Source organism: Dufourea novaeangliae, unplaced genomic scaffold (assembly GCF_001272555.1).
Source record: "Dufourea novaeangliae isolate 0120121106 unplaced genomic scaffold, ASM127255v1 scaffold162, whole genome shotgun sequence".
Lineage (NCBI taxonomy): Eukaryota > Metazoa > Arthropoda > Insecta > Hymenoptera > Halictidae > Dufourea > Dufourea novaeangliae.
In genome coordinates, this window is record NW_015374046.1 from 197,039 (window position 1) to 269,127 (window position 72,089).

At 32.3% G+C, this 72,089-nt stretch overlaps 2 protein-coding genes across 2 annotated transcripts; both read right to left on the reverse strand.

Annotated features, from left to right (window-relative positions):
• Positions 1 to 9,837: 9,837 nt before the first annotated feature.
• Positions 9,838 to 24,247, reverse strand: LOC107189692 (cytoplasmic dynein 1 intermediate chain-like). The gene is made up of 14 exons (XM_015578275.1): positions 24,118 to 24,247; positions 23,606 to 23,726; positions 23,410 to 23,506; positions 23,241 to 23,346; positions 23,031 to 23,161; positions 19,449 to 19,508; positions 17,875 to 17,895; positions 15,291 to 15,338; positions 13,694 to 13,870; positions 13,377 to 13,533; positions 12,879 to 13,251; positions 11,702 to 11,933; positions 11,032 to 11,459; positions 9,838 to 10,351 (listed from the first exon to the last, which is right to left on the reverse strand). The coding sequence occupies exons 2-14, from the start codon at positions 23,705 to 23,707 to the stop codon at positions 10,190 to 10,192; spliced, it is 2,094 nt and encodes a 697-aa protein (XP_015433761.1). The 5' UTR covers positions 23,708 to 23,726; positions 24,118 to 24,247; the 3' UTR covers positions 9,838 to 10,189.
• A 2,226-nt stretch (positions 24,248 to 26,473) lies between these two features.
• On the reverse strand, positions 26,474 to 59,826 carry LOC107189730 (scavenger receptor class B member 1). Its single transcript, XM_015578335.1, has 9 exons — positions 59,546 to 59,826; positions 34,356 to 34,447; positions 32,359 to 32,519; positions 30,871 to 31,009; positions 30,558 to 30,761; positions 29,632 to 29,776; positions 29,127 to 29,381; positions 28,343 to 28,461; positions 26,474 to 26,934 (listed from the first exon to the last, which is right to left on the reverse strand). The coding sequence occupies exons 1-9, from the start codon at positions 59,724 to 59,726 to the stop codon at positions 26,503 to 26,505; spliced, it is 1,728 nt and encodes a 575-aa protein (XP_015433821.1). The 5' UTR covers positions 59,727 to 59,826; the 3' UTR covers positions 26,474 to 26,502.
• Between the last annotated feature and the right edge of the window lie 12,263 nt (positions 59,827 to 72,089).

Consider the following 72,089-nt stretch of genomic DNA (forward strand, 5'->3'; position numbering starts at 1 on the left):
CGCGTAGCCAACGTTACCGCGGGAATTCGGCCGGCAGACTGTATAAATTACGACTGGAATTGCTACTTAAATGTTACTTTAGCATTTCTCTACTCACAAGGGAAGGCACGGAAGTGTCCCCCTCCGATTTTTATGAAACTTCGTATGTCTGTTAAACAATCAAAAATAAGGGATACGTATTTGTTTTTATCAGTTGAGACGCGACTTTAAGGGATGAAACCACCCCTCAAAGTTTCGATCCGAAATGTTTTTGTTACAAACAAATTATATTTTGGACAATTTGTTAGTACCATATTATTCTACATACAAATCCTCAAACCTCGTCCATTAGAAGTTTTCATGTATCTCCTCTGGTTTTTGAGATAGTAATTTCGGGTCGAAACTTCGAGTGGTGGTTTCACCCCTTAAAGTCGTGGCTCAACCGATACAAAAAAATATGTATCCCTTATTTTTGACTGCTTAACAGACATACGAAGTTTTATCGAAATCGGAGGGGGACACTTCCGTGCCCACCCTTGTCAGATACAGGAGTACTGTGCACAAATAATCAACCCCAACTATTACATGAAATATTGAAAAATACTTTCCAATAAAAAATTATTGTGTATATACAATATTTCCAATATTTGCATACTTAACGATATCAAGTTTATTATTTCTTACCAAATTTTACTATTTCTATCAAATTTATATCCCTTACAAAATAAAGATCATAAGATATTTGTATACTCGTACTGTGAACTTACAAATAATACTCGTTTTGTACAATAATAGCATAGCTAGAAATTGAATGGAGAAAGTTCGAACTGAAGAAACAAATGCACAAAATCGATTATCGGACAAACTCGCAGGCACTACCGATTCAAACTGACGCTATCCGATGATTGCACGATGTCATATTTTGTGTTATAAATAACTTATAATGGGATAATCGTCGCAATCAGTCGAGCGGTAAAGTAAACATATTCCGAGCATTGGAACAGCAAGTTAAGAAATAAAGGAGGAGATACGGAGCTCAAACGTTGTTCAGTAGCGTACAATGTTAATTCAAATCCAAGCCCAAATGACGCACGCCTTGAAGACGGCTTAAAGACGCCTTAAACCTAAAATAGCCGTAAAATGGGCATCTTTAAGGCGTCATGTGCTATCTGGAAGATGCTTTTGATTTTTTTTATTAGTGACAACAACCTACGAAAAAGTTAAAGTTCATTCAAATATTTCAAATATTAAACAGAGTTTACAGTTACCTTGATAGTAAATTAACTATAGTCAGTCGACAGTCGTTTCCGATTTAGGTCCTGGAAACCTACAGCTGCAAGTCGTAAACGGCCCTAACAATGAGTGTCGCGGCATTAATCGGTGCTACCAACGGTAGGGTTTAATTTATGGCCGCAGTGTCTGCGAGTCAGCACGTCCCTGTAAGGCCCGGCGCGGATGGGTCCCATATTTATCGTGCGCACGTGGCGAACAGCAGACCAAATATTCAAGTCTTTTATATATTATTCCATTATGTTAACGAAGTCGAAATTGAAATGGCCGATGTCGAAAAAAGCCTGAAATGAATGTATGAAGAAAGTAAAATAATCAAAGTTAACGGTATCGTCCGATTTTATAGCCGTCGTTCCTGGTCTACGATGGAATAATATCAATTGCAGAAAATAGTATTAATAGAAATGTTATTATTTCCCTATTCTGTTGATCGTCATTCATTGTTAAATTATCGTTTATATTACCACTGTCCTTATACAACTGTATACTACTCTGTAGAAAATGGATACGTGAGTACGTTACTGTTTTACTGGAGTCCAGAATTGTCGACACAGTGACCCTTGGCATTCACACAGTAAAAGCAAAAAGTATGCGTATCAACGTTATAATAAAATATGTTTGGTTGCATAAGGAAACATTTCTGTTCGTATTGTAATACTTCATGTAACATTTAACGTTTGATTAAATTTCTTTAACTGCTCCAAGCAACAATTACTCTATTAGAAATTAACTGATTATTATACAGGCATTTTATTATTAGCTGCTGCAGTTTAATTCTAAAATGCAGTTAAATGTTCAACGACCATATATTACTAATTTTAATGAAATTATTTTAATTTAGTTTAAATTTTCGCGAACGCTAATAACTAGACTGCGGATTTTATGCATTTATAGCCCATAGTGCTCTGTGAAATACAATAAAAAACAAAAGTTTCATCAGATCCAATGAATTTTCTATTTTATTCTGAACCCAATAAGATACTTAAGAGGAACAATAAATTTCTACAGTTGCGCTTGTCTTTATAAATTAATTTAAAAAATGTTATTTTGCATAAAAATCCGCAGTCTACTAATAACTTTTAAACTGTATTGTACTGTATCCGATAATACAAAACATGTTTAATAACACATGTAAAAGTAATGAGAATATAAATCTATTCAGGATAACAAAAAAGACACTTTATTTCAATTTTAAAGTATAATACATATTGATGTAATGTAAAGTATAATACATTTCATAACGTGAAATATGTATATGTCGTATATTATATGTGGGCACGTTAAACTAATACCTCGTACACAAAATATTATTGAATGTCTCTAAATTTAAATCAAACAAGAATTCTAAAAAACCTTAATTATTAAGATAGGGGTACCTGCGCACTTGTCCCCCCTCCTTCTCCCAGAAGGAAAAAGTGGCCTTTGCCATACCCTAAAGGGGAAACAATTGAATTACCCCCCCCCCTCCCTGTCTCCCCAGAGGAGAAAAATAATACCCGTTATGAAATTTAACTTAAGATAAATTATACCCCCCTCCCTGCCCCGACTGGTAACTGGTAACCTGGCTACACTTATGATTATTAATTCTCTTTTTGGATTAAAAAATCGGAAATTATTATAAAAAATATCGATGATCTATTAGTCTATTTAATATTTCATGGATATATTGCATCACATCTTTATTTAAGTATTCTGTTTCCTCCTCTTTTAACACGCTATTTATTACCGCTCCTATCATACTAATACCACTTTCATGCTAATTATGTGTAGTATCCAGCAATATGTAAAGTGATCAGTCGCGAGCCGAACGAAACGGAGATACATTCGCACTTATACACCAAGCTCTTTTCTACACTGATTTTCGGAAAATAAAAATAATAATTATTAAAACGTTCAATTGATTTTCATAAAGTCTGTGGTAATTCTTGTCACTTTACCTACGTGTACGTATACTAAAATCACATAATTTTAATCAATATACAATAAATAACCTGAAGCTATTAGTAATTAAATTGGAAAAATTAGAGGTCACAGATCATTAAGAAATTAATGTGCATATCTACAGGCACCAAGTAACGAAGGTACAATAAGTAATAAATTAATTTATATTTATAATAAGTAATAAATACACTTTATTACAGTTAATAATAAAATTTACCCATATTCTTGGATAATTCTCTTTCTCGAAAACTCGTATTAAGGGAAATCTCTTTTTTTAATAATAGCATTGTATATGTTCAAGATTATATAAGAATAGCCTCCGACAGTATAACAGAACGACTAAAAATATTGACAAACCCAAAAACCGTTTCAACTCGTAACTCGACGCTTGTACCTTTCAGGTTTATTGGCATAACAATGGGTATTTCACAGCAACTGACAATTCCATAACGTTGTGACTTATGAACTAATTTACATCTTAATCCGGGCGTCCATTGTTCAAAGCTATTGTTGCTCAGAAGCTCACCGTGTTTAGGGTGGCAAACTTTGAAACGCCGTAAAAATACTACGTATTTACTTTTGTTGAATTCCGATGAAAATTCATAATGAAGAGAAACGACACAAATACGGAATTATAATATCATGTTTTTATGACGAAGGAATGAAAACTATTAACGATTTGTTTCATCACTCCATTACAAGGCAAATAGCATATTCTTTCATAATATAATCTGTCATTAGTCAAACCGTTAAACAATATTACGCATTGGATTATATCATATGAAATTGTAAATATTCGCTTATGGGTAGTAAATTCAGATTATTCGAGTTATTATAATTTACATTGTTTGCTGTGCTAGTTATCTGTTACAACAGTATTTTGAACATCTATTTTTTTTATTAAAGAATACTTTCAATCATCGTTCATATGAAATTAATTATTATTAAGTTAAAATGTTTTTAAAAATACTTTTATTTAAATTTAATTATAAAGGAAGGTTTAAATTTTATATCTCATAAGTTTTTTGTCGATTGTTGCATAAATAAATAATAAAAATCAATTTCTGTGATAGCAGAACTCTTACATGATTAGAAATAGGGACATTGACCTTATATGGTAAATATTTCCTTTAATTATAGCTTTTTTGTTACCGAAGTATTTAACCTCGTGTATATTGATTCCTGATATACCTAAACATTCTTGTAGAGAACTATATATACGCGTCGTGCAATTAACACCTGGCAGTTTTATTTACTTTAACAATAACTAAAACGAAACTATTTTTAACATGAAACGTGAAATGAAACTATATATGTCACCATTAATTAATTTCGTCATATTTAATCTTCACAATCTCCGAATATGGAACGTCCAATTGTACACCAATCTATAAGCGGGAATGGTAAGCGGGGTTGCCATCGAGCGAACGAATATTCCAATTTTCAGATGACACAGCTTGTCTTTTTTGTCTTATTCGTTCTTTCTCATCCGTCACTTGACTCTATTAAGCTGCCTTCAGACAGTACAATTCTCTTCTGTCTTATATTTTCATTTCCAGCGAGTTCGTTACGCGGATATCGGAATAGACTCAAATGCAATCGTTCTCCCTTATCTTACAAATATATCTTTTAATTAAATCGCAATTCGCTGCATGAATTTGCGATCTTTAATTGTAATTTATTAAATTAATAAGTACCCGTACGCCACATTAAATAGCGCCACATCATATCATATTGGTAAGATATTTAAATATTCTGCTTGTATCGTTTGAAACTTATTCTTGAATTCTGTGTGTTTATTCCTTACTAGTATCGAATACTTGTGAGATATAAGAACATGCTATAGAATTGTTAGGCAAGAAAATAAGATGTAGATGACTGTTCCGATAACATTTCTATTTTAACCTGAAATCTGTTAAACAATTTTTGAATCATTACGATCTACGAGATTAAGAGTGTCGAACAGTTCTTTTTGTTTCATTTGTTATTTCTTATTTTTATGTTGTTGGTAATTTCAATAAACACGACGTAGACTACAATTACTACTTTGTTCTGAATGTGGACGAATCGGTTTAATTCCTATTAAGCCGACGTGAGTAGTAAATTTACAGTATCCGTATTGATGAGTATGAACGCGGCTTTATGTGCAACAGAAACGAAACGTGATTTCAAAAGGGTATTGAAGTGATGGATAGTGTGAGGGGTGGTGATGGTAGAAAAGGGTACCAGGGGGTGAAGAGGCCATGGAAAATTGTCAATCAGTACGAGCCATCTAGACTTGATTACACCTTCAGTACTGAACATGCAGTTTGTTCCGATGTTTTGGAAACGGCTACCTAAATTTTGATGGTCAATAAAGTTCACTCATCATTGTATTTGTTATAAATATTTGTATCTTTATTGTTTACTATGTTGAAAAATTGTAGCATTCATTATATTCCCAGATAGCACACAACATCTTCAAGATGTCTGTTTTATAGCTGTTTTAGGTCTGAATGTCCTTGGACCTATTAAAGATGTTTTAAAACTGTCTGAAATAGGACATCCTAATGACGTATGAAGTTCACGTCCTGGAGACATCTATATATATTGTATAAGAATAATATATATTTTTTCTGTTAAGAATTCAGAACATGATATATTTACTGTAAGCAGTGATTTTTATCCACAGTATCGATACTTTTCTACTTCTTATACATTACATTGTAATTTATTGCAATTATTTTAAAACATGATTAAATTTCCTCTAATATGTAATTTCGTAATAAAATCTTTGTTTAAGGTTGACTCATATTGAAATTGAAGTAGGTATCACTGACATCTTTATTAGAAAAAAATACTAACTTTCAGCCAATATTGAACCCAATTATTTTATAATTTTGTAGAAAATAATAGTATATGTATATGTAGAAACGGAGCGTGTTAACAAACAATGGTTTATTTAATTAACTGATTAACACAGATGGTTTAACACTTTAGTTGAAAATACAATTTCCGCTTGCAATTCCACACACCATTCTACACAAATTCCAACACACAATGAATCTTATTACCTAAGTCGGCACATGTTTTTATCCTACATCATGATACATCCAGAATATTCCCGGATGTGGATATTCATTTCTTTTAACTAGACATTTCTAGAAACATCATAGAAAAAATCAATAATTATATACAGGGTGTAACAAAAATGTTGGAGAACCTCAAAATGGAGACTCGTGAGATGATTTGAATCAAGTTTGTTAATTCTAAAATATTGCAATTGTACTAAATAAATAAAATTATTTTCCCGTCATTTTGATTGCAATAATTACATTCTTCTGTGAATATTTGATAATTGTCATGTACGTTTTTAAGTCATGAAGGTATAACTGTTATATAAACAATTTCTCCAGATTTTCATTCGAAAATAGATAATATGAAATGTGAGCGTCGTATTAAATTTTACGGGTAACAGTAACTGCCATTCGAATAGGTATTGAAAATGAAATTTAAAAGAACAATTTTATTCTTTAGCGTTCGAAATATAGAATATACACATATAGTTAGTCTTTATTGATATAAAATAATCAAGACGCGTTTCAATTTTCGAAATTAAAAAAATTTTAACCATTTTTTGAGGCAGTTTTTCTATTTTTGTTCGAAAAATGTTTATTTCACGAAAATAGTAGTAGAATATAAAAGACGCTGCTTGTCTAGATCTACACCTTTTATCTGACATGTGTTTTAATAGAATCAATAACTTAGAAGACAATCGAATAAAATCGACTTTGTGTGCGTTTAAATAATTATTTTAACGTTCAAGGGCCCAGGGGCTCCTGTCCCTCTTATTCAATCAAGCTTAAACTTTACACAGATTGTTGCAACGAATAACACTGTAAGTTATTATAACAACTGTACAGTACTATTCAAATTTATAAACTTGTTAAACAATACTCTTTTATCCTTTTTATTTGTATCATATTCTTTCTTACTTGGGAAGATAATAGTTTCATATGAAGGAAGCATCTGATAAATAAAGGAAATAGTTTCATTCCACTTCTTCGTCAACTTGAGCCTCACTTATTTATTTAATTTTTAAAAAACAAGTAAAGAAGTAGAATTGCAGTAATAGTGCTCCCTAATATCACGGACAGACTGACAACCAGACATTTTATCGGAAATCTAATTGTTCATGAAAATAATGAAGTCGGAGTAGGTAACTGGATATAAAAGAAGGCAAAATGCGCTATCTCATTCGCCACTCTGCGCGATATAACAGCCGGTATACACTTGATTCAACAAAGCAAATCAGACTTCGACACGCGAAGTCTGTACGAAACATCACGCGAGGTCGCCCTCCCTCAGTCAATCTTTTTCCTGGCTTCTTAGCCATGCCCACGCTTCCTCATGAAATTAGTGTCAAGCTAATTCCATAGCTGAATTTAGAAAAGTTTTCTTTGATCGTGTGTCTCAATGCTACTCACCCAACCCTCTACAATCACCCTTTCCCCCTTTCTTCCCGCTGTAACGCTATTTCCATGAAATGGCAATTGCTTCGTAACGAAAGTTCTTACCACATAATTTTGTTGGCTACCTAACTTTTGTAAGAGAAAATTTGCATGCAATTGTTAAATGCCACGATAATGTTTTCAGGTCATGTAAAATGTCTAGAAGTACTGGACTGTTTATTACTAATATATTTATTTATTACTAATCGTACAGATTTATTTCACCCAATTGCATGTATGTATACTAGTTCTTAAAATTCATCAAAATTATGCTTATCACAAAATTTTATACTTTGCAGATTGATATGTTTTATGTATTCGATATCTTGTAAATAATAGTTTTTATGAATAGGAAAAGGTAATACCAAATCAACGAGCCAAAAGAAAGATTATATTCCCGGGTATCGGTGAGACAACGCTATTGCAACGATGAAACTTTTTTATTTTTGATTCGTTGTTCATGAAACTTTTACTAGTATACTGGTGAGATTTTTCTGATTAAGATGACACCAAATACGACATAATTTGAATCTATTTACTCATGTAGATAGTGTTAACACTTCATATAAAAAAAAGTACAAAACACGCCTTGTTAAATACGTTTAATTTAACAATATAATTTTTTTAAACGTGACTACATATTTTTGTTATTGTATTTCAAAACAAACTCAACGACATATTTGAAAGTTCTGTTTGAATAATGATTTAATTGAAATGATTTGATGTGCGATTTGTCCTTTATAGTATAACTATGGTATGATCATATGGTTAATGAAGTAGGCACGTACAGTCAATTGAAATGTTGTAAAAACTACAGGTGTTGGACGGTAGATTGCTAGGACCGTACAGTACCCTCACGAGTGCACTCAACTTCCGCTAGAGAAAAAAGTGGCGTAGGGAAAAGGCCACCTACCACTTGATAAATTTATTTCAAGTACTGAAATAAATGTTAAGCTAAATATTAATTTGTCACAAATTTCAGTAATTCCCGATACCAAGTGGTAGGAGGCTCATTTAGTCGCATTTACTTTCTCTTACAACACATCTGACGTACTTTTTGTACCCTTTAAATTTGAAATATTTTTTTTTCTTCGTTGGATGTAAAATTATTTAAGAAGATAAGAAATGGAAATTTTATCTGTTTTTGATATACGTATACCTCTAAAGCTCCAACAACCACTACCCGAAAAATACGTTTGCCGTCCCTGGACGCTTGACTTTCCACCGAAACACTTAAAACTTAAAAGTGTGAAGGACCCACACGCTTGTTGTTTTTACGAAGTCACTATAGCTCGGAGAGGCACAACACTTGCACTATTGTCTGCGACTGCCCATTGGCATGCGCGTTGTACATAAAGATAGTATTGCTGAAAAACGAAATTTGATATTACAAATTTGTTAAATGAAATCAATAATTAGAGCTTGAAAAGAAAATTTTATTTGTAGTATCGAAGAAAATAAACTTACGTTGTTACATACAGAATTATTGCTTACAGCAGCTTAAATTAAAAAATGCATGTTACAGAAACATTCAACCAATTTATTAATCTTTGAATTTACTCAAACATTCTCTGATACAGAATGGATTATAGACAGTTTTGCCACTAAAAGAAGATGGTGTAAAATATGCTTGTCTTGAGCAGGGGTTTACATAGAGACGTGGTAGCTATATTTAACAATATCACATTTTAAATAAAGCCCACTGCTTATAATAACGCAAAAATAATCTCATATTTACAAATTTAAGCGATAACGTTTGTTCAATACAGTTTGCTGTTCTCATTATATTATGAAGTATAAGGTAAACGAAACCAGATATAAGAGTTAAAATTTTCTGAAAGCATATAAATAAAAATAAATTCTTTTACGAAGTATGCGATTAAATTACTAAATTAAATTACACTTTGAACCTTATAAATATTCTACCGGTATTGTCTTTAACACGTTAGTTACGATTGATGGCATAAAGATGCAGTGCCATCACAAAAAAAAAAATCTTAATGTAATGCAATGAAACATCTTAAAGAATGAAATAGGTTACATTTTATTTATCATGTATCTGTTAAATTTTGTAAATACCATTGTGCATATTTCTGATTATCTCAATTGTTTCAATTTGTCATTTTAAGTAGCGTCTGTGTGTATATGTAATTTGTAGGTATTCTTTATATACAAAGATATGTTGCACATATTCTTAACTGTGTGCTGCATTAAATTTGTTTAGTAATAAACTGTTTCTACGGGTCATGTTGATTTTATAGCCGTTTGAGTACACAATAGCTGCATAAATATGAAGTACTAATAAATGTGTTCACCTGTTTAACACTTTATACAGAGTAGTCCATAATTTTCTAAATTACAATTAGTGCAGTATAATTTCTTCTTACTTCTTTTACAATTTGTTATAATTATGCTTTATATTTACGGGATTATAAGGTTTAAGGTATTTAACTTGAACATAGTAATATTATCTAGACAAAGTAGTTATTTTATCTAAGAGGACCCAACGATTGGAGAGGATGTTTAGAACTTAAAGACGTTGGTTCCCTAATGTTAAGTTTATATAACTCTTCGTCTGCATTGTTGTTCTTCAATTCTTGTTGCGTGTACAAAAACTTATTCCACTCATCAATTCTTGGATGTGCTAAATGCTACAGTTAAACAGATGTATGTTTAGGTTATATTTATTCATTTCTAAATAATTCGATGATTAATTATGCGCTCATAATGTAACGATAAAGAGTGAGTCTAAACAGAGATACCAAAACATGTACAGAGTGTTCGACAATATCTGTCAGAAACTTTAAAAGATAATCCTAGATACCAGACCGAGACAAAAATCATGGAATAACGAAAGTGCGTTACAGATTACATTTCCGAATGGTGAATTATAAAGGGAGATTCATTTAAATCGAATCCCGAAAATATCTTCGAAACCGTTGATAATAATGTAAAATGCTTCAGATAAAAAGTTGAATGGTCTAGAGGAGGAAACAATTTGTCGAAAGTAGTTGTTTTGTCGGCGAAAAAATAGATTTTTTAAACACATTCGTATTTATTAGAACCCCTTTCTTAGTTGTGAAATATAATGCATAGGTCGAACAACTATACGATACCTTTTTAAACTCACCCTCTATAGTAAAAAATGTAATACATATACAAATAAAGAATCAAGCAATTCAGTAGAAGTTCATGAGATCAGAGGAGCTGAGCTTAATATAGTCCTACTGAGTTACTCGTTATGGTCTATAAAATTGAATGTCTTTTATTAAACAGAAATAAAATACTGTGGTAAATATAATTGTTGTCGCATAGTTCGACATAAACTTACCTCAGCAACATCATATACCCAAATTTTTCCAGTATCATCACCTACAGTTACATGTAAACCGCTTGGAGTCCAAGAAACTCTGTTAACAGCTGGACATCCGTCGATCATGACACTGGCTGTAGGCACTTCTGTATCTTGATTAAGATTCCATAAATCTAATCTGCCTGAATCGTCTACAGCAGCGAACAGTGCCGGATGTGTGGGAGACCAAGCGACGTCATAAACATAGTCACCATTATGCTCGAAAGAGTACAGGGGTTTGTTCTCTTTAAGACTCCATAGGTTAATAGTCCAGTCGATGGACGATGTTAAGAACAAATGGGAAAAATCTATTCCACCTTGTACTGCATGGGCACTAATTCCAGTAACTGGTCCTAGATGACCTTCATATGTTTCTAAGACTCCAGCCTTCGTACCATGACGACAAGCTAAATAAAAGAATAACATTATATGAAATGATTTTCAAGAACATAATCTATATGCTATAATTCATCAAAGTATACTGGTTTTGATCTTTCCTTAAATTGAAATTAAACTCAATGTTTCATCCTGCTGCCGTTCTTTTATTAGATCAAATACTATTTCTTATGTGGAAGATTCTTAGAATATCTGGATCAGATAAATGCTTTTGAGTTGAAAGCTTGCTTAAATGATTGTGAAAATTATTTACCGGAGTAAACATTTCCATCTTCACTTCCTACAACAAAGTTGTTAACATCGCCATGTGGGAACGCTAAGCAAGTCGCAGCGATTGGTTTTGATTGTTTAGTGTGCAATTCTAGTCTCTCCTGTGGTTGCGACAACATATCTAAACTCCACGAGCACACTTTTCCATCAGTTGAAATGCTTATCAAATTGTGTGCATTTTGGGCTCCAACAACGTTTAAACAGTATACAGGATGCTATAAATACACTCGTCAATATGTTCTTATAATTAAAATACAATCCCAAAATGATTAAGGGGACTAGGCAGTCAGATTTGCTAAAAATGTAACTGGTTTTGAGAATGAATTATAATGAAATGAATACAAATTGTAACTATTATTTATTAATACTATAAACTGAACAAAATTATTTTTGATAATACAGTATTTTGTCGGTCGCTTTCTGACTGATCATTCGCTGATGTCAGGGCGTCATCCCCGTCACGGGGAGGGGGGGCAAAAATATTAACACATCGACTGCCTCAGCGAAAAAGGCTGTACGTCACCAGACACACTTTATTTTGTTTTTAAAGACATAAATTGTTGATAATGTGTGCGTTTTGTTAATAGAAGTTGTTGGTCGTGTTTCAAATTATACTGCAATATTAAATATTACGTAAAAATTTTGTAACTCTGGGAAGGAAGGGGGGGGGATCCAATTGTTTTCTTGTAGGGTGGGGCAAAAGCGACTTTTGTCCGTCCAGGAGGGGGGAAAGTGCCATCCTGCCCTCTCCCTCCCTGGTTACGCCCATCTAAATTTCCTGTCACAATTTTTTATGTTCTTGCGTAAAACAGCACTTGATGTATTATAGAAAGGGAAAACTAAGAGTTTCAGGAAAGTATGAAAGTAAAATTATGTATGTTTATCTATCTAACAAAATAGGGGTATTCCGATTGCTCAATAACCGTAAATATTTTGGTTGTCCACACAAGGGTTAAATAGTAGTTCTTATTAACCTACCCTGTATGTTGTATATATTATAAAAAAAAAAATTGTTTACAGTTCATAGTATTAGTAAATATTACCCAAAGGTACTAATCAGAATTTGTATTAATTTCTTTGTAATTAATTCCTAAAAAGAAGTGACATGTTTACCAAATCTGATTGCCTGATCCCCTTAAAGAAATATCGGATGAACCAACCGTGTGAGCACTTGCTGACAGTGGGGTCCGTTGAATAGGAGTTCTCTTCTGCACTCTGTTGTCCCAAAGAACAATTTGCCCAGAATAAGTACCTCCTAAGATTAGATTTGGGTGAAATCTCGCAAACGTGACCGACAAAACTGGAGACTGACAATGGAAAATAAATTCTGGCGTTGTTTTCTTAAACTTTGTATTCCAAACTAAACAAACCCCATCAGGGTCATTTGGAGTATCGTCATTATTGTTGTAAGAGGCCGCGAGCAGTTCTGGAAACTGTGGTGACCAATCCATAGAAGTTACGCAACGATTACGAGACCATCGATCGCAAAAGAACGATCGGTTTAACCATAAACGTTGATGACTTTTCTCATCCCTAAAAATCGTGTTGCCGATAGAAATATTAATTGAAGCTCATTCCACTAATTATAATGTTTTATAAAGAGGACTCTCTTTACAAAGCACAATTAACATTTGATATTATTATTTGTGGTGACTCACATTCCATCTTCGCCATCCAAATTACCAGTGTAATCCGTATAAATGTCGACTGATTCGCCCAATGCCCTTTCTACAATTCGACTTGTGCGATCAAGAAATCGTTGAAAGTCTTCAGACAGTATAATCATCTGCTTCTCTTCTTCGCTGAGTTCTCGTACTGGAAATTATTAGTACGAAGTGAGCCTCTTGAAAGATTACTGTACGAACGATTTGTAGATATTTTCTCTAACTTTATCAGAATAAGCCCTATATCAAAATCTAGAGTGCTTTCTAAAAATGATCACAGTTTATTATCCATATTTCTTGATAGGCTTTACCTTCTTTAGGGTTCTCTTTTTCCTTTTCTTGCTCCACTTGCGTAACGGCGGGTTGCACTTCTTTAACTTGCGGCAAACCATGCGGAAGAATCCCAGGAGGGAGCTTGCTTTGGAAACCGTCCATGTGCGGCAAACTGTTCTCTTCATCTTCAGCTTGGCCATCATCAAATGTCAAAACTGTGGTGAATAAGCTGGTTCCGCCACGAATACCCTAACTTCGATACATTTATCTACCACTGGCAATTGCCCTACTTAAAAGTTCGATTCCCTACGTTCTTTTATAAAAGCTTGTGTCACCTCGTAATATCACTGCATTCGCTACCTCGTACAAAGTATACGACAATACGTAATGATTCTACGAACCTTATTGCATAAACACACGCACAGAAAAGAAAGAATGAAAAAAAAAAAAAGAAAATAGTTACGCTGTCAATTCGTGTAAACAGTTCCATAAGGCACGCAATTCTTCATCGGCAATCAACTTCGAAATTTATACAACAAAACCTGCACAATAGCGTGTAACGAGACATTGTTTCATACCGATGCTAATACGAATAAAACAAAAAAGTTTTGACAAATATACAAATTGCACAAGCGCCAGGAATAAACATAAGGGATGCAACTCTCTTTAAAAAGCTTTTATAAAACTGTATCCAAACGATAGGAAGATAATTTATTGGAAAATAAATAATCACAAAGAATATTGGAAGAGCAATCGTCATACCGAATCGCATGCGTTAATATTAGTAACATAAGGTGGACTGCTTGTTGGTGGATTACACAAATAAAACATGAGATTTGTTTAAAATGTTTGTGATCATCATGAAAATTATCTGAAATGATATCTCTCCACCCTTCTATTCGGTATAAAATATAAGTGAAATGAAAGAATGAACCGAAGAAATTAAAGGACTAATCAATTATTAGTATGAAAGAAATATATTACTTTAGGACGTAATAGTCATAAAAAAAAAACTTTTCTAACACTAGTACCCATTAGCGAATTAAGAAACACGATGATCAGACCAATCAAAATTGCATCGAATAAGAAAGAAAAGTAAAAATATAAATGTTTAAACGGAGTGGAGGTATATTAACGCAACTTCCCAAGTCTCATGCAGCATCGAGTGAATGTATAACTTACGTAAGAAAAAAAATATTGTAGAAACAGTGCAATACAGTATAATCTGAATCTCTAATTTTCAATCGAAGAAATATTCTTTAAGTATTTAATGAAACGAGAATGGTGGCAGTAATTTATCGTATTGCTTCAATCATGCGTTACAGTGAAAAGAAAGGAATAATACGTGATAAAACTAAATATATATTATCTATACATGCATAAGAAACGGAGCTACATTTTTTACAGTTACATAACAATCCATAGAAACTACCCAATCATTTATGAAGCAATATTCAGTGTAAATTAATAGTACGAGTTCCCTCCTTTTAGTGCATACGGTGATGACAATTTAAAGAAAACTAAGTGGAATATAGATTACTTTCAAATGCAATTTTGTGAAAAATGAATCAAATTCACATATACGTGATATACATAAGTAGGTAGAGTAAATCATCTCTAGAGAGGATTACCTACCTGTAAATTCGTCCTCCCATTCTAAACCAGGATTTAGATTGTACTCGTCTTGAAGGAGGGAAAAGAAAATGTCAATCAATCTTGTGTTTCTCATTAGGTTAGTTGTGTTTCATTCTAATTTCATGTCTTTCGTGGGAAATTATTGATGTATGTAATGTATAATCAACCGAACATTAATAATTAATGATATATTTAAAAATAAGGTACAATCATATGCGTACCTTACATATATACGCCCACAAAATATTCCCAATTAGACCGTTTTTAATCGAGAACAATTGCAATAATGTATAAAATAGTGCTGTTAATATTTTTCATTTACCATGCAACATACATCAACAATTAAGTAGAAAGATTGAAATAGCAATTATATTCAGTAAGTAATTATAAATACATCTATTAACATGCACGTAGTATACCCTATTAGCTCTATTATGTTTCTCAACAAGATGCACTAAAGGGATTTACCTACGAAGAGTATCCAAACAAATTCTTATAAGTCCCCTGTAGTTATTCCGAAGTTATTACATCTTTCTTTGTTTAATGTAACACTATTAAAAGACGCTAATCACTTGTAATTGCATTCGTATCGTAACTCCAATCCCTTTAGGCTTTATAATAGATTTCAGTTAAAAAAACATTATATATTTATTATAAATAATGAGCCCATCATTATTATTTTAGTTATGACGGCATTAACACAAATTTACTTTGAACCTGGAAAGCTAACATTATTTTTCAAAATAAATTCACGACAAACTCAATATTCGAAAATTTTGAAAATAAGTATTCTTAGTAACGAAAAAAAAAGAAGTTTCGTAGTAACGAAAAATAAAAGTTTCGTGGAATTTAAATATTTAAATATAATTGAACTGACATCTCCGACTAAGAATTCATGCGAATACATATATTACTCAAACCCGTTAGTTTATTCCAAAGATATGAATAAAAAAATTTTCCCTCAAATTCAAAACATGTATTAATGAACAGTATAAAATAAATTATGCATTTAATTCGGAACAGATACGTCGAGATAAAGACATTTGTCCACCTTTTGCTAATTGACTTTTTTACTATACATATACGTTGTTTTCATAAAAATAGTGCTGTTAAGAAACAACATCTGCCTTTAAAGTACATAATCATACTAATTGGAGTCCTCATAAGTGACAGCGGACTGTTCTTTTGCAACGCTGAACGCTTAAGCCACAGAACCTTTCACCACATATTTTCTTTATTTTAACAGAAAATTTACAAACAATATTCACCCGCCCAAGCACCATAGCACCCTTTCACATGTTAGTATTCCATAAGGTTTCAAAATTTACCGAAACAACCATGACGTCGTGCCGAGAACTCCGGAAGGTGCGTTAAGTTGTGACAAGATTTGCCAATGGATATTCATTCATTAAATATTTGACAGTCCTTGATTCAAATAATATTGGCAGGTTTGAAAAACGATTTGAATATTACATGTACAAAAACTTTCATTAAAAGACATGATTTCTTACGTTCTGTATGTATCAATATATTTATCTTTATTCAGAGAATATTCTAACGTTCTATAAAATGATGCATGATAATTAATAACAATACTAAATATTGTATTGTAATATTAATTTTAAACACATAAATTGATAGACTTCTATAGAATACTAGATAATTCTTTTTGACATTTTGAATCATCAGTTTAATGCTCCAAAGGTAGTTGGTAAATGCTGTAAATACAATTATTATTTAATGAGCATAACATGTGTATATTAAATAAAACATTTCATATTCTAGACACTTTTTAAAATAAAAGCATTTTCATTAATATGTATTCTGAAAAAGAAATATATAACTACTTTATGTAAATCCATTTTGTAATAATTTTCCTGTTGGAGACGGTGTTGTGACATTTTATTCATATTTAATGCATGATACGAATTACTTAAAGTAACGTATTTGGTTTTAGTTTAGAATAAAAATTTATAGAGTACACAATTACTGTTAAAAATAATGATATTTAGAGTGCGTGCCCTTAGAAATGTGTAAATGTCAAAACATTTCCGTTTGAGAGTCGGGATGTCAGATAAGCATTTAAAAAGTAACGATACAGTACATAAAGGTAAATACACCCAATGAAAGTAGATCAACAAAAAAGTAAAGAGCCAAAAGGTATAAAGCAATTCATAAGATAGCAAAGATATATAAGGTCCTGGGTGGAGAGTCATATTGCACTTCTACATTACTACATAATTGAATCTCGTGTAAATTTCAAAACTGACACTTTTTCTCTCTATATTATCAATACTATATATTTGCAGTTAAGACAAGAAGAGAGAGTGCATTCTTTAACTGCTTTTTGTTGAAAACAAGCAAATGGTAAAAACCTCTTACCTTTAAAACTGATTCTAATGTAAAAAAGTTGCTTCAAAACTTAACTCAACAATTATGTATTTACACTGACTTGGTATTTTGTACATATTTGTCATTTAGGTAGTGTTTTTAACTGTTAATAATCCTGAAGAATAAACGGAATGAAGCTAAACCTATATGCGAACCTAAAACTTGTTGAAAACCAAGAGAAATCATAACTTACCGTAATAGTCGAATGCATGAGCTGAGAAGGGGAGGGAAAAAAATTGCACTTCATTACAATCTGGTAAGAATGCACTACAGTAATTGCACCTCTCTACACTCAGACCATACATCTTTACAAATAAAAACATTTAACAATTTTTTTTTAAATTCTGGGAAAATACGCAATACATAGTATTAAGACTATAAAGATACATATCAACGTGTATTAAAGTATTTACCTACAACAATTTCTTTTTTAGAGTTTGCACAACTCCCAGAAATAAAAACATTTTCACATTAAGAAAATAAATCAATTATTCTTTGCGAAAATGTTTTGCAATGAATATCAATAAGGCTTTGGTATTCGTAATTGTGTTAAATGAAAAAAAAGTTTCATCTGCTGAATGTAGATAGGTGGGTATAGATTTTTAAATTTGTATATCGTGCGGTGCGGTGATTCCTACACGTACGAGGAAACATACATATTCAATGCTTCTTATTTTATTGAAACATGTTCTGATTAATGGAATTTGAGTCCTTAACACAATTCAACACTTTGATATACCACATATGATCTACCACTGAGTTTGATTGATACATTATTTGCTGCTTCATGTGGAGTAATAAAACACTTAAAATACTTAAAGTGACTACCAATGGATGTTTACTGCTTAGATATTAACAATATTCAATATCTCACTTACATCCCTTGTCACACTTATGCCCACCCCCCTAAGTGTCTCAGAAATAAATGTTAATATAAATATCAGAAAAAATATTAATTTTGGTTAAAACATTGAGTGCACTATGGCAAAAGAATTGTTATGACAAGGACATTTGTCATTATGGAATTCCTTTTGAAATACTGAACAAAATATATTGCAACATTAAACTTCTAATATGTTCTGTAACTACTACTATTAAGATAACAAGAATAACTTCACATATTCATATTTATAAACTAACAAAGCATCAATAGCAACTGATTTGTTCGTCCAATAAATTTAATCCTAGCACGCATGAGTCAAGGTACACTGACTTTGTGACAATAATTTCCAAATTTTCCCAACAAACAGGACGCCTAAAGTTAGTTTATCGCGTAACTTTCATAAACTGTTAGTACATAATTATATTATTTAAAGCGTGTTAAAAGCTTCTTTTGCAAACAAATACACATTGCACATGGAAATATTTTTATGTTCTTAGAATCTGAATGATAGCTTCGTTTAAATTGATCTCTATGTTTAAAAAGCTTTGAAGTGATGGTTACTTTCTATATTTATGCGTCACATAAAAATATCCATTAAACTTCTTAATGTCTATATACAGACCTATTTCCATGTACACCATTTACCATATACTTAGGGCTGTAGAACCAAGAGAATTTGTTTGTTTTTTTCAAGACAAATTGCTCTTTCCTTATGATAAACACTGATATGTAAAAACTGATTATAAACATTAGTCCAAGTTAGCAATCTCAGATTTGATTCTACAACCTCTGATTTTGAATATGGATAGCAATGTATCTACCTCTATCGTATACTGTTGTACAACAATTATAGGAAGGGTAATAAAAAAGATGACAGAACATACATAGGTAGTTTGGTGCAGACCCACCTTTCCTGGGACGCCACCAGTCAATCTCAAAGTAGCCTGCGGAGTAAGAGTGAGTTGATGTTGATGTTGAACAGGAGGAGTAGATGGTGTATGCAGAAGAAGATGCGGACAGTCCTTGTGTCCAACACCGGTTGATTTGATCAATTGTATCGCAAGACAATGGAATACGCGTATATTTAATAATACCGCAAAATCAGTTAGGTATCAAGACGTGCATATAACATGGAATATCCCCATGTTTATATTAGAAACTTCTAAGTAAAAAATTATAAATATAGATTATATTACTGCTAGTAGACTGCTTGGCAACGTATTTGGTCGTTCGGAAAGTTCATAACGTTTTGAAGATAGCGTTTTCGTTACCATTTTACTGGACAAAGGAAAAATCGTGCTAAACATGTACTATTTTCCAGGTGTAAATTGAATGTATTTGCTGTATAAGTTATTCATTGCTTATTATGTTTCCTGTGAGAAATACCAACGAAACATTTGAATAAACACAAAGTCGATTCATCGCCATTAGATTTTATCAAACTTATGAAGAAATTACACTACCTCGACTGGAAAATTTTATACCTTTTCCCCGATTAATTAGACTTTACTCCATCAGATGATTATTCCTTTAGATCACTAGAATATTTTAAAACAAAATCCATGTGCATAGAAGCAAGTTGAGAAGTTTTTCTTAGTTAAAACACAATCGAAATTATGTACATATAACTGCTAAAATTAATTGAAGAATGGGAGAAAATTGTAAAATGTAGTAAATAAGAACATGATATAAATCGAAAAATAGAGATTGTAATTCTGTTTGAAACAAAAACGCTACGAACTTTCCAAACAACTCAATACTTTACTCAAATTTTATGTTCTCAGAAGAAGCTCATAGTAAAGTAGGTGGTATGAGAAGAGACGTATAGTGGAAAACACGCTGAATGTAACATGGTATATAGTTTATATAATAGTTACAGTAAAAAATACGCATATATTTAATAAGCTGTAACATTAAATTAACTGTAAGATGAAAAATTGAAAATTATAATAACTAACTGAAATTGCGGTTTGATGGAATGAAAGTATGAAATATAAAAAAACATAGTTGTTGCCACCACCAGGAATAACAATATTTGTATCCATAACCTGATTTGTTGATTAAATGTTATTCATATCTACTGGTATACTTCCTACATACATAATTTAAAGTTCACAAATAATTGTCAGTATGTTTTGCACTTCCCTACAAGAATACTTCTCCAAGAAAATAAATTATAATGATATTGCATACATGCACATTTGCAGTTAAACTAACATTTCTAAAACTTCTTTTCTTGCGAAGTATAATATCAGATCATAGGTAATCTTATATTTATAGTAGTGAATAAAAAATTATTTCATAATGACTCTGTTCGTTTAAAAAAGTGTTGAAAATTGTTTGATAATTCAACAAAAGTTAATACACACAATGGAGAAATAAAATGACAATATTGTTACAAATAAATAACATGCCATTTGTATATAAATACATTCAAGAATATGTAAGTTTCCTCATTAGCTACAATTACTTATAAAACACAATATCAGTAGCAAGTCCTTTCTTATTATTATCACAATGAGATTAAAATTAAAGTAAAACAAACTCAACTAATCTGTCTGATTGAATATTACAATCAATATACCTTATTAATTAAAATGTTATACCATAATGTTAATGCTGGGTACATATGTTAAAAGTATATTAATAATACAATGTCATTAATGGAATATATTTTTCATTTATGTATTGTATTTCCATATACACCACCCACTTTACCATTGTCAATGAATGCATTAACAAATCATTATTAAAAGGAAATACTGACAAAGTTTAGTTAGACCTAAAAGGGACAATACTTTTTAAATATTGTAAGTATGTACACTATGAAATGGCAATTTTCAAGAATCAACTTATTTAAACCTTGATTTTACCTTCAAATTAATTTTTATTACAAGTAAACAAGAATAAAAAACCAATGTAAAAACAATTATAAAGACTTCTATTCAACAATTAATAAGAACACATTGAATTTGATCATTCTTCAGTAATGCGTAACATCAAAAACTATAAAAAAATGTTCTTTGATATTACAAAGTATTAATTTACAGGCTAATAGTCATTTTTATTGCTCTTAAAATGGGTATCATAAATTCGTTAATTAAAAATAAATGTGTCCTTATGTAACAAATGTTAATGAAATACTAAAAGTTGTTTTATAATTGCTACTTTAATATATTATTGGGAATTTTTCATAGCTAGAAAGGTAATCAAATTTGATTGGAATATGTTAAATCTAAAATAATATAAGGCCTAACTCAAACCTAACATCAGACTACACAGATTTTAGATATCTGTATAACCATTATTTTGTAACTAACTGCGTATATCATGTACTAAATTGCAACACACACCATATTCCATATGAATCTATAAATAAATGTTTCCAAAAATTGGAATATACAAAACTAAGGTAGATCAAAGAAATTAGTGTAATATTAGAAAATTGTTTATACAAAGAAATGAGACATAATGAAAAAACTTTAAGAATAGCATAAAATATATAACTTCTGATGAAATTATACAGTGAAATATTGAGATATCTAAACTCTAAATGAAATATATTACACATCTTATACCACTTACTTTCAATCAACATTATTCAAAAGTAATTTAAAATTAAATCTTCTATCGAAGAATAACCTGAATAAATTTCAATAACTTTATATATTTCATTAGCAATATGTTTAATTTGTAATGTACATTTGTAGATTACAATAGGATATCTAATATCTGTATGCATTAGCTGTTACTAAAATTGTAGGAATTTTTCAAAAACCAACTCTATATGTTAAAATAATGTTTCTGTGAAATAATGTATTTTTATTTCACTTTTATTTTTAATTTATATAGATACTTCACTGATTAGATAGATAATTTGAGTATCCGATGTAAAGGGAGAGTTTGTCTTTCATATTAATTTTAAAGGTAAAAGCTTGTATATGAGAAAGTTAAGCTCAGTGGTATACAATACTACAAAGTGATTGCTATCTTTATTCTTTTAAATTTTGTATTTTCTTTTAAACAAAAATTTGATCCCCTTTTTACTCCTTTAAAGTCCGTATTTCCAAAAATCCTTTTTTATTCCTCGTCTATGTCATAAAAAAAGTATACCGTCCAAATTTCGTGTGTCTAGGTAAAGTGACTTAGGCTGGGCATTAATGCGTGATCATATACTATATGTATACATATATGTATGTATATATGATGTATATAAATTATTTTCATTATTTTAACATGCAGAATTCATCCTCAAAAAATATCCTATATTTTTAGCAATTGTTGCTTTTATGTATATGTAATGAATGTTTCTTACTTCTTTAATATAAATATTAAATGTTTGCACGTTTTGATCAATATCAGTGCTGTGGTGTACATTATAAAAGATGCTCTCTAATAATTAAACATAACTTTAAATTTACAAGAAGCTATAATAAATAGGTTATAAAATAAATACAAAGACTCACCGTCATGAGATGTGTGCGTTGTTTGAATTGTTTGTGTTTGTTTATTATAGACCACCGGTTCTTTTGGTGGAATATTAGTATGCGCCACAGACACTATTGTAAGTTCTCGATTTTTTCTTCTTCCAGCACTACTATAAAAGAATGATGTAAAGGTAAGAACACAGATATAAATATACTAAAAGCAAAAGATTTAAATATTGTCATAACTACCTTTGAGCAGAATTTATACTAGATGGTTGCAAACTAGCATCAGGAGTAGCATTAGCACTTTGTTCTGGAGTTAATGAATTCATGCTAGATAAACTGGATAATACATCTGCAAATAAAATAAATGATAAAAGAAAGAACGTTAAGTAAATCCTAAAATAAAACTGATTACCTGACACTGGAGCTACACCCAAAGATGATAGCATAGCATCCAACTCCTTACGATGATCTTTATCTGCACCTGCAGCACGGACCGTAGCTTCCTCAACCTTTATGGAAAATATATACAAATATATTTATATATATATATACATATTTACATGTTACACGAGAGATATAGACAGTGCATTTAAATAAACATGTCTTACATCTTTCTGTTCCTTTTCTCTTCTGCGTCTTTCCTTTTCTTCTCTAATAGCTTGGAGCTTTGCCTTCTTTCTTTCTAATTCAGCTTTTCGGTCAGACATCATTGTGCTACTTTGTAAATACCTAAACAATATTTATAAATAATTTGATTATAAAAAATGTAGCAATCGTTTAAAAAATTAATATAAAAATTAGAAAAGTCTTATGAATTTAATGAAACTTATTAACTGAACTTCAATCGAGTTTGGTGCGATTATTGATTTCTCTCCTGTGACGTTAGTTTCTACAGAATCTCTGTAAACTATATCCACTAACGCGTATGCAAAGAGTGAGTTTTTACTACTGTTAAATAATAGTTTTGTTATGTTAAATAGACACAAACCGCACTAGAAATAAAATTTATTCTCTTAACGGTATCAGGGAATGAACTTGTCGAAGAATTTCCAGCTGTCAGTCATGAGTACTAACATAACAAACTATTTCAAAGTAGTTTAATTTTGTTAGAAAAACTTACGACGTATTCACTTTCCGTAGTAAAATGTATTTCACAGATTTTAACGCTAAAAACCGTTATAGTTGCCGATTTCTACATCATCCACTCGACCCGCCCGACATGCAAACTGATGCAAACGTTTCGTACAGTTTTGTACTATGCAGGGACTGGGTCATAGACATATATAATAGACTGCGCGTATTATGGTAGGTATAAAGTCGACATAAGAGAGAGAGAGAACAATAACTGGAGTAGCTTTTCTCTCTTTCTAATGGGGCTGTTGATGGGGGATTCTCCTACGGTTGTAGTGGAGGCATTGGCTACGTTTAGCGGACTCACTAGATTTTACCAGATTTTACGCTGAATATGCGCTGAACGGTACCGCATACTTGTTAATAATTTCTCAACATGTTTAGTGAGCGATCGTTATGTTTTGTAGCGGAAATAAACTACGCTACTTTTGCTGAACGCATTATGATTCAATATGATGGAACCCAGTGAACTGACAAACGTAAACAACATAACGCATAAACAAGGTACAATACAGCCACAACGGCATTTTACATACAAAACAAGATTCAATATTTTCCACATTTGTTTATTAGTATCTATGATTCACAAATTTCTGTTCTACATTTAATCTTTTTTTTTTAATGTAATATCCAATAATTCATATGAGTCATATATTTTATTTATTGTATTCACTTTGAATTGAAGCAGTTATCATCATTGAATTAAAAAATGTATACTACGAAACTTACACGTGACATCTGAAAATGTTCTTTAAATAAATTATTAGTGTATAACGAAATTATACTCTCAGCATAGTTTTCATTTTCTGATCTAATTCTGAGCTTTGTTGTTGTTAAATTATTTATATAGGTTGCCCTAAATCGTCCAATAATATTTTAATTTCATCTACATTATCCCACCCAGTGTCCAGAGCAATTAGCAAAGCTGCATTCATTTTTTAATGTTTTATTATTATTTTATTAGATGACAATATTGTTCACGCGTGTTGTAACAACTATTTAAATTTAGCGCCACAAGCTGCTACAAAAATATATATGTATACTTATTACACTACCCCAAATGTTCAGGAAAATAAAAGGACTGATCAGTGATGGGAGAGACAGCCGGTTAGAGTAGTATCGTCTGAACGGGCTGTAACTGTTCGGCGATTAAGTGCGAACATTGCGCGACCTACTAGAAAACACGTAAGTAATGAATATTTTTGTAGAAATGAAATTTTCATTTCTTCATTTCGGGGTTGTCACTTAAAAAGGGGATGTATTCTTAATTGTTCCCTTTTATACATTTACAACTCTCGATTAAATAATTTAGACAATATCCATGAAACGTAATAAAAATGCTTCCAAATTTCAGTATTAAATTTTATTATCATCAATAATTGTTTCTATACATTGTATTGATTAATTTAAAATATATAGAACTACAAACTGAGCGTACTATCATAAGTTGTTGGAAATCACGTCGTACTCAATTGTACTAATTTTTTAATCATAATTATTAGAAGTTCTTTCGAACACATTTTTAAATACAGTCCTTTTTTTAATTACAAACTTCGTGTATATAAACATTAAATGGTACATGCATTTTGTTATTTTTAAAAAACTCAATAAGTAACATATTGTTTCAATATAAAGGAATACATCGTGTATCCATTTTGTACAAAAATTTATTAATTAATTTTATTTGTTTATTTAATATTAAATGTCCTGAGGAAAGTTTTATTAGTCACAAAATTAAAAATATTATATACGATATAAAATGCATTTTCTCATGTAATTTTTTAACGTCGTTTTTAATTTTAAATGTCGCTTCTTGTCAAGATTTCGAATGCGACTTTAAACTACAAACATTAAATTCTAGCTAATTGTTTGCTTAGCAATCGTTCATATTAATATCTAATATATAGTTTCATGTACTAATAATGTTGCACTAGATTTTGACTGTCCATCAACTGTCCACGTTGAGCCACAATGTTCTTATATAGTATATATTGTATCTTTCGAGACATAAGTTGATTGAAACCTGTTTGTTTTGTTCCTCCTTGATTATCTGGTACCCGTTTTTGTTCGTTCGAGCACGATCTATTTCGCGCTGCAGTACATCGACAATATAAATAAGGAGGCGAAATCACAGATATGAAATGAAATTTAGTTTTATCGAACGTTGTTCGCAAAGAAACAATCGGGAATCCACCAAATACGTGATATTGTAATTGTTATGCGTCATCGTCTCTCTTCAGGTAATCGGAAGGAAAACTTTGGTGTACAGTATAAAAACGATTAAAACTATGCGAGGCGGTATGACATCGCGCAACGCAGTGTACAGACTTAAACATTGTTCGGGTATTATTCACAAAAATTTTTACTACAAGCACTACACCGCTATCCTTTCTGGCTTTTCGTTGGTACTGTTATTAAGCAGAACGTATGAATCTCGTGTGACTAACAATCTGTGTTGTCCATTCACCAGCAACATCGAGCCTCTTCTGATGGTCCGTTTACCTAACTCGATCGCTTCGTGAGTGAATACCGCGTTGTTGTAGGCCTTCGCAGAAACGGTAATTATGATTATTATACCGACTAGAATTAATCCATACGAGGTACAAGGCACAGCAATATCGCAGAATGTTGTCGCTAAATAAATCCACCGGCGAATAGGGGGTGTCAGCTCCTCGATACCTTCTTCCAGCCACATAATTGGGAACACGATGTCAGGAAAATTCGACACGACACCGATATGTGGCTGGTGTTCGATTTTTAAGTTCAATTGTAAACGAACTTTTCCTTCTAGCGGCACGCCAAGTTTCTGAAAAATAAAGCAATAAGATATACAATTTATTACAATCTAGTAATACATATTTGGTTAAAAGATTGCAGTACGGAGCCATGGTAGTGTGAGTGGTAATCTAAAAAATCGGTTTAATATGATATTTCATAAACATAAGCACTGTGAGTTACGATATTTGATTTTTAGATAGACTTATCACATATTTATGTCTAGTACATTCATCGCACTGTTTATTGTTCTGCAAAGTTATTCTGTTAGTTACGTGTAGTGGTGGGTAACCGAGCTTGTTCGAACGAGCTAAAACTTCGAGCTTGTTCGAGCTACTCGAACGAGCTCGAGTGACAGATTTATGATCTCAAGGGAGACCCGAGGCTCTAGCACATGAAGCTCGAAGCTCGAAACCTCGGCGTGTAGAGATGTTATCAGGCCAAAAATTTAAACTTTTACTCCTTTCAGTGTACTTTCTTAAAAATGTTATGAATAAATGTAGGAGATTCTCTTGATGAAAAGAAGTCCAAACCCGACATAAATCGGACTATATTTAAACACTTTTTCAACGTTTTTTCTTTTTGTTATTTTTGTGTCCTGAGTCTTGAACTCACCACTACAATACTTTACATATATTGGTGAACACCCTGTATGTGTCTTTTGCTGCATGTGTCACATTTAATGTCGGAAAATGATATTTATCAATGTAACTTTATTTTGATATTACACGATGCAACACGTTTACATAATTCATGATGTCTAAGGGAATATTTTTTTTTCTATCTTTCAAATAGTTACGGAACTGTAACGATTCCACAAAATCGAATATTTTTTTCCACAAGATGACAACTTCAACATTTGAGAACGATGCATGGAAGGTTCCATTGAAAAAATTTGTTTTAATATCGACGGTATAAACCGGAAATGTGTATGATAATGGTAAATGTGAACCTGTAAAACTTGAAACACATTTATTTTGCAACTGAACTTTTTTAACCTTGTGTAACTCAAAAATTATTTGACCAATTTGAATTTTGAATGGGTACACATTTTTTAAAAAAAAACAAGTATGTATGGCTAAAAAGTCCACTGTCTTTGAAATGCAATCACTTTTATATTTTTTTACGATAAAGAATTCATTCAAAAATAAAAACCATTTTCCAACTTGAAATTTAGGGGATTGAGGAAATGGAAATCACTATGTAAGCAACCATGCGTATCATAATAAGGACGCAACTGACATAATTTTTTCCGTCATAAATAAGTATGGACAAAAAGATACGTTCACGAAATTCTTTACTTTTAATATAAACTTCTTTTGAATTGAACCCACATGTGGTGTATTTCGTGTACAAATTCGTGAATATATTGCTCGCGTAGATCGAGCAAAGGTAGCATGTACTATTTTCCTATCAAAAATAATTTTTATAATACTTACTGACTGAATCTTGAGGTACGTTTCATGCAGTTTTTGGTTTGGTTTTAAACCCTCAACTGCATCTAGAAGGTTAGGATCCGCCTTATAGAAATGCGGAAAGGAAAGATAGACTGGCGCACCTAGGAAACAAGGGAAAACGATTTTCAAAGATTTATATAATGTAACTAATATTTTATTCTTTTTATATTTCGATCTATCTTATCCGTTGGCAGTATCCAGATGTACACTGACAACAAAAATTTCGGAATCACTCGCTTATTTCTAGACATCGATATTTACATTGCACGACATACTTTTTGTAGATCATAATTAACACCTTTAACAGTGATTACTGAATTTGTTAAACTTTAACTTTATTCAAATCAACATATTGATTTATATTTACTTGTGTTTATTCATTTAAAGTTCGAATCCCGATTTTCCTTATGTCATAGAGTGACTTTTAAGTAAAACATGTAAAATTACACGAAAATGAAAGTTTTCTCTTCTCCTAAACGAGATACTGAATATACGATGCATACGTAATACTAAAAAATTATATTCATAGCATTACTTTTATAACTAACGATTATTACTTCAATGTGTAGTACGAGTTGCACTCAATTGTGTAGTTTCAGATAATATGAAGTGTTCCATAATTGGGGGTAAAAGCGGAAAGTTGGTGATTCTATATGAAGAAATAAATTGACGCTATGGACGTTTTGCTTTTAACATAATTGAGTTTATAAGTGATTGTACTCTTGTTGGCTATTTTCTCTAGAGAATAGATAGAATTCATACGTACTATACTGGCAAGGACTAATATTTTGCAGTCCGTCCGAAGGACAAGTCGACATGTCCTGGGAGCAAAAGCACTCATTTTCAAAAGCCGTTTTGTTAGGTCGTCCAAACACCATGTCAGGGGGAGTATAATAATCCGCCTTAATTCCTGAATTTTCAGTAGGTCCACGATATTGCAAAGGCAAAGTGCGGCAAATATCTTTATCCCACAAATGAACAATATCAGCCCCGGTTTTTTCACGAGGTGGAAAGAAAGAACCTAAAATTAAGAACCACATTATCTGTAACATTTTAATAGTAACAGAATCGTCATTATCCATACTTAATTTTAGTGCTGTATCTGCATTATTTGAAGAATATTAATGACTATGTATAATGATAAACTATATAAATATAATTGAAACACAACTTAAATTATGAAGCTCACATTTGCAGGCTTCAATGATTAGTAACAATCACTTCAAATGACTGTATTTCTAAATAATCGTATAAAAACTGGTGATATTTACCCTCCGAAGCTCGAATAGAATTACAAGGCGCATTTGGCCAATAAGGTAGTCGATCTAATCCGTTTAATCGATTTATTAAACCAAATTCCTTCATGTCGGTATGCCCTGTGAAAATGGTAGATATTTCGTTTATCGTACCATTTCTCTGAAATTATAATTAGTATTATTACTTTCCGTTACAGTTACAGATCATTTACTATATATACCATATATGAAATCTAATCTTATAGAAAATACGATATAATTTTCCGAAGATAAATGAAAATTTTGTATAAAGAGATATAAGAGCCCAATGAATTCGTCACGAATAACATAAATTTATTATTTTTAGATACTATAAATACTGAAAAAAATGTTGAATTTACATTTAAAGTATTTTCTCTACTGTTGACTGCTCGTCAGTCATCGTATAATATTTAGATATTACAAACATGTTTTGTTTACGGTCCCTGTCTAGTTCACATAACAGTCTAACATTGTTCCAGAATTTCATAATTTATTTTGATGTTCAAAGTCATCTCAGTGCCATAAGTTAGATGTATCTGAATGTATCTTAACACGTGCTACAAAATGCAATAGAAAAAAGTGTATGCTTTCGTCCAAGAAGTACCGGTGACCCTAAGAAAATTCGAAAAAGGGATAAAAAATATGTTCTATTTACGAAACTCTTTTGAAACCATTCAAACTGTGTTTGAAATATTTCTGACATCATTAAAAATGAAAGAGATATTTAGGGATGCAGAATTAGCTGAAACACCCTGTATAACCTATAGAACTGCATAGGATAGATTAATACCTGTAATGTATAGAAGAAAACCATTCTAATGACGTTTCATGCTAAACCTCTCAATAATCACTTTGCGGAAAGCCGTTGTAATGACGCGTAGTAGGTAAAGGGTTAACAGTTATTATTATATATTACTTACTCCAAGAAGAAGACCCATTTGACTCATGGGGCGCCGCGTTTTTGGAAAAAATCGATGTGCAATACTAACTAATGGATCGTCATATCCGAAAACAAGTTCCTGTGCAGTTACAGGAACAAACGAACTCATGTGCATCCCGCTCAAAAACATGGATAATCCTAGAGTAATAAATCGAGGTAGACTCTTGCTTTGCGTTGACAGAGTCTGAAAAGCATAAATTTCATTGATCTGTAATTACACATGTGCAATAGATGTAATTGCAGTAAATAAAATGATCTTAAATGCAGAAATTAATTAATAAAAGTTTACTCACTAGTAATGGAATGTTCGGTACCATTAGTCTCATTTCTTTATCCTGCGACAACTCTGGTACAAAGTTTAATATTTTCTTGTGTTGATAACTTACAGTGCCATTGTTATGGAAAACAATATTTACTTTTTCCATGTCTTCCCTGCATAATGTAAGATTAGTATTCATTTTTGAAATTGAACTGACATTAGTAACAGTGGACTCTAACTATATTGCCACTAAACATATTGCCACGCGAGGCACTTCCCCATCTCGAGCAATTCGTTCTCTCACCTGTATACATATAGTGGACTCTGACTATATTGCCATAATCAGGGCTGCAGGGGAGTAAAATGGCAATGGGTTAAGAGCCCCCTCCCTAAATTCTATCGTCATAGTCACGGTCTCCGCGCCTGCGCAATAGTTGGACCGTGCTGGTGCGCCGGCGTACGCAACGTGGTGGGAGAGCAAATTGGTGCCCTCGAAAGTACGTGTGAAGGGGACGTGCCTAGCGTGGCAATATGTTTATTGGCAATATAGTTAGAGTTCACTGTATATGCATATACAAGGTGTTACAAAAGTGTTGGAGGACCCGGAAATGGGAGATTCATGAGGTGATTTGAAAAAGGTTTTACTTAGCAAAAATGTTATTCGAGGCTTTGTTAACGAGATATTAACGAAAAATTCCGGCCAGCAGAGCGCCAGTCTGCCAGCCGAGTTCCCGCGGCAACGTTGGCTATCAATCGCAGCGCGTATTCCTTAATGCCCAAGGATTATATTGGGATAGTTAAAAAAATGAAAATCCGAAATTGAAAGTTTCGTTCATGTCGCAGTTTTTACACGGTTCGTTCCACTGAAATTTGCATTATACGAAGTATGTATGTAACGCTAAAATATTATGTATGTAATTATTTAATTGAATCCTGTTGTAAAAGCTTCTACACTTACTTTTGTGAGCGTTATCAATTTATGTTACACTTCAAATGCCAGTTACTGATGACCCTTCTCAAAGTTACGTATTAAGTATTCATTTTTGACACCTCGTATGTAGGAGATTTTTCCTTCTTTTAATCTCCTCCATCACCTTCTGTAAGGAGATAAGTGAGTAATAGAACAGGAGGAGATTAAAAGAAAAATCTCCTATGTACGCGATGTTAAAAATGAATACTTAATACGTCATTTCTTGCAATAGATTTGAAATCATTAATAAGAAGTATCATAAATAAGAAGTTTGTTATCAACAGAAAATATTGACTTCCTGTTTCGGGAATTTAATATAGACTGCACTTTATACTTGAAACAATGAACGTACTCTAAAGCCTTTGTAAAGTCTTACAGCATGATTTAAAAAAAAAGTACCAAGTAAATACAACGATCGCGATGAATTTCAGAATGCAATGTTCCTAAAAATCTTTAGTTATTCTAGTATCTACACATCTGAACCCTAGAGCCAGAGTGTATTCAGTTCACTTTAAAAAAAAAAACATTTTAATTATTTGATGTAAAATATACCTGTAAACAAATGGTCCCACTTCCTGTAGCTTAGGTTTCTCGTGGAATTGTAAGAAATTTTCGGTATTTGTTACATTGAATATATATACTTTGGTTAATCGGACTACACCGGGCTTTTGCCAGTATTGAAAAGAAAGGGAGCCATTCCATAGCCGTAATTGCTGAAAAAGAAATAGAACAATCATATCAACACTATTTCATATCGCAGTACAATCCATTTATAAGTAAATAATTGTATATAGTAACTGTATTGCAAAGAAAATATGAATTTTTTACTTCGTTGGCTGTTTATTACATTTTGTTGTTTAACACGATAAACGATTTTTAATAAAACGTGCGCTATTACAATTTATTCTTATTCCATGTTTTGAGAACCAACCAATAAGATGTAGATAAAAGATAAAATAAACGAGTTAAATTCGTAAATGTAAAAGTAACTTAGATCTGCTTTGAATTTCCGATTGTTTGACAAAATGAGAATAAAATACTATTTTATTAATATAGACGATATTTATAAAAAGAAATTGGAAACATATGTGAGAGTGTTCTAAATGTTATAAAACCATAATAATAAAAACCTTGTAAGTTAATTAACATATGTATTTGTTTTTTAGTGGCTTCATTTTCACAAGTCATACATATTCATGCACTAAACATCGAGATTGTTTAAAACTTACAGTGATCAACAGAAGTACTTTACAATTCCCAGATAGCACCGTACATCCAAAAGGACGTCCCTTTCATGTCCAGTTTATGTCCGAATGTCCTACGTCCATTTCGAATATCCCTAGGATGTTCGTAAGACTTAAATTTCGGATGTTCTAGAAACGTCCGGCGCGAAAGTCCTACGGATGTTCTCAAGACTTAAATTTCGGATGTTCTAAAAACGTCCGCCCCGAAAATCCTACGGATATTCTCAAGGTTTAAATTTCACATGTCCTAGGAATGTCCGTTATTGAAATCTTACGAATGCTCTTAGGACTTAAATTTCGGATGTCCTGAAAAGGTCCGTTTCGAAAGTCCTACGGATGTTCTCAAGACTTAAATTTCACATGTTCTAAGACAGTCCGTTTCTTAAGTCTTACGAATGTTCGTAGAATTTAAATTCCGGATGATTTTGTTTAGTAATTTTGGCTCAATGTCATTCCGTGCAAGGTGATAGAACTCCATGAGCAAGGTGTCATTCTTTAGAGAATCAATAGAGAAGTGTAACGATACTATTGGTTTTGTACGGAAAACTCAGGAAATTCGAAAAAAACATTTTTTTCTTACACTGTCTCTAACCAACACACAATCAGTATTTTGCTTCGAAAATATAAATAAACGCAAACTACACACAGATCATAACCCCAAAATCTATATTTTCATTATAATTCCTTATAGAAAAAAAACCTTTTATTTATTAACAGGAATTAACTTAACCTAATTTCTACTAAGTTAAATTACTAATTCTACGGAGATCGCAGGAAAGTTAATATTTTATTTATTAAAAACAAACCGACCTAACCTAACTTCTATCACCTTGCACAGAATGAAATTTAACCGTAATTTTAAACATTTGGGAAACGTTTCTTATACGTCTTTTAAGACATTACCATAGAGTTTTTAAAAACTCTTTAAACGTTCCCAAAACGTACAGAGAATGTTACTTTTACACATTCGGAGAACGTTCTGAGAATGTCCACACAGGACGTTCTCGGGACGTTCAACTTTGTAAGTAGGACCTTCCTAGGACATTTAAAGATCTTAACGAGGACCTAACGGGGACATATGGACCTTTTCGGGACATCCTCCGAATGTACAGAACGTCCGGAACGTACGTCCTCCGGAAGTACATAAGACGTTTTTGTGCTATGTGGTATATACATATAATAAAGAAGTGTTTAGGGAACTTGTGTCAACAGTTCATGTTCTTTACTTATTAGGTTCTTTAACGTTCTGCAGATCATGGTAATATATTATTAATTAATATAGCAAATAGAAAATATCATACGTACCTTTAAAATAACATAGTCCACCCAAGGTATACTACTTAAGATAATACCGATCACAAGCGTCAGAATTCCTATAAGAATTGCCGAAATTTTACCTGTAAAATGAAGAATAAAACCAAATTTAGTATGACTATTTTATCGAATAATATAATATAATTAACATTTATATAACCAAAATAATTGTTATATCTCTTAATCTACGTAATTCATAACCTGGTATTAAGAGAAATTAATATTTTGTGACATTACTAAAACAAACCGTTGGACATTTTTCAAATTGGTTTAAGCATACTACAGTAATGTACAAAATGTAGAATACAATGGTTTCCTACGATGTTTCATTTTCAGAATAATCGAATTTTAAAATTCATTTAACATATACTTATACAGTATGCATGCGTATTGACAATATGTACGTAGAAACAGAATATAATACACACTTTCAAACTCAATTATCTTGATAACGAAGCATCATATAAAAATATTTTATTCTACATCTTCGACTTATTTTTGCATGCAGAATCACACTGCAGGCAGTATCGCCAGTTCCGAAACACCTTGTATGCATATAAATTATTTGACATTTGTATACATCGAAAAGATTATGTATAGTGAATTCGTAGGGGTTAATTTTAAATTGACCTTGTAAAGAAAGTAGGATGATACGAAGAAAGTATATTATCAGCATCCATCAATGCAATTACGTTGACCTCGTGTGCTCGTTTCAAATTTAAAGTGGGAAAGCGTGACAGACCACATAACACATGTAAATTTAAGTACGATTGTTGGATAATCAACTTTAATGTTTTAACGCGGAAATAAATTTTTATGATAAGTACCGTTGATGAAAACTGTATATATTTTATAGGGTAGTCTACATATCAGTAGTTTGATTTTTTAATTCAGTTGCATGAATTTAGCAAAAAAATGCTGAAAGTAATAATATATTGGTTGACGCCAAGCAATGAAGTTTGGATATTGCTTCAACTTTTACACGATGGATTTATGATTCAAGCACCTGAAACACCGATATAATTTCGAGGCACACGGCAATCACCCTGAATCTGCACTAATTAGGATATAATTCTACAATTCTTGAAGTCTGCAGGCTATGTATATCAATCAAAATGTGGGATCCTTTCACAGAGTGGATTCTACAGACCAATCTGATTGTAAAACGAAAATCAAGAAGGAAGAAATTACATTCAATGCTTCGTCTTCGAGTTATTAATTGCTAAAAATACGGGCAAAATACGCGTGAAATATGTATGTCTGACGCGATGAGTTATACTACTTACAATAGTCGTTTCCCAACTGACAAACGGGATCAATCGATGACCTAGTTAAATTTATGAATGAAATAAAATGAAATGAATGAAACCAATTCCTGAAACAATTCAAAAGGGTCTTACGTACTGTATATTAATTGATGTACCGAATTCCATTTATCTATTCATAATGTGTAAAAATTAATTATTGAGAAGATGTATCTCTGGTAACATATTTTCAAAATAGACTAGTGTACCCAGTAATTTATGAGTAACATAGCACTAGTTTTTTTTCAGAATGAGTTTGGTTTCACTACGAAATCCGGTTGTGAACGATTTCCATTTTAAAATACCTACGAAGACTTTCACTCTCACTTCAAGGTCGATCAACAGAATTCCATAGATCGCGACGCAACGAGTCATTCGATTCACTTTTTGGGTGATTCCGTTGACTAATCTGCCTGTTTTAATGTGTCAGTTTTTAATGACCTTGAATTTCACAGTAGCGATTAGTTTGATAGATTCGTTAGGAAGATATTCTAATACACTATACACTAGGGATGTTCGATTCTCTTCAAAGAAACATGGAAAATCGATTCCCTTAAAAATCTAATACAAAGAATCGATTTTTTAAAAAATCGCTTCAAAAATCGTAATAAATTTCATATTAGATTAATTTTTGATTTCAAGGTATATTTTTCATGATGTATGTATATGTATACATATATCTTCTCTTATATGTGCCAAATATAGATGTGTAATTTTATAAATTTTAAATTCCATAAATGTTAAAGTCTATAATGCTAAACGAGTTTCTCATAGCATCATTATATTCAATTGCTTTGCATTCATAGATCTGACATAAGGAGGATATATATACATATACGTATGACTAAATAATCAAGTAAAAAATTTTCGGAACATTTAATTGTAAATTAAAGTATTTGTTTCCTATTGCCTTGCGCATGAACACCAGTGATCTTGAAGTTAAAACGAAAATTGATCATAAATATGGTGTACTATTCATTATTTATAAAAAAAAGTGGTTCGTTTTTATTTTAACCACAATACATAAGGATTGAAAATTTTATGGTGATTTTGTAGTTATGCCACGCAATATATTTCACAGTTCGTTCTTAAAATTTTTTCGTTCTTAACATATTTTACATCTACTGAGATTGCAATGTAAAATAACAGTTTCTCTAATTGGTACTAACGTTACTTTCGTTTCATCTGGATGAGATAGTGTATTTATATTATCTAGAAACATATAAAACTTTATAATTACTCCGTGTTTCACTTTTAGTTCTCATATGAACGCACCTGTTTTGATGCTGGTTACTATTGTAAACTTTTGACACTTAAGTGTGAACATTACACACATATAAACATTGTATATTAGTGTTCGTGCAGATCCATCCTACTTCTCCGCCCATATTATTTTACTTTAAAGGGGGACGGGTTCGTTAGAATTACAACGAACAGAGATGATTTCAGTACCAGACAGAAACATCAATATTACTTTTCATCGGGCGGTAATTCCCAACATTCTTAAAATAAAATCAGAATTTTAAGATTGTGATGTAAGTAAGCTTCTTCAAGTCTGATTCACCCGTACGTATCGTCATTGCTGTTAACTGCAGGAATTATTTTTTTATTAACAAATTTTAGATAATAGAAAAGTTTTAATTTTTAACGCAACTAAAATGAAAACAATTCCTACAGAGTCAATGAAAGAATGAAAAGTGACTTGCTGCTGCACAAGGACTGGTTGATGGAGTTCGTTAACCATCAGAGGTTTAAATTACCAAAGCCCATTGCATAATTTTTCGATCTCTCCTTTCTTGGACACCGGTGCTGACAACCTCCGTTAAAATTCACTTTCTTCAGATGTCCTCGAATAGACGAGAACATCGAGATGAAGGATATTTGTTTTTTTTTATCTGGTTCAACAGTTCAAGCTTTAAGGTGATACTTACAAAATCAGTTTCATGATCACACGGTCCGTTATATTTATAATTTCTAAAGTCTGAAATGTAATTTCCCCTTTCTTTAACGTAGAAATAGAATTGAGAAGCTTATTTGCAGAAATAATTAAACCTTAAGCTACATATGGTAAATTGAAGGGAAAATTCAATATTTTAATTTATTTTCAGCTCATTCTTAATTGATTACAATAAACAAATTCATTGTGTTTCTTTCGGTCTGGTTTTCTTGTTATAATGCAAAAAATATTATTGCAGGATGCATTAAATAGATACGTATATTATACTGTTAGAATATGTCCTATTCACTATCACAATCTTTTTGTTTCTGCCTACAGAATATTCGGGTTTTATCAATATACATATAATTAATACATATGTAATAATATGATACAGAGTCAAAGGTCAATGGTTTCAATATCGACCGTTGATATCCGATGTAGGTAAAACAGATTCCTTTAATTAATGGTGTTACACAGCAGGTGCTGGTGTATTGCAGGTTGATTTATTTTAGCACAGGAAGTTCCTGTCAGGAACGCCCTTCACTCACACGTATTTCTTTTTCTTATACACGTGCATGCACTTTTCTCTGTCGCCCAGCAAGGAAGGAACAGAGTACATACGGCACTTGCCCCCCCTGGACGGAAAAAAGTGGCTTTTGCTCCACTCTACAAGAAAAAAAATTGGATTTCCCCCCTCGCCCACCCTTCCTAGAGTTGCAAAATTTTTGCGTAATATTTAATATTACAGTATAATTTGAAACACGACCAACAGCCTCTATTAACAAAACGCATACATTTTCAACGATTTATGACTTTAAAAACAAAATAAGGTGTGTCTGACTACGTACAGCCTTTTTCACTGTGGCAGTCGATGTGTTAATTCAATGTGTAACAATACTCTAACTACGTCGAACAAGTGAACGGGCGATTGGGGCTCGCTTAATGCAGTATTCCAAGAAATTTAACGAAGTTCTACTGTAATATGAAAAGCTAACTCTTACGTTGACAAAAACAAATATTTTTAATAATAATGTATACAATCCTGGGGGCAGACAATCCCATATTAGTAGCAGCAAATGCGTTGCGTCCTCTCTCCATTTATTAAAACACGATTTATTTGCAAGGTCGCAGATCGTTGCAGAAAGTGTTTACATTTTTTTGAAGTAGGATCTTTGCGGATTAATTTGGCATAGAAAAGTTTTAAACAACCTAAACATTTTATGAAATCAACAAAAACATCAATTTTCTTAAAGGGTGAAATTTCCAAAATTAAATCGTCGAACTCTCAATTTCTGAATGATAAAATAGTATACATATGTATAACAATATGGTGAAAATGAAAAATTGATTTGCATTTAAATATTAGATATTGCAATTCTGAGAATAGGAGCCTCGGAAGGTTGATATTCATGCATAAATCGTTAAAAAATCAGATTGTAAACAACTTAAAAAACATTTTTCTTTGTGATTCCTTGTGCCTTAATATCCAAGCATAATATCGAGATAGTTAAAAAGTCAGAATCCGTGATTGAAATTTTCGTCCATGTCGCTGTTTTTACACGGTTTGTTCCACTGTGCGACGCAGCGGAGCATGGTGAACGGTACGGAAGTGAAATAGATTATGGGGACATTGAATATTTTTCGTTCCTGGGTCTGTGTTGCATGGTCCCTTCTGCGAAGAGATTATCGAGATGCTAGTCTTGGAGTTTAGAAACGAAGACAGGGTTCGGTGAGTCCGTGGTCGAAGGCTCGATTGGTTGTTTCTTTTACAAGGAAAAGCGTTAGGAAAAAAAATTGAGGCGTGCTCCTCTGGTCGCAATTCGATTGAGCAGACTTTTTCTTTATCTGAAACTGCTCTGTCTCGTTGCCAGTTGATTTTTCACTTTTTCTTTTTTCATCTTTCCTTACTTTCCCTTGAGTGGTCTGATTCACAGTTCATAAGATATTATAACGTGCTTGTCGTATGTGAGGATGGAGTTAATTATTATTGATGGGGATTTTTAATTGTGTTTGTTATTGTTACACAAATAAGGTACTGGAGAAGTTTCAAAAACCAATGATGAATTTAGATGCGATCATTTTAACCCTGAATGGTAGATTTTCCGGTTGGTAGTTACCGATGTTTTGAAGGTTATGATTAGTTTAATGTATAAACTGTATTTTTAATTTATAGAACAGACTGTTAAGGACTGAACGTTGACTTGAAGACGGGCTGCATATTCGGTAATATATACTTTACTGTTAATTGGGTTCAATTTTGTTGGAGACTCGGTTTGAGAGAAATTGCTTTTATTGAAGGTCCATGTAGGACAATGCACCGTTATTAAGAGGATCAGATTGGCAGTGAAAGGCTATATGTATAGATGCAAGAGATGATGATTCGAATAAATGTGCAGGTGTACACTACGGTTCAAAAGCTCAGAAGCAGTTATATAAAGTCTTAAATCAAGTTACAGATTATATAATATACATACGCACGCATACACACAGGGTTGTTAATTTTAACTCGGGCACCTACATTACAGGGTGTTAATTTTAACTCGGATACCTAAATTATTTCTGCTACTATTGAAAGTAAAAAAAAGTAACTAAATAGGATATACATGGTTTTAAGGCGTGCATCTGATAGTGATAGAAAAAATCCTGTGAAGGTCATTTTAACGATTTTTTCAAGGTCATCGTATGTTTTTGCATATTAACATGTATTTTTTATAACGCGATGTGGTAGTCGGCGTCAAGATGAATTCAACTACCTACACACCATGACCTTGAAGTGACCTTGAAGGTGAAGAAATTAGCTTCAGTTTGAAGAATACAGAAGTAAATAAACGTAATAAGAAGTACTAAACATTTTATCACCATCAGATGCACGCCTTAAAATAATGTACATTCTATTTAGTTATTTTTTCTTACTTTCAATAATAACGGAAATAATTTAGTTGCTCAAGTTAAAATGAACACCCTGTATACATATATATCATTCAGCATTTTAACACGATATGTATATATATATATATATATGAACAATTAAATGTTTAATTTTGGTTAATACCATTATTTTGTTCTTAAACATTTAAAAGTAAATAATTAATGAACTAACCCCACAGCCGTAGTTTGTTGACTTATTGCTCTCATTAATCTAAATATGACAAAAACTACAACCTAGGCTCAGTTAAAGCGATTTTCAAAATTAGACCTGTATGCCTAAATAAATGTGTAAACTTTTGTTATGCATCAAGTCAACAAAATATCATTATGATTCATTTGTAAAAATCAGACATGTTAAAAATTCGTCAATTGGCGCGGTTTCCCCTACAGTATGCTGAAATAAGAAAAACTGGGGCAGAGGAATCAGAAACCGGTTGCAGGAACCCAAATATCGTTCCCAATACGTACCGTTACCCCCCGCCCCTTGCTTACTGTTCCCAATTTGATGTCCCAATTTAAGTTTTTAAACTGTAAGAAAACCCTTGAAGTTCGAGAAATATCTTGGTAAAATTATATTCAGCAATGTCTTTAGGTAGTCATATCTTTTGAAAGAGGGCACGTTTAAAAAGTGTTTTTGTATAACTCAATATGCAATGGAAAGTATTGCATAATCTGTGTATAATAATAATTTACAGATATAGAAATCTCAGGGATAATTTAATAGAAACAGTTGTCTCTTCGTTAATATAAAAATGGTAAAATATATTTCGAAGAAACGAAGGTGTTCATCTCTGCTTTTGGAATTTTATTATACGTGATACGTTTAATATAAAAATACTACTAAAAATTAAAGGAAAGTGCTATTTTTTGTTTTTGTTAATGGTAACAATTTTCTTAAATTCATAATGTGAAAGTTGTGGACGTGTTTTGTATTTGTGGGTTTGGGAATATTTTTCATTAAATACTTCTTTGAATATACATAATTATTACAGCTCGAAAAGTATTTCGCAGATATTGATTATCGTTGTAGTATATTAATTTTCATCATTTTCATATTGGTTTTATACCATGGTACTCATGGTAATAAATAATAACATATCATGAATAGTAATATATAAATTATTAATATGCATGTGTGTAATATTTTAATAGTTAATACAATTTGTAAGTAACTTTCGTTCGAATCTTTAAATTTGACTGAAAACACGAAAGGTGTTAAAAATTGTGAATGATTCTAATTCAATGGCCAGGGACTGTATACACGTAATAATACTATGACGCAACGATGGATTGTTATTTTCTTTAAGCTACATCATTTTAGTTTCGTATAGTATTTGTTGCAAGTTGCAACAGCTAAACAGACGGGTACAACAAATGTTTTTACATGAAAGACTCGCGTACAGAATGGAATTTGTGACCGCTTGGTCGTTAAGGTTCGCTGAGCGGAAGCTACGTTTGTGATCATGTTTTGCATGATACAAGGGGAATGATCTCCGAGGAATGAAACGTATACTTTGATCAGAGTTCATGGTGTTTCTTTCTTATACCAATCAGAATGAGCCTTCGAGACCAACTAGTCACTATGGAACGCTGCAAAAAGGCTGAAAGGACCGACAAATACCCTACCGGCTATAAGGAAAGCCGACGAAACATGGGCAAAAAATACCTTAAGAAAAACCGTCACATTCGCAAAACAACTACGCAACACGTTTCAGCCCAATGATTCAAATACCTTCACAGTGGACACAGACAAGCCTTAGTCAAATAAACACCCTGAAAAAATACCGAAGATATAAGATAAAAATAAAAATTAAAAAGACAGATTTTAACTTAATGGCAAAGTTATCAAGGAACTTCCCCCAAAAGCAATCAGAATGCTTACCCTTATAATTAATACTATATTAAAACTCATGTACTTTCCCATCATTTGGAAAGTATAGCAATTAATTATCCTACATAAACACGAGGAAGATGTATACCTAGCTGCAACCAATAATGTTCAAGTTACTAACAAGGGAAGTTCGGTAACTCGAAAATTCCAATTTTTTCTAAACTTTACAAGTTTGTAAGGGACCTCAAGAGAAGTATAGCGCAATTTCTGTTTTTGGCCCAATTTCAGTTCTTCAGGGTGAAAACATCCCTTGAAGGTCTGGGTTAGGTATTTCCATATTTCCTTGTATATCTTTAAAACTATCGTAGATAATAAAAATTGAATGGTTTTTTATGATCTATAAAACGATGCAATTAAATTGATAAAAATGCTTTGTTTGAATAAAAACATCCCTCCCCCCCCTCCCACTTTTATTAATTACTAATTTAATTGTGTCATTTTCTAGATCATAAAATACCATTCAATTTTTATTAAAACCCTTTTTTTTATGTCTACGATAGTTTTAAAGATATACAGGGTAATATGGAAACACCCATCTACCTTCAAGGGATGTAGGGATAATCGGAATTTTCGGGTTACCGAACTTCCTTTGTAAGAAAAGCAATGCTAGTTAGAATGAACAAAACAATCATACAGAAGGAACTAATTTTACCACATCAATTTACAATTAAATTCGACACAATAGAACAAGCCCACAGACTTGCAAATAACATCATCAATGCTCTAGAATGCAAACTATACTGCATTGCCATAATATTATCCATTTTCGATGAAACAGGAGTTATAGGTATCCTACAACAGATGTAGAAATCAGCGACCGTAGATGGTATGAATGATTTTGAAGGAGGTGAGAAGTAATGTACTTAAAAAAGTATTTACATTACATTAATTAATTAATGTTATTGCAAAATGTGACATTTATTTGAAGGCCCTTTAAAAATGTTTTGCTAGTATTTGTAGACTTTTTTCTTCTTATTCTTCAATGTCGTAGAAGTACAGTTTAAACTAAAGGCTTTATATTGCGTTTTTCGGAATGTCGACTTCATTAAAATTTTCACTTCCGTCTGTAATATAACATTAAACACTTATCGTTTACTTTCGCTACTAACTTTCACTATTAGAAATTATTTCGATCTCATGGGGTTGCAGTTTAATAATTTGACAAAACACATTTTCCTTTTACGTTAAATCTTTTTAAGATTTTTTTTTTTATATAACAAAAGAAATCGACAAAACTACTGGTTTTTAAAAGAAGAATCTACAGATTAAAATGAAATGTTCTTCCCTTTATTAAAATAGTTCCGAAGATAGTATATTATTTAGTCGAATTAGAAATAAATTTCCGTCAGGCACTGAAATATTGCTAAGTAAGAATTACTTAACGGGAATAATAAAAATGCTTGAATTGAATAACAGTCGATGAAATTAATTATATATGGAGTCGTTTGAAAAAAAACTATCATATAATTGTACTAACATTACTTACAAAGAAGATATAAAAAATATCTAATATTAGGACATTTACGGTAGAGTTTTCAAATTGCTTACGTCGTTTTTTAGATCACCCTGTACGAGTTATTAAGTAGTACGATGTCAATGCTGTGACATAAGTAGAATCATAACCGACAATGATCATTAGAAATAAAAATATTTACAATGCCTCGCTCTAGGATCATTTTAACGTAAATATGAAATCCAGCTACTTACTCTCAAAGTGAAAATAATTCTTTTATAAATCAGGGCAATCTGCACATCTCTATGTTTGGAATATTAGAACCCTTAATACGATAAATAAAATTTTAATCGATTTCGGTGTCTAATAACTTTCCATTTTTTTAAAAACTTTAAAAATCTCCACATGTATACATATTCAGAGGCCAGTTTTCATATGCATAAAAGTATAAATATTGGGAGGGGTAGTATAATGCCGCCAGAACATCGATGATTATTTCATCAAATGATTACTTACTGACCAGTGAAATAGGTCGTAACGAAGACGTAGCAAGTCAGACAATCGGACCAAAAATATGTACAATATACAGTGTATCTCACCAAAACACGAGCATCTAACTATCGCAATTACTTTTAATGATACCGATTTTTTATCACCGCCGATAGACATCACTTTGAACATTTTTTTATAATAATAATAATAATAGTTTATTGAGACGGACATAGATTCGCCCAATATACATTCATATAATAGAAAGCAATTATTGTAATAGAATTAAACTTAATCATATTTAGCATTAAAATTAAAGAAAAGAAAAGAACAAGAGAGAAAGAAAATAGAAGTAGAAGTAATAATGCATAAATTCACGCGAGTATGTGCGCGTGCGTGCACATACACATACATGCTAATACACGTTTACGCAGTAATATACTGCTGCAGTAGAAGTAAAGTGAGAGTTGTAACTGTGGTGTTAATGTACAACGTTAAGAAATACATCTTATAAACCTAAAGTCTTCAATGAATGTTTAAAAATGTTAATAGAACCAGAAAAAAAGTCGGTGCTAACTGAAATATTGTTCGTACAATTACATATTCTGGTCAAAGAGTCTGTAAACTTCAGATCAGTTCTAAAATTTATAACTAGACTGCGGATTTTATGCATTTATAGACTATAGGGGTCTGTGAAATACAATAATAAAGGACAAAACTTTCATCAGATCCAATAAGTTTTTTGGTTTATTCGGAACCGAATATGATACTTGAGAAAAGAAAGAAATTCCTACATTTGCTCTTCTCAGTATGAATTGCTCTGGAAAATATCATTTTGCAAAAAAATCCCCAGTCGATTTATAACATGAACAGTAAGTTCACACACCATCACAACACTGTCTTAGTTTTTGTTCACTTTCCTGGTGTTAAAGGTCATCTCTCAGACATACTGCAATACACTATAACGTCTGATACAAGTGGTAGTACAAAAAAAATACGAAACAAGTATGACCTGAATAACATTCGAAAGAAATAACCGTAAAAGGAATTTCCATTGTTTTTTAAGATTCATCCTTCGAAACCACTAAAATTTTTCTTAATTATTTTTCATACCATTCAAAGCAAAGCAGATATTTACGGTTTTGGTGAAACCCCCTGTGTACACAGGACCGTGCTTCTTCCAGCGTTCTTCTGACTGGCCGCGAGTGAAAGTGATCTCAAAATTGTCTGCGTGCGCATACGTGTGTGCCTCTTTGATTTCGGCGTGTGCGCCAGGTTATACTTCATAAATAACGGTCTCTACGTTTTGCAACCAGCCGCGTAAAAAATGTTTGGACAGGTGTGGTTTTGTAACTCTGCATTCCAACGGAAGGGTCCACCGACGATCGGGTACGAGAGCTTCGAAGTGTCGTGATTACCAGCATGAATGTATTTCTCGGTAAGGAAAAAGCCTATATGTTATTGTAGTTCTACTGATCTTAAGATATGGGTCAGAAATACATTATGCGAGACTAGTGTGCCGATCACTTGATAACCATAAGAACATCTTCGATGTTCTGTGAACAGTTTCACCTCACTCTTGACATTTTCTACGAATACGTAACGAATTTCGCCTTAGGACAAACGTGCTCTGCAATTGTATCTTACGTTTTTGTTCACTAAAAACGTGAGCTTTAATTTGTTTTCTTCCTTGTGATTAAGTACAATGATAGTTAATGTCAGGGTAAATATTACGCGCATATTATCATGATGGTTTTCAGGAATTGCCATATGTTATTGAGAAATAGGTTATTCCGAATTGACGCAACGGTAACAAACAAGTTATTTGCACTTTTCAATGTTGACAATGTCAAATGTTTAGTACGAAAGGTTGTATCTACTTAATAAAAATATATCTTTATAAATGATCGAGTGATATTTAAAATAAAAATCTTTTGTTGACATAATATTTTCAGTTTAAAATTAAAAATGTACACCCTATATATGATTTCAGCTTTGGGAAATGTATGTTATATATTTACATTACATATAAAAGTTCTCATTATTCTTAAACCAAAAGTAATTTCTTTCACAATAATAATATTTCTAAATTAAGAATTGAAAATATTTGAAGATACACGATATATCGCTTATATAAATTTCTTGCTCATTAAACTTTATTAACTTATTAATTGAAACTTAAGGTTATAGTAATACTCTTAACGATTCTTAAGAGACAGTAATACGTATTTTAAACTATAATCATAGAATTGTTATTCTGAAAACTGTAGTTTAGGTATTTTCAAAGTTGATTTATGAACGATTTTATGTAACTGAATTTCAAAACGGCAAAATTGTAAATATCAAAGAAAATAGTGAAAACTGCATATACGAATGTAATACGACTTTGTGAAACTTTTAGTACATTCATTAAACATATATTTGGATACACATGATCTGAAAGGAGGCCGTTTCTAAATTAATTCTTAGGTTACAGCTCCAATGACATCTGAATTCTACTTTCTGCTACGTGCACATTACGTTTTCGATCATAGTACTTTCTCATTTCGATTACTTAACTTTCAATTTATAATTTTACAGTGATATTCTTTTCATTATATTTCTCATTTTGTTCGAAAACTATTTAAATAGTTGGAGTTCTAAAAACAAGCAAGTGATTAGGAATACTTTAATTTCAGGATCTCGAAAATTTTGCAGATGAACAGTGTTTAAAATAAAATATACTTTTCAGGTGCTGTTAACACATTTCGTGCCAAGCCAATTTTATGTGATTTGTTCTCTAGGGCTTGTGGGTCACCGGTGACCCGCTCAGTATGTTCATTATACTTGTTAAATAAATTATAGTTTACAAAATTACAAATGTTATATTGTTTTATTAGTATTTTTCATATGTTGCAGTTTAATGTCTAAGACATTATATTTCGTTTCCTATTCTTTGTTGTGTCATACTGTAAGTGTTACGGGTATTAAAATACTAAGACCTACGTAAACATGAACGTAAGTAAAGTACATACTTTCATTTTCTGAAAAAGAAAACCAAAAAGTAAATGTGCTGCAAGTGATTAAAAAACCACCTATACAAATAATATATATTTCATTGAATTATATTCATCATTTCGACGGTCAGCATTTCGACTATGGTACATAATAGTGCTGCTGTCTAGGGGTGTGCGTGTACTCGAGATTTCGGGCTTGGTCAGGCGACCATTTTGAACTAAAATATAATTCACAAACTAAGTACGTTAACTAGTCAGTCATAAAAAGAATCCAGTGTTGCATTGACAGTGATGGTCATCATTTCGAACACCTACACTATGATCCTATGTAATAGGTCGTTGAACTCGTTTTAAGCTCCTCTATCATTCTACGGAAACAAAAACATACCGATCTATTTAAAAAAAATGGAGGTGACCTTAAAATATCCAAAGTACATCCACCTGCAAAAAAACTATTAGCGTCATCGATTGGCTCTTTTCGTACTGTGCAATTTTGGTTAAACAAAGATTACTGTGAACCTTATAGTTCAGATATCTGAGGTGGTAATAGTTATTGACCCACCCTGTATATGTACATATTATAATACACACCAAAAAGGTTATGCATTATATATTACTGCAGGTGATGTTTCGAGAACATCATTTGGATTGTATTTTCTCATATTACGTAACTTGTTTCGAAATTTCTGTAAAAAGATAACCAGGAGATTGTGACCTAGAAAGTTGATTCTACTGTATGTAACTTTGAACCGTGAAATGAGAATGAAAGAGATACAAAAAATTTCTGTTCCGTGCATGATTTATTAAGAAACAGTGTCATTATTGTCGCACGATTTCGATAAAATTTTCAGCATGTATATAAGTAAATTTAAGAAATGTCTTTTAAAAATGTGTTTTAAAAAGTTGACAAATTCATTCGAACTTTCGGACAGACCGACAAATTCGGGCAGCTGGACACTTTTAAGGAGAAAACGCTGGGGCCAGGATGCGAAGAAGTGGGGTGGGATCGAAAAGTGGTTCATCATGTACACCAGAAATGTCCAACTGGCGCTCACGGCCCAAAAAGCACACAGATGGCTTAAGACGGCTTAATGACGGCTTCATGACGGCAAAATGAGCGTCTTCAAGACGTCATGTGTTATCTTGAGGGCGAATATTCTTTTTTACAATTATCTTTTCAGGATAATCTAGCTGCAGATCAAATTTTTCTTGTGGGACATTCAAAACAAGTAACATAGTGCTTATGCTAATGCTTGCATACCTAATTGTTAATTGTGCACGGCTAATTGTTATACCAATATTGATATAGCGTAGTTAATGCGTTAAGTATGTATCTATATGTATTGATATATCTTAAAAGAGTATTTTACTCACGATTAGACACTTTCATTAATTACTTCATTAATTGTTTACATTACGCAGGCGTGATAATACATTGAGTTATTCATCCGTACATTATTCATATATCCATTTTGAATTACGACTACACTTTGGCCGCACTGTGAACGTGATTGTCGTGATTGGTGGGAGATGAGAGACCTGCGTCTTTTCTCCTTCAGCGCCTGCCGTCAGCCGACAGGCTACGATGAGTATTATGTATAGGCTCTGGAACCAATATAGTCAGCTCGTAAATAAAAACCGTAAGCCGTAAGTCTTACAGAAGTAATATTTTGAATATTAGACTGCAAAAGTCATTTGTGAATCGATATTGAATTTCTACTTACAGTCTTTCATTAAGACTGTATGGTATTAAGTTCCCATCGCTTCTTGATTGTTAAGAATTGCCGTATTAGTAAAAATTAACCTGCAGTTGCTAAGGGTTGAGGCGCAAACTTTTTCCGAGTTGACAACGAACGATTATGAACGAGGCTCCAGTTCTTTATCTGCCACTAATTGCTGTTTCCAATTGGAATGGATTATATCTGAAACTTGGTAAGAGATAGAGAAAAATTGTTGTGGGAAAAGTTGAATAGTATGGTAATATTTATATTTCTATGACTTTCCATGACAAATGTACTTTTTCCTTAAATGGACTTGTATTTTTTTTACTCTTATCAATTTCTGCGAACATTCTGCGTGAAGAAGTATTAGAGTACAATGTTTAAAAAAAAAAATATTTCGTAAGATATGTAACATTAAGTTATTAATGTTCAAACGTTCCGCCTTCATATTGTAAACACTTCATACACCGTTTCATGTTTTTCATAACAAAATATTAATTTTTTGAACATTGTACCCTAATAGATCCGCACGCAGAATGTTCCGAGGAATTGATAAAAGTAAAGGAAAATGCACTCGCATTTTTCGGGCGCGTGTTGCATTTATGAAAAAAGTAAAGTTGTAGAAAAATAGACATGACCACACCATTCAACTTTTACCTGAACAGGTTTCTTTTTATCTCTTACCAAATTCGAGATATAACCCGTCCCAATTACATGACGCACTCTGTACACATACTTTCGCATACTTTTCATATATTACTTCATATACATACTTTTCTTGCACAAGTACTTCGCCACAAGGACGAAACGCTGCCACGAGGGCAAATTTCTCGGACAGGCCTGTTTTATAGTTTTCACGTCCCATACTTACAGTGAGAGTCAAAAGTAAGTATACACTTTGAAAGTGTGAGATTCATTTATATTTATTTCTCTCACTTTAGAATCTAACATTTCGTCTAGATGCTCTATTTCATTGCATTCTGGTTACTGTGGAGGGAGGACCTGACTGATTGAAAGTGTTTTCCAGCAGACAATTTTCACCACTTTTGCTATATACATATTTTTGATCATGAACTCTCACTAAAAGACCCATGCTTGCAGCTGAATTTGAATTTGAAATATTTAATTATCCAAATCTGTCCATAGTACTATGAATAAAAACCAACTTTCCTACATCAGAGGTTGCCATGCTGCCGCAAACGATAATAGTACATTCACCAAGTTTAACCAAATTTTAAGGTTATAGTTCCGAATTTCTTGTTCTCGAACATGCTGGCTGCCTATTTATCCCGAAAATGTTAAAAAATCATATCCAACTGTATTACTACCATGATCAATGACAGGATGCTACAGAGTTACTACCACGAATCTCAACTTTTGTACGGTGTACACTTAGTTTTGACTCTCACTGTATGTAGTAGTACATATTCTATAGAGCTGGAAATATGGCATGCAGGATAGCCCGGTGACAAGAGGGCTAAATCCGCTCTCTCTCTTTTCACCTACTTCGATGGAACTATACACGCAGAATATACAGTAGAAACTCGATAATTGACCAATTCGGGACTGTACGAGGCCGAATTTCCAGTAAGTGATCAATTAACGAGCTCCAATCACACACGCGCTTTTTCCGCAAATCATCCGTCCACTTCTTCGACGTAGCTACATATAGGGTGGGCTGGATGTACGCACTTTTTGATCACTTTACTGTTTCCGTTATTTTTACAGATATCAAAAACGTTTATTTGCAAAAGTTATAGGGTATTAAAAGATTTTATTAAAACGATATTGATACACTGCACTTTCTGTGGTGAGAAATATGCTAGTTAAATGCGACACCGTTTAGATATATTCCCTTCCTTCGGAGGGTCCTTCCTAGCCATTAATTAACGCACCCTCGATTGTCAGGCTTCTACTGTAAATGAGAACTTTAAAAAGTTAAAGGAACAGGAAATTAAAACTACATAAAAAATTCAGAAAACTGTTCTTTACAAGCATGTACTTGTGATACTCTGTTTCTACTATTACAAAATGAAATATTAAAGTTACCAATAAGTAATCCATATCAATTGTCAACTTTAATGTTTATTTTCTTGCACACCAAAACCCTATGCTGCATTTTGTAGAAAAGAAGATAGCGGCAGAGTATTTCGAATTTAAACTATAGTACCTATTTATAAAACGTAATAATGAATTAGTGGCGCGTTTAATATTTTACATTGATGTAGTAAGATGTTATTTAGATAACTGATTGATGGAATGCATACTACAAATTAGTTCTTAAACGAAGCAATTCCTTGACTCTGAAGGCGCTATCTCATCGGAGTGAAAGAGGGAATGCGGACAGCTGTCCAGTAGAATTTAGAGAAATCGGCGATGCAATTCATTTCTGCATTTGTAATGCAATCGAACAACATTCTATTGGGGCACAATACACGATAACGGAGGTCGGAGTGCAGTAGGTTAGGGAAACAGGTGATAGAAGACTGGTTGCACCATTATTACACGTTGCGCATCATTCCAACAATCCCTTACTACCGCAAACACACTTTACGGTCACGACCGCTGCGTTCCAGCGATCTCGAAGTAAGGTGTTATAGGTAGTAATAGAGATTGGATCCGTTCACTTGAAACTTTTCGAAACCAGCCAAGAGAAACTCTTAGTAGTAGTTACGACTAATCAATCAAGTACGGTGAGATTGAAAAAGTAGAAAGGTACTAGCGATGTTGAAGGAAATGTTTGACCTGATACTTGTCGATTAGTCTGATTTATTACAGGGTAGTTCGACACGACTGTATCATTGAATATGTATGAAATACAGAAAAAAGTGGCGAGGCAACAATAAATCATTTTCGATATTTCATACTCCGGTAATAATTAGTGCATTCACATTAACAAGGGAACATACTGAACCCGGAAATTCACAAAATTCTGAAACATTTGCAGCGCAATTTTTGTTTGCTGTCCAAATTCACTCGAAGGGGGTGAAATTCGGCTATTTTCCGACTTCGTGTTATAACTCGCGAACTATGAGAGATAGTAAAAAAGTTTCAAGACAAAAGTTACTTCTTTTAATTAGATCTGTCTAACGGTAAAAGGTTTATCAATTGTTTAAACAATTAGGAAAAAGATATAAGAAAAAATATCAATAATGTTTTTTAAAATTCGGTTTTTCACGTGAAATCTGAATTGGTGGTTTAAATAATTATGATACAGCATAATCCATTTTTTTTGTAGACATTCAACCTTTGTTGTATCGCTGAATTGTGTTCCTGAGCAATCGAAGGACTTGTCACGTACGCCAACAAGAAAGAAGGCTTTCCTTTTAACTCTGGACCCTTTCTTGGAGGCTGGAATGTACAGGCTTAGAAAGGACCATCACTTTCGTGCTGGTGCAATGATGTAAATTTTCCAAGAATTACAATTCCGATTAGAGGATGCATACGTAACTTTTAGACCGATTTCCGGGTATACCAAGTGGGGCAATAACTGTTACCACCTAAGATATCTTCGAAACTATAAGATTCACAGAAATATTTGCTGAACCAAAATTGCACAATACGAAGAGAGCCACCCGCTGACGCTAATAGTTTTTTTGCAGGTGGAGGTACTCTGGATATTTCAAGGTCACCTCCATTTTTTCAAATGGATCGGTATGTTTGTGTTCCGTAGATTTTCATAGAGTTCAAAGAAGAGGAGTGGATACCAGAAGATTGAAACTCATGCCATTATTCACGATTTGGACCTTCCAAGATGGGTCTTACAAGCTAATGGAGGGACAGGTTTGGAAAGTTTTAAAACATCTCAACATTGGATCTGGAATTTTAAGAGAACGTATAAAATAGTTTCAAGAAAAGTAAACAAATTTATTACCCGATCATACGGTACAGATACCACACAGTTAAATTAAAATACTTCGACTTTTGTTAATAACGTAAAACCTCGTAATAGAGATATCGGAACAAACAATACATTCGATGCTGATGATACCAGATTCAATCTAGAATTACATTGCGGCCGTACTTTGGCTGCACAAACAACAAAAAGTGTTACAGCAGTCGTACAGTCTATATCCGCTACTACACATAGCTACAGACTCCTCTCGATTATTGTCTGCCTTGTTCTACACCATTATTGTCCGGGCGTCATCCCCACCAATGGGGGAGGGGGTGTTTGGAACTTGTCAAGCATCAGAGATGGGCAAACTCATTATCTAGATAAAAAGTTTCGAATAACGAATAAAAGATAAAAAAAATATTTGGTCATTGTTAATTGTTTAAACGTGGAAATTTCAATTTTTATAATAAAATGATATTTCTTTATGAATGAATCGACATTTGTCGAACAATTATTTAATCTCATTAACTGTTTAAAGCTCAGGACGACACCTTTAGACATTACTGCTTTTCCCTTTATATTATTCGAATAAAATTCTGCCCAACTTCTTGCCCCTCCACTTTTGAATTTACGAGGGTCTGAAGCATTTCTTCCTATAAGATTATTGTCCCGGCGTAGACCCGAGTTCAGGACGATAATCGAGAGGAGTCTGTATACCATATTCCCCACAATATCAGCTTCTGGGAAACTACTGTCTCTGCTATTTATTGTCCTGAAGAAACAAGATGGTAAGTTTGGTCCACGTTTACAACAATTTTCTTTTTCGACCGTGGAATGTTTATATAGGGGCGTCCACATCGGAAAAGTTAACAAGTGAACTGGTTATGGGAAGCGTATATCTACCACATGCGGGATTAAGAAGCATTTTGTTATTGGACTCGTGAACAAGTCACTGCCCATCTACATTAAAAAATTGTTTACTATCTAATCAGCATGGGAAAATATTCAATATACTGAAGAAAACTACAGGAATGATACAACCGCTTCGTGTATATGTATGGTTTCCGCATATGGAAAAACTTTGTACGACACTTTTCCAATCTTGTATTATTATTTAACAGCAGAACTACCAAGCAAGTGAAAATGACTTGTCAATACACTCTTACAACCACGATTAAAATGTTATGACAATACATTTTCTCAGATCTTTTGCACTTTTTATTACGATATGAAAGTGAAGACATTAGTCAATTTCTACGTTTCTAAATTTTCAAAAGTTTTTCACGTTTATTACGTAGTTCTAGTGTCAATTACGATGTTCAGATACATGCAGGGAATAATGTCATTAAATTACAGTCTCTTATTCGTAATCAACTTTCATCACTAAAGGATATCAGGATGTGTTTGCTTACGCATCGTATAAAAGTGGATATATTGTTGAGAAATCAAATAAGTTTGAAGATCTAGTAGATTTCGCTTTTTCACAATAAGATTTCATATATCCGCCTCGTTGTTCCACATGCGGCAATCATGCTATCATACGATGTGCGTGGTGTAACAAATTTCTATGTTTTCGACATTTTTTTGAAGAGTTTCATCACCATGAAAAATAAATCATAATATTCATAATACATAAGTATTTTCAAAATTATTTAACTGTAACTAAATCGCTCATTAATCGCCTGCTTTGTCTCACCTGTTTAGTGAGAAAATAAGAGAAAAGGTCGATAACTATGTTAAAAATAAAAAGTTCCAATAAGGATAAGTTATATCTAACAGTTCCCTTATTTTCCTCTATTTCCATATGGTATATTTACCTCCTGTGTAATTAGAAACAAAAGTATATAAATTTTCTTACTTTTTTTCTACGCGTTGCGTATTATTTTCTAATAATCGTTAGAACAGCGATACAACGAAGGTTGAATGTGTACGAAAAAAAATGGATTATGCTGTTTCATAATTATTTAAACCACCAATTCAAATTTTACGTGCGAAACCGAATTTTAAAAAGCATTATTGATATTTGTGTTTGTAACTTTTTTCTAATTGTTTAAACAATTGATAAATATTTTACTGTTTAACAGGTCTAATTAAAAGAAGTAACTTTTGTCTTGAAATATTGTTACTATCTCTCACAGTTCGCGAATTATAACACAAAATCGGAAAATAGCCGAATTTTCAGGAGTTAATTTCATCCGCTTATAGTAAATTTGGACAGCAAACAAAAATTGCGCTGCCAATCAGGAGGGAAACCCCTACATATTCGCAAAGTTTCAGAATTTTATGAATTTTCGGGTTTGAGATATTCCTTTGTAAAGCCAACAGTACACGATAAGGTTTTACAATTAAATAGTTGTATTTGTTGCGGTAAAACCGAATATTTATTTAATATTAATATTAATATTTAAAGTTGCAATATTGAGTGTCTTGCAATAACTAATTGAACGACGTAAACAGTTTTTATAAACACACGTTTGTTCACACAGTATATTAAAAATTGAATGTATTTTTGTAAATTTCTTGCTAACATATTCGTCTATATTCGCGTCAAATTCTGCATGTAAAGTATAGATCAAAATAGAAGCGACGGATATATTGGATCTTTCATGTTTGCATTTGCAAACAAATTTATTTATCTTTTATTGTAATACATTAATAATTTATAAAGAATGAAATTTTGGTAAGAATTACTCTGTTTTTAAATATTTATCAATCCCAGTATTCATATGAAAATGTACATACGAAAATTGAATAAGACTCACTAGTTTCATGTTTTGTAAAAAACCGAACTGCTTCGTGAAACGGTGAATGTAGTAAAGTGTTAAGAAAAATGAACAAAATATTCAAAGTTAATCGAAAGGATGTTCCATATCGGCAACCGAGCTGGTTTCTTGGAGAGGCACTTGACCGGAAACCAGGTAACAAGTGCATTCCTTACGATGGAGAAAACGAGAAGTTCTTATGATAATTCAAGTTTCTCTAGTAGAGAATTTCTTCCTGATTTCGAGGTACGAAGACGGAAGGTAGTGCGATTACTCCAGTTTTAAAGGAAGTAGTTTCAAAGCAGTCTTTTCATTAACATTGCCCATAGTAACGCCGTTTGCTACTTTAAATATACTCTTTGATTGATTACTTTTACGACTGGTTTTAATAGACGAGAGGGAAAGGTCAAGTTTTTAGGATGAAATTTTTGCAGGGATTCGGTTCATTGGTTAAAGTACTGTTTCCAATTCCTGGAATGATTAAAGAATATTTAGATAAAATATAAATTATTGTTGATTCAGTTGGGAGGAATAATAGAACAACGATTTCAAATAAAGAAAAAAATGTACATTTCCATTACTTCTGTATTGAAATTATTTGCACTTATTTAGAAAAATATCGAACAGCGAACTCATAGATAGTAATTAATAACTAAACTTGTGTTTGGTGGGACGTCGCACAGTGGATGGAAGCAGGAAAAAAATCCAAATTATGAAAATTGTAATTTAGATATTTTGTACTATTTTCTGGTAGTCAATGAACCAATGTATCTTGCTGTGGAAATAGATACATGTTTTTCTCTTTAACAAGGAAGAAAAATGCACCTAAAGTAGACCTTTCGCATTATAGCTGAATTCTTACAGATTTCTAGGTAAACTTTCGGCATTTTTCTTTCGTTTTTGGGGACATTTCTAATCATATGTATCATATATTATAAATATGTGTAGTCTCAGCTTATGTATGATGTAAATACTTCCCGAAAATACTTAACCAAAATCATACTATAGAGTCTGAAAGAAAGATGCGTATAATTTCATGTTATAACTACTTTCTTTAGCCGTACAAGAAAAGCTACATGCTCCTACATTCTCTGGTTGGTATCTTTTGATAGCAAATACTACCAAATAACAGTCCTGCAAAAATCAGCTGCACATACTTGCCCCTTTAATTGATATTAATGTTTAAAGTTTCACTAGTAACGCACCACACAGTGGTGTCTATCGCGAAACTAGCGGGTCCCAATCCGAAGGTAATAGATGAAAAAACAATTATTAATTTTATTCGTTCCTAAGTCCACTGAATTAAAGAAAAAAATTACACAATATAATATTAGTATAATTCATAGTATGTATGACAGTTATAATTATTATAGAAGAAGTAATTTTAGATTTACTACAAAAAATATACATTTTTTAAATTTTCTATGCAAGATGGAGAAAGTTGTAAGCTCCACCCGTTTTTAGCTGTAAAAAAAAACCATTCGCAGCGCGTAGCCGACGTTATCGCGGGAACACGGCAGACTCGCGCACTTTATTAAATATTATGTATATATACATGTCTATGGTTGGGAGTCCGAAAAAAGATTAAATGCTCAGGTATCGGTGATACAACACTAATGCAACAATGAAACTTTTTTGTTTTTGGTTTTTTATTAATGAAATTATTACTACTGCATTGGTGAGATTTTTCCGATTAAAATGATACAAAACACGATATATTTCGAATTATATTTACTCCTGTAGAAGCGTTAACAATTCATATTCTGTCATTGTCGCTTCTGATAAGTTACAAACACGGATTGTTAGACACATTTAAAATACAACGATGTAATTTTTTAAACGGAGCTACATATTTTTATTACTGTACTACAAAATATTGATACATTGATCCGAGAAATTAGTATTCAAGCAGAACTTTCAAATATGTCATTGAATTCGTGTTGTACTTGAAATACTTAATAACATGGCAATAATAAAAATATGCAGTTCCATTTTTAAAAAAATACATTGTTATTAAATGCTCTGTAAATAACAATTAAACAAGGGATTCTAATATTCTATTAAGTTTGTTTAATATTTTCAATAGTTGGAGAAGTAATAGCGTGCATATTTGCGACAAAAATATTCAAAATTCAGCATTACCTTGCTGATAAAATAATTTATTTATGTTATTTGTTATTTAGTTCGTTTCTACAATTGAAGGGCCGACCCACGATGGATAGAAACCGGAGGAATTATAATTATATACCTATTATTATTCTGAATATTATACATTTATATGTACTGTACTACTTCATGCTACGGTGATATATAACATACTAGAAGTACTACACTATTATTATTTTAAATGTGTCTTACAACCCGTGCTATAATTTATCAGAAGCGATAATGAAAGAATATTAATTGTTAACACTTTCTACATAAGTAAATATGCTCCAAATTATATCGTGTTTGGTATAATTTTAAATAACAAAATCTCACCAATATGCTCGTAAAAGTTTCATTAACAAAGAACCAAAAATAAAAAAGTTCCATCGTTGCATTATTGTATCACTCGATACCCGGGCATGTAATCTTTTCTTGAAAGGGAAGCCGCCACGGCGCACAGTGGAGTATTTGACCCGAAATGCTGGCCAAAACTATTTTAAAATTTACTCAATCTTCAAAATCTCATAACTTTGTTATTATTCATCCAAAGTTGATGAAACAAAAACCATTTTAAAGTTTAAACTTTCTAGTTTTCGGTTCTTTGAATACATTTTATCATTTAGCACCTCTTAGCATCTAATTTTTCAAGAAATATATAAATCAATGTCCAAGGATAAAAATATATTAAAAGTAAAGGGGTGCTTTGGGGTGCAAAAAAGTAATTCAATGTTTTATACTTGATTTTACGAAAAAAAAACACTGTTTTCAAATTGTTATTTTATCAAAAACACACAAAAAAGTGAAGGAAACAAGATGCCAAATTACTCTGCATACCTTCCTCTATATTATTCATATGTTGTTATTGCACTTCCTTAACACTACACTTGTAATAAATCCCTTTCTTAATATAGGCAATACAACTTCTCCGAGAATATTGATTATATTCATTTATTCACAATCAACTTTTTGTATTCTATACGTGATACATAGTCCGCGTAAAAAAAAATATACTGCCCGGATGAGTATCCTATATTTTTACTGTACATCTGTACATCGGAATTTTAAACTTATTCAAGAAATAATATTACTAATTTATTAGTAACAAATTTGTAGTAAGTCAATGATACATTGAATGTTTTTGAATTTAAGGAGAAATAAAGAATATTCAATATATATGTTTGTGTGTGTGTGTGTGTGTGTGTAAAGAACTGAAATTGATAATGAAATATTTTGCACTGAGCCATTGAAAAGGTTCGAATCCAATTTTCTTAATGTTAACATCAAATGGGTTAATGTACAAAAAATTAAAAACAACGGGCATTATGTTATAATGGTATAAAGTGTTTAGTTTCTATGCTTTAATTCACAGAACTTTGTTAAAGCAGAATCAGACGCGTGAATTACTACGGTATCTAGACCACTGCAGAAATCTTATATGTTTATATTTTCGAACAAAACGTTTTTTACATAATGAATCTTTTGTATCAAAACATAACTATTTTACAACACACTTCTATTAAATTTAACTCTTTACTTATTACATTTAATTTTTCCTAAAGTCTTTTTTCACGTGTATTTACAAGTTGCAGTGTTGATATAAATATGAAAGTTTGGCAGTCTCGATTCTTAGTTTTCAGAATCCCTTTGCACGCTATCGCAACACGTTATAACGGAATCATACAGTTAGTATAAATCATCAAGGTGTATCTTACCGTGTTTAAGTTTCCCGTTCTTAGTAAGAAGAAATGACAGGGGTTTAGGGACCTTGTCCGAGCACAGGCTATCACGTTGATCTGTCCCTAAACCGAAAAGAGCGTTTCTTCCCACTTTCATGTACTGTTTGCCCATGGTCTTGGGCGACCTGATTCCAAACAACGACCCTATGAATTTCATCTTGAATTGTTGAGCAATCAAAGATCCTTAAGAATTACACTGAAATTTCTCGCCTTCTTGAGATCTTCTTTTCAAACTTTCACACCGCCAAATTGGTTCATAGTCGTATTTTTTTTTTTTTTTTTTGTGAATTTCCTTGGACACTACTTACAGTACATATAACGGTCCAGGATGATACGTTGAGCAATATCCAAGTTTATGAGAGTGATAACTGGAATGTTTTGTTATCTCATTTTCTCTATCAAGATAGGCTAACTGAGTTAATTGGATATTTTGTGCTCTGTTTGTCGTCACCGCACCGTAGAAATCTCGTTACAGATAATCTACGATGTGTTACGTTTGGAAAGTATGGACTTACGTCACTTCTCCGAGCATTGTTTTCGGGGATGCACACGACTTGTTTTTAAGATATCGTTAGCCGACATAGCTTGTTTGTTGTATTAAACTGATTCGATACTCGCTCTCCGTTTTTCAGTTTATCTTACTTTTTCTGTCCGTAAAGTATTCAACCGTACATAAACTTGTTTCTTTATTACCTTGATTTTTGTTTAGCTGTCGTTCGCTTATTTTTGTCCTTTCCTGAAACAAATAAATATATTACCGTTACTTTAAATAATCTATGTCACATCAGGTATTTACATACGTAAATAAAAATGTGTACAGTAATGTATTTACGTATACAAATAATGCGTTTAACAAAAATTCCGTTTATAGTGCAAACTAAATTTATATTTTATGTTCAAATGAAGATATTATTTAACCAAGCATTTAAAAACATATAAATATATCGTCATATACTAAAAGATACAATAATATGTATACATAGTACTGTAATAAGTAGACTGACTTTTATCCCTTAAAGTCGCGTTTTAGCCGATAAAAAAATACGTATGCCTTATTTTTGACTGCGTAACAGACATACGAAGTTTCATCAAAATCGGAGAAGGACATTTTCGTACCTTTGCTTGTGAGTAACTCGCGAATTACTTGAAGAAAGAGGGATAAGAAGGGAGTCAGAAACGGATAGCGAGAGCAAGGTGTGGGAATCCAGAAAGGTAGAATAGGTTCTGGGAAACGGAAAATGTAAGAAAATTCGGTCTATGCGAAGTGAGGGAGGCAGTGTTAGAACATTTATTAAAGGAATGCAGGGACATAAAGAATGGAATGATCACAACAGAGGAAGTACTAGGTAGGAGAGGAACCGCAAAAATAGATGAATGATTAGTAAAGGTAGAAAAGAAGAAGGAGAAATTTTTTGAAGAAGTGCGTGGGATGACGAGTGCATGAATGAGTTTGCATAAGATAGAATTGTAAACCAAGTTCATTTCATAACCGGTGAGGTCGAAATAAATATTCATATTTCTTATATAGTCATACATATATACATAAAACTACTTAAAAATAGTTTCTAACGGGCTATACCGTTTAATACATGTTATTGAACATATGAGGTATCCAACCAAGTACTACATCTTGGCACAAAATTCGTTACTCTGATTTTACAACTTAATTTGTAAAGCCTTCGATTTTTTTACGATGTCAGAATTCGATCTTTTTTCCTATTATTTAAGCAAATGTATGTAATAAATCAAAAGCTTTTTTATCTCTTGTATCTATATATTGCACTCTAATATGGTGTGATACCATTTTGCCACTCGTATATTTATTCAATATGTACCTATAGCTTATAAGTTAAGATTGAATTGGTGTCGAAATATTAATGTGAGTAATAGAAAGTAAATAGAAAGTTTTACTAGTACGAGTACACCAGCTTAAAACTGACCCCGCCTGGAGATCGGTCCAATCTGAAAATATTAATTGTTTCTGGTGATATCAAAGACATCATCTTTTTTAATATCTGACGTTTTCCTCGTGTTAGAATCAATGACATTTAAGTATTTGTTTTTTTTTGCTTTTCTTTTATGTATTCTGCAAATTGTAAATAATTGAACCGTCTTTCCAGTTTGTTATGTCTCACTTTTGAGTAAAGGAATTACTATATATCTTACTTACATCATCTAATTATACATTTTCTTATCGTAACGTGCTACAATAGTTATTTATCAATATCACGCTCCACGTTTTCTGTGAGGATCTTAATAAAAACTTCAACATGACGTATGTCCCGTGATGTCTGATCATCTTAGTTTTCTCTTTTCCAGTCAACAAAGTAATGTTAATGAGGATTAACATAATCGAAGAAAAACATTTTTATCAAATAGAAATGTCGTATTCATAAAAGTTTGGTAAATATAAATTAATATTTACTTCTGTGTAACATACAATTAGTCGGACGCAACTGTCTTAGAAGATAATTAACGTGAATATTAAACAATAACAGCGTGCATTTTTTCTTACTGCAAAAGCAGGAAAATATAACGATTGTTTTAACAATTTTTTTGATATATTCTATTGTATTTACAATCATCTGTAATACTAAAATGATCAAAATAAAGTTTAAAAATTTCTAAATCTTTCTAATACAGAGATAATATTTACATTGTAGTTGGTAGAAAAAGTTATGTTGCTTTCGAACGGAGATGCTACAGACAGTAAGAGATATTCTATTTCCTTTTTCGAATATACGAATAAAATTATTGTAGAGGTACTACCGTTACGAGAATTACCACTCCAATATTGCGAAGTTGTAGTCAAGCGTGACACCTAACATCTAATATTCTAATGTGTCTGTATGGGTGGCATGACAAAAAATGTCGAAAGAAATGTTGGAAAAGATTGGCAGGTTATTTAGAAACCGAGTAAATCTCCGCATTCAGGCTGAAAGACGTACTTTTGAACCCCAACCTTAAGAGGGTAAACATAGTATTTGTAGTATTACTTCGGAAGTTTGAAGTTAGAATATTTTCTAAACTAATGACTTGTGGCATAAATCGTTTAACATTTTTTATACAAAATGACGAGCTCCATCGACCAATCAGTCTAATATATTAAAAATATGTAATTTTATTTTTAAAAAAAAACGGAACCTAAAAATTAGTTAGTACAGAAAAATGAATTAATTATTTACAATAATATCAGAAACAGTCACTAATATTCATTATACATATAACTAGGTATGTGATTTTAATTAATTATACATTCAAAACTATGAAGTAACTACGGCTAATATTTCACACATATCATTAAAAATATGTGTTCCATATGCATGCCATTTAAAGAATTGGATAAAAAAATGTTCTATTATTTTAAATGTCTATTGTAATGCTTATGATAACATATTGTTACTAAAAACATAAAGAAAAAACAATGTTTTTTTTAAATAATTTTGTTCCATTCCTTTCCAACAAAACCAACATAATACTATCAATATAATGCACGATAAATTAAATAGAGTAATACATAGAAATAATACTAAAGAATGAGAAAAAATTAAATTGAAATGTTCACAACAAGTCTTGTTGTGTATAGATAGTTTGATAAAGTATTAAGACCACGGCCCAATAAAAATGTTCATACGGTACCGAGACAGAAATTTACTACCATTTCGTTATTCAATTGAATGAGCATAATTCACGGTCTGTTCGATGGCTTATTACAAAGTGCCATCAATACTACTTACTCCACTTCGATCCCATCGAATGTTTTAGAGAAAGTGGCAACGCATGGGTGCGTTCGATTTCTGTAATTTCTTCGCTATTTGGAGCGTAAACGATTTCTGAAATTTGGCAATCACGATTATTTTATGTAATAATGACGGACTACGTTTACTCATACAAATATGTTACACATTACTTTCAATACTTGATGATATTTTCTGAGTAATAATAACTGAAAAATATAACGTATTATATTACAATATACCAAAAATAAAAATTGAAGTACTAACTTAATACAAAATAATGATATTAACAGTTCATGTTTTCCAAACTATTTACCAATTTACTTTAATTTACAAGATATATTAAAGTAAAGGTTATAATTACAACGCCACAATAAAGATGTGAGAATAATTCCATAATACAGTAACATAAAATTCTGAAAAGTCTTCTTCAGAAATAATTTCTGATTTTTAACTCTATGAACGTCCAAGTGATCGTATATATTTACTGTTTCATTTTTTAAATGTTATTTCATAGAAACATTGAAACCAATTGTATAAAATATTTTGTATTTCGTTTTATTCAAGCAAACAGACTAATGTTTTATATTCCAAGCGAGTTTGCTCGAAAATCACAATCTCAATTAAAAACTTCAGTTCTATCGATACTATTTTTCTTTATAGATACGGGTATGCATAATTCTCATTAATGTTTCACACTAATTTTTTCTCTACACGTACCATCATGTTATCTCCTAGAACGTGTACTCAGAATCATCTTTGTTCAGATTTCGAAACACTAAACGTGTCCTGAGATTTCAAAACTAGCACTGTCGAGTAACCTTGTAAATAGTCTTTCGCGGAAGAGTTAATTTCTCAAGTGAGGAATTAAAATTCCAAAAAACACCGTAATTATTGATTCGGAATCAGTGATCGGTGAACTCGCCTTTGCTAAAATATAATGACCGCAAGGACGAATGCTCTGCTCGACATGGAGTTCCCAGGCCGCCTATTTACGAAGAAGGAACTGTGGTGATTCCAGACTTTCCATTTGTGAAGAGAGGGAGGTATAGAAACAAGTATGACGCACACTTCCTACTGTTGTTACACCAAGAACTTAAACCAGATTGTGCTTTCATAACCTTTCGACGTTTCCAAAAGAAGTGAAACCATACGATATACCTGCACGAACAGATGAACTGGTTTTTGTTATAATAACTTCACTAAACCGTTAGTACCTCTCAGAATCAGAATGAAGGTAAATTTCGAATAAAATTGTATGGAAACACGAGTCACGAACGGGCGCGTATATTCTGTTGGCATGAAATACAAGGTAATCGTGCTATTTCTTGGTGATTCTTTAAAAATTAGTTCCTAACTTGAGGTAAACTTTGACGAGAAAGTTCATTTTTTATATTTAAATATAAATTCTTATATTAGAAATTAGTAAAGTATAATGTTGTGTATAACGTGGTCATTATATTTACATTTTTTATGTATTCCTTTATAAAACAGACCTTATTTCTGCGAAGAATAAAGTTTGTGGCGTTTACAGATTCTATCAGTTATACTAAAAATATATTATTACTTTGAATTACATCTATAAGTTTTATATAATTAATATGTGGAATAACATTTCATCGAAACAACTGTCTGGAAATATTCCTTCATAGGCGTGATAATCTACCTACATATAGCTAAGCAATTTTCGTGACTATCATAGGAACATTACAAGTAGACGGCGGATTTTTATACAAAATGACATTTTCTATAGTAAATGATAAACACAAGAGTAAATGTAGGAATTTTTTTCTTCTCTTAAGTATCTTATTGGGTTCAAAATAAAATGGAAAACTCATTGCGCCTGATGAAAGTCTCGTCTTTTATTGTATTTTACTGATCCCTATAGGCTATAAATGCATAAAATCCGCAGTCTAATAAGAAATGAGTAAATGCTCAACTATTCATTTAACGATCAAGTTTTGAATAGCGATTCCATTTTTTTTCTAATATAACCATTCTGTTTTGCTCAACGAATAAAACTATCTTATGAATAATACTTTGCTCTCAAAATTTGCGTGTTTGTCTATGAAACTTGTTCGACAAATGCAGATCTAATGTCGTATGTCTTGTCTCCACTTGTCCAACTTTTTCTTGTAAAATTATATACGGAACAAAATGTATTCGTATTCAGTGAAAGCCCGATTAAATCGCACTTACTTAAATCAAATGAATTGTGTACGTATAATTTTTATAATTTCATGCAAACAACACTCAAAAATAATTCCTGATATCCACTTCATGAGAATTTTAAATATTTTTGTGTGCGGAATACTTATCAGTACGAGAGAAGCAATCAAATCGAAAAAAGTTAAGGAATTCTCTATAAGTACATACATACAGTAGAATACCAATTATCGGAAACATTAGTCATCTCAAATAGGTACTGATTATCGAAACACAGAACGAGTGACGAATGTTTTCTGAGGAATTAGTTTTACAAGAAGTACAAGGAATAATATGTACCATCCACTATGTACATACTCCGAAACGAGTTTGAAATAAATTATTCACTGTTTTAAATGACAATATAATATATAATGCATACTAGGCTTGAAATACGTAAACATAATCTAAAATATACTAAAGCTGTATACGAAGATGATATTGTATCAATAATTTTTGTTCAGGAAAATAAATACAGAGTTGAAGAAGATCGCGTTAAGAGCCGTTTAAATGTGTTCTTAAAGTCGTTTAAACATCTATTTGTCAAAATTACTTTACTTCTAATCGTTTTATGAAAAATGTGGGACCTTGGAACAGGGTGGTTTCCACATACTAATCTAACAAAATCGTAACAAAATATGACGAAAATCAAGAATGGCGAAATTACGTTCGGAGCTTCGTAACGGAGTTATTAATTAATGGGAATACTCGTGAAATACTTCGGGAGGTTATACAAGATTTATTTAATTTTTTGTAGATTTTATTAATTATTGCAGGTTTTATTAAATATTGTAGGTTTTATTAATTATTGCAGGTTTCATTAAATAGTGTAGGATTTATTAATTATTGCAGGTTTCATTCAATATTGTAGGTTTTATTAAATATTGTAGGTTTTATTCATTATTGCAGGTTAAAAATTAGTGTAAATAGTTCTAAATTAATTATTTTGTGTGTTAGTTTTGTGTAACGTGTAGAGTGTTAAACGCAATGGAGGAACCGCTCGCGGGTCTAATTAATCGCGCAGTGTGTGAACATTTTTCGCGGACAGGACAATCTCGCAGTGTCTGTGGACACTTTTCGCGGACTTTGTGTGGTGCACGTGCATGTGCGGATTAATTTCATGGATACTTGTGGACAGAACAATGTTGTACGTGACATCTAGAGGGGTCATTAACCCTCTCTACTCGATAATATTCGTAAGAAGATATTTACATTTCTTGCGAATTTTATCGAGTAATCAGAATTAATGCGATAAAGTGGATTCAACTCAAATACCGCGGTCACAAGTTATCGACATCTTCTACGGGGTAAGTAGACAGCTGTTCTACCTACTTTTCCTGCACGTCGTTGAGTCTTTCACCCTTTCGCGACGGCGAGGCTGGGGGCGGTGCGCCGCTGGGAGCGAGTCGTCGTGCCATTAGTGCACACCGTACACATTAAGAGTGTCTCGCGTTGTTGGAGCTCCCAATATGTCCGTGTAAAATCTTATAGGATTTCGTTGGTATTGCTGATTAATTACCTTACTTTTAACTATGTTAATCCACAAAAATATATTTCTCGGCAACGCTGCCGGCACTAGCCAGTGTGAAACATTTAGTGGAAGCCGGATATAACCGGCGCTAGTCGTGATAGGGTTGAAGTGACTGTACGCCCCTTACGAACCGTGGGCGGCTGACACTCCGTGCGTGCGGATTGCCATCATTCGGGTAAATTTTTAAACCCTTATAACTAACAAACGAAGCATTTGTCGCAATTTCGTTATTCTTAATTTTCATCTTATTCTGCCTCAAAGAATCACCCCTTCAATTTTTTTCCACTAGTAGTCGAACACACTGTATATAAAGAGAGCTCATCCTTGTATACGAGTAGTGTTCCATAGATTGCATATAAAATTAATTTGATTGAATTCTGTTTGTTTACAATTTTAAGAATCATCAAAAAAGTTTTGATTCTTATTCTTATTAGTGGAAATTTACATTTAATAAATACATCCGCCAGGAACGGCCGTGGCAACACATTACACGGAAACACATAGAAAAACTTTACGAATGTCTACAAATAATACTCGACAACAAAACAGAAACGCACTCACAGCATACATTCGAAATGTCCACCTCTTTCTTTTATGCATAATCGCAAACTTTATTTAAATGACTGTCGGATCCTCCGGAATGATCTGTTTGTATTCATGTCTGCACATGCGGGCTTCTTGGTTCTTTTAACCTCATATCGGGTCTCGTTTCCTCTTCCATGGGCAATTAGCATGTTCATAATATCAGGAAAACTAAACTCTTACATCTTCTGGTAAATGCAATCACCATACAAAAGAAAACAATCGCACCGAATAAAGAACACACGCCAAAAAAGACACACAATACCTCCAGTCGGTGTCAAAAGTATTCGTATACCCGTTAAAACGGAACAACTTTTTTAAAATTGGTCCAAATGACTTGAGTTATTTTATGAAGTTGGAGACATTAGTTCACTAAATGATGTGTAAAAAAAAATTCAAAAAGTTGCAATTGGTTGGAATCGCGAAGAAAATAGTAAAGGTCGTTTGTTACAACTTTTTAATCTGTTTTATACATGTTGAAAATTTCATCAAAATCGATTAACGTTGCCACGAGAAAAACGATTAAAAATGCTGAAAATCGCAGTTTTTCGCGACTTTTGACCTACAACGGTAGTATATCTAAAATTCTTACATCTTTTGATGCCTGTTACTCGTATCTGCATTAACCGATATCAATGAAAGTTTCAGTATGTATATAACTAACATAAATCTTCGATAAGTACGTATTTATTAAATTTTCATTATAGCCTCAGATTAAAAAGTTGTAAAATACGACCTTTACTATTTTCTTCGCGATTCCAACCATTTGCAACCTTTTCAATTTTTTTGACACATCATTTACTAAACTAATGTCTCCAACTTCGCAAAAGAACTCAAGTCATTTGGAACCAATTTTAAAAAAGTTGTCCCGTTATAAAGGGTGTACGAATACTTTTGAAAGCAACTGTACATATCACGAAAACATGCAAATTCGAGAACATTAAAATTTAATCAAATGATTTAGATGTATAAACTAATTGAATCCAATAATATCAAGTAAAATTCTGGATATTCGTAATTTACAATTGCATAGACAGTGTCTGCTAAAATCTCTGAATCTCGAACTACTATGATTCACGTTCACTTTCCGTGATCGTTCCAATGTATTCGCGCCAATTGAGTCAGGCAAAGGTCGCGTCATCAACAAAACAGGTGGCAGTGAAATAAAAACAATTTCTCTGAGTGACGTAAATATATTGTGATGACCACCAATCACTCTTGTGGATTTTACCGACAAGGCACGTTTATTTACGTCGTCCAACGATTCGAATTGGATGATCCAGAACCTTTTGGAAAAAATTAGAGATATTTTTATTAACACATTGCACATTAGACTTTTTTTCTCCGAAACAGATTACACTGGTCAACATGATTATTGTCCCGAAGAACAATTATACCGATTCTTATAGATTTTTTGGTGCTGAATACGAATCCGTAAACAGTTTCTTGTCATCACCCTCAGTTTCCGAGAAATTTGATTTTAAAAAAAATGTAAATTTTCAACTTTAAACATTTTCTGTGTTCAAATATTAATAGTTATTCAGTTAATTGTTGCCTCAAATTATTCTGTAAACTCTCTCGAATAAAATGGTATACGTTGTTATCGCATTATCAACATTTAAACATGTTTAAACAACGATCAAAGGGAAAAGGACACCCATAATGCACTAATTTTTACAGATATTTTTACAGCCGGCAAGCGCAGGCGTTCGACTGTCGCTCGACTGTCGCCTTCGAGTACCACTGCCAGCGTCGCAAATTTTGCTCAGCTATTTCACTCCTGTATTGAATACAAAACGTGTCTTACCATTTCTATTATTGTTTTCTGGAAGAAAAATGTTTACTGCATCTGGTGACGCAGTCAGATTGTCCTGCCACCTTACTTTTTGAAATAAATTGAAAAATATCTGTAAAAATTGGTACATTTCGGGTGTCCTTTTCCCTTTGATCGTTGTTTAAACATGTTTAAATGTTGATAATGCGATAACAACGGATACCATTTTATTCGAGAGAGTTTACAGAATAATTTGAGGCAACAATCAACTGAATAACTATTAATATTTGAACACAGAAAATGTTCAAAGTTGAAAATTTACTTTTTTTTTTAAATCAAATTTCTCGGAAACTGAGGGTGATGGCAAAAAACTGTTTACCGATTCGTATTCAGCACAGAAGAATCTATAAGAATCAGCAAATGAATGTTCGAAGACAAACAAAAAGTTAAATTTTAGTTTGGAAGTAAATTTTAATTTAGTTTGGATAATCGGTATTCTACTGTAGTATAACTTAAAATAACGCTGCTATATTCTACATGGGCGTAGCCAGATTATCAGTCAGGTGGGCAAAAATATTAGCACATCGACTGCCACAGTGAAGGTGGTCGTACGTAGTCACGCACGCTTTATTTTGTTTTTAAAGTCATAAATCATTGAAAATGTATGCGTTTTGTTAAGAGAGGCTGTTGGTCGTGCTTCAAATTATACTGCAATATTAAATATTACGCAAAAATTTGGTAACTCTATTCTATCATTCTACCATTTCATTAAAACTTTAAATCTTAGAGTTCTGATATTATATTAGGGCTGCCATCCGTCCGGGTTTCCCCGGATTTGTCCTCTGTTTTTAAAGCATCAATTTACGTATTTTATAAGTTATTTTAAGTCACAAATAAATTTCTATTTTGTACAACTATATTTTATCTTTATTCCTTGATTGCGGTTTCAGCCTATAATTTACAGAAATTGTTGCCTTGGGATATCGTACCTAATCTAAGAAATAGTTGGAAGTCTCTGGATTTCAAGTGGAAATGTCCGGGTTTTAATGCTCTCCGTCCTAGATTAATGATTTTACTATATTAGATAAACTTTAATTTTAAATATTCTAAGCTTATTTCATTGGATTCTTTTTAAAAAAATGCTATTTAATTCAATGATTATGATGCATATAGGTATTTTAGAAGATGCGCAACGCATGTGTATGCTAGCAATAAGTGTTGTTGGGTACACATTGTCGTGGAGCCGACGTAACGGTATTTTCCCATGATATCTTCAAACATACAGTAATGCGTCCGGTTTAAGAAAGAACGATTGAATATTTTAGAAGCGAGCAAACATGAAAAAATTGTTCCTACAAAAGTTTCTTGGTATAGCGGGGCACATTAGATAGTGTACACAGTTTTTCTGTAGATACAGTGGTTGGGGAAATTTCAAGCTCACCTTGAATTTTTAAAATAAAATGCCATAATTTTTTAATTACAATACAATATCGTTTTTCGACATTAATTCAATGAGGTGCAATACGATGTAATTCCATCCCATAGAAGGTTGTAAAGTAATGGAGTCCAAAGGACCCAGCTCCCCTGCGTGGCTGTGTAATTATGTAACACGAAACAGACCTCGTCGTATTTGGCCTAATAGCATTACTGTGCAAAAAATAACACAAATGTTTTCCTTGTAACAGTTCTGAGATGACATCGTCAGAATACATGAATGCAGTTTCCAAATTCTTCCACAACACCTGAGCAACAGCCCTGCAGACATCTTATATTATAAATAAGAAAGTATAGCATTCCGTTTAAAAAAATCAAGGTGACTTTCAGACCCCCCACCATTTTACCTACAGTAAAACTATATAGACTCGGTATTGTGCCGGTCTGTAACAATTTGTTCACATTTTCGCCCGCTTACAAAATATTTAACCGACCCCAGTATAACCGGATACACTGTACATATAAGCACGGCATAATTACCTTCATTACCACTGTCAATAGTAAAAAGAAAAAGATACTTCTTTACGTCAACTGCATACTCTTCCGCGAACTGTAGACTTGCCATTTGTTTTTCTATTATCCCTACCGGATATGCATGTAAACAGTAATTAAGATTGCAAGAAATCGCTTTAATTTTCTTCATAAAACATTGGATTATTCCGTTGCAACATTTAAAAAGAAAATAATACTTGTATAATTAAATTGCGAAACTTGGAATTACCTTATGTGCGTAGTGACATTAGTAAATACCTTCTGCCTTCATATGTATTAACCTATGAAATAACTAGATTCCTCCGTAGGCAATTACGTAATTAATTTTTATTGTGACGGTACGATTGTGTTCTGGACGTGTACCTTCTGTATACTTTTTATGTCGTGGCAGCAATGTATTTATAATACATTATGTAAATATCGCATGAATAAAAAAATAACAGTCTTTCTTTAAGTAATTGTTCATCGGAAGTAATAAATGGAGACATTTCTGAAAGAAGTATCTAGTACATTGCAAGTAAATGTTATAGGACTGTGTGTTGTTGTCAAGCAACAGTAGTCAAATAATTTGTATCGATTACTTTAGTTTATTTCGAAATGCAATTTATTAATTACACTAATTATTTGAATATTGCATCTTTTCTGAAAGCGATGTTTCTATTCTTTGATGCAGTTTTAACTAAATCCATTCAGACGCAATGAACC

Excerpts from the sequence above, each read along its gene's own strand:
- LOC107189692 (XM_015578275.1), bottom strand. The coding sequence starts at position 23,707 with ATGATGTCTGACCGAAAAGCTGAATTAGAAAGAAAGAAGGCAAAGCTC. Across the intron at positions 13,252-13,376 it reads TTGGATGGCGAAGATGGAAT|GGATGAGAAAAGTCATCAAC; the intron begins GTGAGTCACCAC and ends CACGATTTTTAG. Across the intron at positions 11,460-11,701 it reads AGATGGAAATGTTTACTCCG|CTTGTCGTCATGGTACGAAG; the intron begins GTAAATAATTTT and ends TCTTTTATTTAG.
- LOC107189730 (XM_015578335.1), bottom strand. The coding sequence starts at position 59,726 with ATGAAATTCATAGGGTCGTTGTTTGGAATCAGGTCGCCCAAGACCATG. Across the intron at positions 31,010-32,358 it reads GTGGGACCATTTGTTTACAG|GGAAGACATGGAAAAAGTAA; the intron begins GTATATTTTACA and ends TACATTATGCAG. Across the intron at positions 26,935-28,342 it reads CGTACCTCAAGATTCAGTCA|AAACTTGGCGTGCCGCTAGA; the intron begins GTAAGTATTATA and ends TTTATTTTTCAG.